Genomic DNA, 72,089 nt, shown 5'->3' on the forward strand with positions numbered 1-72,089 from the left:
GATCTCCGGGGGCTTCTAGCGACCCACCACTCACTACTACGGCAGCACGAGATCTTCTGGCGACAGAAATCTCGAGTTCAGTGGGTACATGAGGGTGACCGCAATACTAGCTTCTTCCACCGGTCTACGATTATCCGGAGACAGCGGAGCACTATCCACTCGCTGCGAGACGGGTCTGGACATCGGGTGGAAGGTGAGCCTGCCATTCGCCAGGTCTTACTGGACTTCTTCCGTGACAGATGGACGGCGGATGAGGAGTCCGGCGACAGAGACCATCCCATGAGGATGGATGCGAGGATCGAGGACACTGAGAATGCAGCCCTGGTCCGACCAGTGTCTGCTCAGGAGGTTCAGGAGGCAGTCTGGGCTTTGGCTCCAGACAAGGCTCCGGGTCCGGACGGGTTCCCCCCGTTCTTTTTCCGACAGTATTGGGGTATCATTCGGACAGCAGTGGTAGAGGCTATTCAGTGCTTTTTCTCTCAGGAGAGGATGTCGGATGACTGGAAGGCTACCTTCATCACGCTCATTCCGAAGCGTCAGGAGGCGGCGGAGCCTGGCCATTTCAGACCCATTAGTTTGTGCACAACCTTGTATAAGGTTGTGGCCAGAATAATGGTCCGTAGGATGAAGCCCTTACTGCCTGGCATTATCAGTCAGGAGCAGGGGGCTTTTATAGCTGGCAGAAACATCTCTCATAATGTGCTGAGCTTACGACAGGATCAGATGGAGATTTCTTCAGCAGGTACTCGAGGCGTACGGCTTCCACAGACAGTGGATCGGTTGGATCATGGGGTGTGTCGGGGGGCCAAGGTTTTCTATCTTGGTCAACGGCACACCTTCCCCTTTTTTCGAGTCCACCATGGGGCTGCGCCAGGGATGCCCTCTATCGCCTTATTTGTTTATTCTTTGTGCTGATATTTTGTCTCGTGATTTGCAAAGGGTGTGTGCCCGTAGAGAGCTCGAGGCCTATGTCCCCGCCCCGGGGGCTAGTCCTCTTTCTCATTTACTTTTCGCTGATGATTGCCTTCTTTTGGCCAGGGCGCGGGTTTCTGATGCACGGGTCCTTCGGAGGGTAGTGGCGGACTATTGCGCGGCGTCAGGTCAGAGAGTTAATTTCCACAAGTCAGCAGTCCACTTCAGCCCGAGCACGGAGAGCAGGGTCAGACAGGAGATCCGAGGGATTCTATAGATACCTCAGCAGGAGGAGACATTGACTTACCTGGGAGTTCCTATCACAGGCCGCAGACTGCGGGTGGCAGAGTGCTCCTACCTAGTGCAGCGGGTGGAGAGCAGGTTGGAGGGATGGAGAGCGGCCCCTCTGTCTATGATGGGGAGACTGACCTTGATCAGATCAGTGTTGGGGTCCATGCCAGTATACCTCATGGCCAACACCGTGGTTCCGAAGATGACCTTGCTGAGGGTCGAGCGATTGCTGCGGTGTTTTCTGTGGGGGTCATACGGCGGAGGCCACGGGGTGCATTTGGTGGCATGGGAGCATGTCTGCCGGCCTACCAGTGAGGGTGGCCTCGGGGTGCAGTCCCTACTGGAGCGGCGCGAGCTTTTCATTGCTCGGCATGCAGCTCGGTTCTTGTTACAGCCACACGGGCTGTGGAGTCAGGTGATGGCGGCCAGATATGGCCGTGGGGGCTCAGAGGCGGCACGGAGAGCGCGACGAGTCTCCTTCATGTGGCGGGAGATTGGGAGGTATCTGCCGACGGTGTCAGCAAATACCAGGTGGCTGATTGGCGATGGGCGGAGTATTGATGTGACTGCGGACCCATGGGTGGATACTGTTCCACTGAGGTGCTGGCCGACCATGATCGATGCTGAGGCAGCGGAGGGGTTGCGGGTCTCCGATCTTCTTGCCCCAGGAGAGTCTGCATGGGATGACGCTAGGCTATGTCAGCTGTTTGGAGGATGTCTAGCCGAGAGGATCCGGTCCCTTCCGGTGCCAGGTTGTGGGGGGCCTGATGTCAGGGTTTGGGGCACCTCTTGCCGGTCCAGTGTCAGTCTGGGAGACCTCGCCGATGTTATCCTGCAGGAGCATGAGCCGGGGCAGGACTATGCTTGGATCTGGAGGTCTGGGCTTCACCCGAGGGCGGCACTCTTCTTATGGAAGGTGGCATGGGACCGCCTTCCAACGAGAGCAGTGCTGAGCAGGCGAGGTTGGGGGATCCCCGCGGAGTGCGGGACATGTAGTGTCGAGGAGTCGACCGACCACATGCTCTTCCAGTGTACGTGGGCGAGGTCGGCATGGCTGTGGGCAGGGTTCCCGCAGGAGGTTTGGTGTGGGAGGCCTCAGTTTGTACAGATGATGCAGCAGTGGCTGGCCCGGCCTCGGACATGTCAGGAGGCTATTCGAGCGACCTGCACAGCACATCAGATCTGGCTGGCGAGGAACGCCCGCACCTTCGGTGAGCGCAGGGTGTCACCGAGGTTCGTTGCGGAGTTCGCGCGAGTCCAGGCATTGGAGATCAGACTTTCTTCAGATAGACCTCTGATAGCTCGGGACACCTGGGGTTCCCTCTCTGCTCCGGTAGCTCCTCAGCAGGTGTTTTTCACCTGGGAACCCCCACCCCCGAGCTTCCTCAAGGTCAATTTCGACGGATCGGTCATGGAGGGAGGCGCGCGAGGAGGTGCGGGTTTTGTGATACGGGATCCGCACTCCAGAGTGGTGGCAGCAGGAGGCTGTCAACTTTTCGGTACGTCGGTTCCCGGGGCAGAGCTACGAGCCGCCTAGGCGGGTCTTCGATATGCGAGGCAGGTACTGCAGGCTGGTGCGATTATCTTGGAGGGCGACTCAGCCACAGTTATCAGTTGGATCCAGGAGGAGCTGAGGGGTGGGGGCTCAGACCATCCCTTGGTTCGGGATATAGGGACGATGTGTGGGGTTGGGGTGGCCATCCAGGCCAAACATGTATTCAGAGAAGCCAATGGGGCAGCCGACTGGGTGGCTGCCTTCGCGGCTCATCATTCAGCGTACACTTTTTGGGTGGGGGAGGGGGAGCTGCCACTGGCTCTCCGTGAGCTAGTCTTTTTTGACTTTATTGGGTGTATTCGTACACGTACTGTATGAAAACCCGTTTTTAGCAAAAAAAAAAAAAAAAGAGTCTCAATGAAAAAGCATCTGCATTTCCACTCAATATTTATTAAAATTAAATGGGTTGAGTATGCTGCTAAAAAATTTGGATTATAAGAGTTGCAAATCTGTATGCATTTATTGGCATGCAAGGATACCTAGAGCAGCTTTGTAGAACAAGCAGCCTCTTAAATTTCAGGTACAACTTTTATTTTCAGCATAGCCAACAATTGATAGCAGGACTAACAAGGAATTTAGCCTAGATTCTTGCTGAGGTCAATGAGTTTCACACAGCATGTCAGTTGGATGATCAGCATCAAGATTATATTTTGCACTGCCAAGGCTCTTCGCTGCTCTTTTTAAAGGTATCTAGTGTCCCAATCCTTAGTTTTTAACAAATCTCTAGTTTTACCACCCAACTCCTCTTACGAAGTCCTGTTCATTATATGTAATACCATCTCCCGGACAAAAACTCGCATGCCTCATATCATTATTACCCAAAATTCAAATGCAGATGCTACTCATTGTTGCTGAGTATTTTTTGTTACAAAACCACTGACATTGGACTTGCTATAAGCAATAATATATCTATGCTGTTCAAACGGGTTTCCTCTTTCTATGCATCCATTCCACCAATATGATGATGGTAAATCCTTTCTTCCTTGAATTCTTGTACTTACAGTTGGGTCTAAATAACAAACAATTTTCGAGGCTACAAGTAAACAGTGTGGTTTTGTAAGGAAATGCCAGGATTTTGCAAAAAAAGTTTCAACTACCAGAGGAGAAACAAGCTTCAAAGTCAATGTATATAATGGTTGCTCAATGGTCGCTAGTTGATGCATATATGCTTGCCAAATCAGTGAAGTATTCCTAATTTACAAGCCTGTATGATGAACATAGCTAGCTTGTCCAAATCATGGCTGATTTACTTTCAACCTTACGTGTACTAGAGATTTCCTACTTTCTGAGCCTTCACAAAATAAATTACAGACGAGATTTGAGCTAGTGATTAGTTTACCTATAACTGCAAACAAATTAAACAGTATGACATAGCTAGGATACTATAAATAATCTTGTAAACTATAATATGATATAGTTAATATGAAATGTAACTTTATATGATTTTAGTACATAGTGTAATATAAAGGTAGCAATTTGACCCGAACCCATTCACTATGTCAGACCATGTAATCCAACATATTGAGTCCCGGGGTTGAGTGTGCATTCAGTGAACTCCAGGTGCTGGTAGGTTGAGTTGAGTTCTATCCCAAACCTATCTTGCTGTACTCATATCCCAACTTACCAATGGCCTGACCTCCTTCCCCTCGCTAAGCCACCTCCATGATGCAGCTAAGCCACCATCAATCACTTCCACCCATGCACAGTCCTCTGTTCAGAACTGTGATCGCACTCCATCAACTCAAACACCTCAATCTACTGCCATCATTCTTTACTTTGCCCAGTGCCATACGCTGCATGATTCTTTCAAGCCCCAATGTAGATGTCACCTCATGAGATTGTTCCACCGCCCGCCATCAAAAAGCCTTTCTGGAGGTTTGGTTCCTTCTTGCAGGTCAACAACATCTGCCATTGCATGTTATTGTCCTATTGCTTGTCATCCATCATCTGCCATTGATCAATTCTAAGCAACACTGAGCTATATCCCATCTCCCTTGCGTTATCTCTTAGAAGCAACATACATCGTCCCGGTACCGAGCTCCGTACTGATGCCACCTTATCATTGTGTCGGTGCGCCTGGTATAAAGACCGGTTCGACGTATCGAGTGCCGGTACATCATCCATAGCATATACCAGTACCAAACCGATACGGTACGATACGATACGCCCCATATCGTCCGGTTTGGTATGGTATAGCATACTATGCTTAAGAGCAAGATTTGACGAACTGGCCCGTATCGGCGCATACTGGCCGGTTCGGACCGGTCTGGCCTATAACCGATACGCTGGAGCAGTGGAAACCATTACAGGCCGGTTCTGTGCCAGTGACGAAAAAGACGAAGAGAAGGAGAGAGAGCGCGGGAAAGAGAGAGAAGGAGGAGACCTGTGGCCGCTACGAAGAGTCGCGGAGGGGCGGCGGAGGCCGAGGAGGGGCGGCAGAGCACGCAGGAGGGCGGGGGAACTCGCGAGGGCATAGTGGAGGCTGAGGCCGCGTACCCTGTTTCTTTCGAAACAGGGAACACGGCCGCGGCTCTTTAATTTAGAAATTTTAAGTGAAGTCAGCACCACCATCGCACCCCCGTGGGCTCCGTCGCCCCCCCGGCCTCCGCCGCCCCTCCGCGGCTCTCCGATGGCAGCCACGGGTCTCCTTCCTCTCTCTCTTCCCCGCCCTCTCGTTCTCTTTTTCCCCGGCTCTGATGGAAGAAAGCTGGCCATTTCATACCAACCGGTTCCGGTACAATCCAGAACTGTACCGATCCGGTAAGCGACCAATATGCCTACCGAACCCGGTACGGTGAACCTTGCTTAAGAGTATAGAGGTGATTTAATTTTTTTAAATATTTATCTTTTTATTTTCATGTAACACTTCTTCCGATTTCGAGATTGAAAAAAAAATGAGGACCATTTAATTTCAATTAGTAGATCAAGCATCTCAAGTTATTTTTTAGTTCTTGCACTCTTATTTCAAGTAGTAGAAGGGGTCAAAGCCTTACAAGCTCATGATTGTGCTGAGAATTTGTTCTTCAAGCTGTAGCAATGCAACTAAGTTTTTGTAATGAAATGTGATGGTTCCTCCTTTTCCTTTATTTTGTACAATTCCAAACCACAATGGATCATGATTCTCTATAAGTCCTATAAAATCTTAATCTTATCATATTCCTTCCATTGTGTCTTTAAGTTAGTTTAACTATTGTATCTATTTGACTCCATTGCCCTCATCTATTCCATTTCAGAGGCTTGTTTTCCTTAAGCATGCAAGATTAACATCCAATCTTTACATTTTATGAAACCATTGTTTCTTCTTACTATGTTCAGTCCAAAATACAAACTAGCCCACCTTTAGTCCTCTATCTAGTGTTATTAACTATTCTTACTCAAATCACACCCAAAGACTCTTAGTATTGTGAGCTTTAATACTTCTCCAGCATCAAACCCTTATGCATCATTTACATGTGATGGTCTGAGTTGCTTATGCATATATAATTCCATGGACTATTAAGTACATTTCTTGGACCATTGCCACCATTTATGACTCGGCATATCTGTTAGATTAACACTATTGCTTATTAAAATTTATAAAGTATACTTCTTATAATTTATAAAGTATACTCTCTCTATTCCCATTCCCTAAAATAATAGGGTATGTCCTCTATTCATGCAAGTGATATCCTCCTCATTTGAGTCTAATTCTTCTTCTAGCTAAAAGAGGAGAAGTTGCAAGATCTCTACAATTCTATGGAGATCTAATCTCTTTATTTGAGTTGGATTTCTCTTTTAATTAGAATAAGAGGAAAACTCCCGTCTTTTTGTGCCAGCGAAGTCCGAGATTGGATTCCTCTCCTAATTAAAACATGACACTATTTACAAAAATAATAAAAATATTTTAAAAAATTTCTAGTTTGGATAAAAGCTAGATCTTAACTTTTACGTCAATTTTGCTTTCAGTCGCAGCCAAATTCCTCTCCGGTTAGAAGTCATGATTTTCCAAAGTTTCAATACTCAATTGAATCATGGATGTGGTAGATTTTGCTCCCATAGCTTGTCCAAACCTACTCGAGTGGTTAGAATGGCCTGTAACAGGTTAGATAATACTCCTGAATCAAAGCTTTCTATTTGGGGAATTTAACTCTAGCTAAACTAACTGGAATCAGGGAAATGCCTGTTTCCCATCATGCAGCTAAGTCTCTTAGTTTTTCTGGTTTGAACTCATCCTCTATTGTGAAATATCCGTCTTTGTCAGTATCAGTAGAATAAGCAACTCATTGTCCACAAATGTTGGAGACAATTTTGTATAGGAGTTGCAAGAATTGAAGCTAAAGGCATCAATTGACATATGAGCTCAGTGACGTGGGCAATCTTCACCTCTCGAGTAAAGCAACCCTTCACATCATCATCTACTAATATAGAAGTAGTAGCCATTGGTCCTTCGATATACCTCAAGCATTAAAAGCTTTTCTCCCTTATGCTTGTACTACTTTGAAAATCTAGACCCCACACTGATCAAGAAGGAAGTAATCTCCTTCAATTTGCTCAACTCAAATTTCTCAAATAAAATAATAAACAATAATAACTTTAGAAAACAGGGCTTTAAGCCCTCTATTTCCATTAAATTTTCATTCAACACATTGTGATATGTGTCACAGGTGGAAAGTAAAGTCTGTTGGGATTCGAGCGGGTAAAAAGTAGAGTATATGCACTCCCCCTACTTCCCATTCTCTAAACGCATGACATATGTGCTCTATTTATAACTCCTTATTTAAGTCAAATTCTTATTCTAGCTAAAAGAGAAGTTGCAAGTCCTGTACTATTCCTCTTGTAGTTAGAAGAGGATGAAAATTTTCCCCATTTTAAATTAGTCAAGTCCAACCCATATTGGATCATATTTCTCTCCTAATTAAAAGAGGATACAAATTAAAAAATAAAAATTATTCTAAAAATATTGAATTTACATAAAAGCTAAATCTTAACTCTTGCATCAACTTTATCTTCAATCACCTGCCCAAATTATCCTGAATTAGAAGTTATGACTTCTCGAAGTTTTGATACTCAATTGAGTCATGGATATGGCAGATTTTGCTCTCGAAGCTTGTCCAAATCTACTTGAGTGGCCAAATTGGTTCATAACAGGCTAGATGATCCTACATATACAAAACGTATAATTATAATAAATCATCATAATGAAGTGACATTAAATATTATCTTAATGAGAGAGATCATGCATGAAAATAGTGGTTCAAATCTCCTCTCTGAACTAAATCACATGGATTTCTAAAGTGGAATAATTGGCTTTTGGCAAAAACTCGCGCAAAAACAAATCTATAACGTTCAGAGCAACAAGAATAAAATAAACTCAATTACAAAAACAAATTTAACAATAAAATGCTTGTTTTACTAAATGATGTAGAAAAATGTAGATGCCCTATTCTATATGACATGCAAATAGTTTGAAGTCAATAAATATAATTGATGAGAAACTAGGTTTTTGTTTCTCCCTCTTGAATTGCATCTCCATCAGAACATTAAGCAAAAGAGTGTCAAATAAAAGCTCATAATAGTTAAATCATTTGTCAGTTACCTCTTCAATATTTAGTTCTCAGATCAATATCATAATTCATTCATTCTTACTAATTACAACCATGCCAAAGACAGACTACATGCAATGTTTCTTTGGAACCTACACTATAAGCATTTGGGAACAAAAAGAGTTAAAGTGAAGGCAATTAAAAAGCTTACATGAACTTCAAATATCAAATCACAAACATATAAACACATTATTAAGGGCAGACTTGCAAGTAAACTCAACTTCAGAAAACCTAAAGAATTACATTAACAATAATCAAGAAGATAAAGACATGGGAATCTCCTAAACTGATTATTTTGATTGACTAGATGCAAAGAAATGGCTCAAAAAATAAAAAATATGGAAAAAAAACACTAGACTAGCATCACAAAATGAAATATGTTTAACTTATAATTGAAGGAAAAGGTTTTTGAAGTGACAAACAATACATAAAAATTATAAGATAATTGCACCTGTGCATTTTAGTAGTTTTTCCTGGTCTTGAATATAACTACTGCTTACATTAACCAACACTTTGAGTTGGTGTCTAAAGATGATCTGCTTAAAAAATAACATAAAAAAGACTTCATTGGAAAAGGGATTGTCAGTTGGCCATAGTGAAATGGAACCCATATTATAAGATGTTCATGTTGCCCTTTCAGCATCTCTCGGGAGTTGTTTGTACTAAGAAGGTTCATAAACAAGAGAAACATAAGGTGCTGATATTGGTGTCTATTAGATTGCATGCACCCAGAACTTGAGCCTCAGATTAGCATTATGGCACATTCATCATTACTAACAACAACTCAGGCAAAACAACCCGATGCGCAAATGTTGTTGAGGCTCATGCCATACTTCATCATCAATGGCTAGAGTAACACTAAACACGATTATAGCCAAAGAAATATCAACTGAAGTCAATGCCAAATCAACACCTCAAACCAGAAATTTCAAACTGAATGAGAGTTAGGGAAATAAAAATCAAGCATATGAATACTTAGATAAGAAAATCATAAAATTGTTGAAAGAAATCAGGTAGCTTATTTGAAGTCATTCAATGATGAGATAGCATATCTAATCAACTGATATCAACTTTTCATGATGCATGCTAATGCAACAATGCAAACTAATTTCACCAACAATCCAACATGAAATGTCATATGTTGAAAGAAATCATAAAATTATAAAATTGTTGAAAGAAATCTGGTAGCTTATTTGAAGTCATTCGATGATGAGATAGCATATCTAAGCAACGGATATCAACTTTTCAAGATGAATGTCAATGCAACAATGCAAACTAATTTCACCAACAATCCAACATGAACTGGCATATGTAACTTGATAAAGGAAATGACACCTTGAACACAGAGCACTTCAGTGAGGAAAAGGTATTCAGAGAACAGAAATGTCAAAAACCTTACGTTACCAAGTAATTTTTATCTTATGCTAGCCTATTCCACTGGTGAGGTGAAATGTAAATAAGTTTGAGAAAATTGCCACCGAAGTAAGAAAACATTAGTTATTTCTTTAAGGAAGTAAGACATCATTTTCACAAGCTATAGAAGAAATATTAAAAACTAAAAAGATGGTGTTGTTGTTGGGAACTGGCCCGACGACCCAGGCACTGAGTTATCGAGGTTGCTGGAGATCTCAATTCGTCTGCCATCCGAATCGGATAGATTGGATGGATCGCTACATGCCCACGCGGCAATTGTCCGGTGGTCCCTGCACACGATCGGCGATGATCCCGACACTGAGCGCTTGTGAGTTGGCATTAAATGGAAGAGTGATGGCTTTGACCGGCGCTCCAATGTTGGCTCCGATCTGAAACAACAAGAATAAAGAAATTCTCCCACTGGAGCATGTCCGGTAGGGACTCCCTTTAATGCTTAAGTCAGACACGACTCTCAGGATACAGGAGGAGGCCTGAGAAGGGCAAAGATGCAGTGTAAGAGAGTCAAAAGAGAACTTACATGGATGGCTTCTGGAAACACAACATATATAGGTGAGGGCCAGAGCCCACCGCCGAGTAGTTCAAGGAATACACTGGTTGATAAAGTAACAAGCTGCATGTCTCATTCGTGAATCACACCTATGCTTCTCGGTCATAGGAATTTGCTCAAAGGTCGCATTTATTTAGAAAACAATTAGTGATCATGGCCGAGTTGTTGCCACCTGGTAGGTGAGTTTGAAATGTAGAGGATACTTTGCACACTTTCTAGTTTAGCCATGTGGCAAGCTTTCAATGGTCAGCCCTCAGTTAGGTAATGGGCTTTCATTAGTTGGTTTGCCTCGTCAAAAGAGATCGGTTCTGAGGTGTATCAGATGATATGTTCTATAACCAAAAAAAGAATTCTTAAGGGAAAAGAAAAGTACGTAAAAAACATTCAGGTAATGACAATGTCTAAAGCTATTAAATCTGGATGTTTCCTCATCTCTAACCTAGATGACACCTCCATCAAGCAATATCTGAATCTGCATTTAGCAATAATGTGCTTAACAATGTCTATAAATGGATAAGAAGGGAAGTGACTACAATAAAAGGCCATCTAGAACATTCATACTCCCTTTCTAAGCTTGGCTTAGGAAAATGTGTCAAAAAGGTTCATAAAGAAAAGAACCAATAGAGATTCGATAAGTCAATTAGCATAAGCATGCTTCAAGCTAAAGCCTCACATTAGCATAGTAGTAGATAGCAGTGGGAGTAATGAAGCTTTTGATAGGACCATCTAAGGTCCTTACTAGAACATGTCTTCATTCCTTAGGAGTTTAACAAAATGTTAGCAAAGGAATAAAAGATATAAAGGTTCCATCAGAAAGGTGATCCAAGCACCTGCAAACTCCTCTCCCTTTCTCTATAATTTCTCTTAAGAAAGTTCAAAAAATAACAAGCAAAATAGATAATTTAATAAAGCTATGTCACCTCATACATACAGGTTAAGAAGTGTGACCTCAGATTAGCATTATGGCACATTCATCCTTGCCAACAACAACCCAGGCAATGGCAAAAACCTGGTGCGCAAATGTTGTTGGGGCTCATGCCTGTCTATCATCAAAGGCAAAAAGCATGAAAAGCACAATTTCATCAAGCAAGCTAAGGTTAAATTTATTCAAAATAAATACATATAAGTCCGCTAAAAGAAACATAAAACTGAAGGCTTACTGCACTGTATAAGAGGGGATTAAATTCCAAAACACTTCAACAAAAAAAAACTTCTCCTATAATATGTACAAAGAGATAATTTCTTATCCAAATGAAAGTCGCTAATGAGATAGTTTTGACAAAATGCTGGAAATAAATTGACTTTGAAGTGAAGAACAAAATGTAAAATCAACTTTGAAATTAAATACCTTAAAATAGACAGACATATATGAAATGAAAAATTTGGAACTCACTAAAGTAATCATTATATCGGCCTTTAAGATAAAAGGCATATAAGGATTCAAATCAAAAAAATAGAAATGTCTAATTTGATTCACTCTGAAGAGGTAGATAGCAGCAATATGCATGCAATCTCTCTTGAAGATATGGCTATTTATATTTTGTGAGGGACTGCAAGAATGTTCTCTAATATGAACTGTATGATTGCTTCCACGTAGCCCCCTTTTCTTTAACTAGATAAGTTAGATGTAATCGATAGGAAACCTTCAAAAATTGTAATCTCATCTTGAGAGGGCATTAGGAAGATACCACATGCCATTGAGTATTCTGGTTGAAAAATATATGGAGTTGAATAACATCAAAGATTGTCTTACTAGTTCTTGCGAAAATCTCCATTGCGCATAGATCAGCATAGCAAGGGTTATGAAGTAGAGAAGTTGAATCATAGTTCACTCTATTCTGGATAAACTTGAGCATCAATTCTATTGTTATTAAAACAACAAGATCGGAAACCTAGCGATCGCTTCAAACAAAACATCACTATAATGAATTTGCTGCTCTATGTCTCCTCAATTATTGAGGAATCATAGAAATCATGTTTATGACACCTAACAAAACAGTTGAGTTATGACCAGCTTGATCATAGGAGAAGCTCTCTCCACTTGCCAACTATTTTAATGAAGAATTAGAAAATAAATCTCGTCGTAAATCGCTATAGAATCGCTATAGAATAGATTGCCAGCTCGAGCAAGAGTCAGCAAAGATCTCGTCGTAAGGATTCTTCAAATGCGCAATGAGTGGTTACTCATTTTCTATAGATTAATAAATCGCTATAGAATCAAGCAAAGATAAGCCCAGACGCCTCGCTGATAAAATTTCAACACAAGAAATAAAATAAGAAACGATTTTTTTGAGAAAAAAATATAGATACACTTCTTAGCAAAAGTTTACAAGAAGCAACTGGAAGCATGGTAAGAGGCGAGTGCAAGGAGACAACCTCCGGTTGAATACGCTTTGCCCTAAGATCTCCAACGTCTGCCGCTACGGGGAGAACCACGGAGGATCACTTCTCGCTAGCCTCCTCCTAGGGATCCGGATCCATGGCGGCGAGCGGCGAGCGGCGAAGGCGGACGCGAACCCTCGCCGGAGCCAGTGCGGGGCAGAGCGGCGGCCGTCATGGATTCGAGGTATAGAAACTAGAAAGCCAAGGGGACCCAGAGACGAATGGGAGCCCTAAGTCCCCTTTTAAACACTTCCACACTAGAAAGTGGCACGTGCGGGGCACGGGCTTTTGCTATATAGCAGTTAAATTTATAAATAAAAATTATACAAATAAAATTATTTTTATTTTAATAAAAATATTTAAATAAAATGATAATATATGTCATAGAAATGATTTTGGCCTTAAAAGTCGTGTGCCTAAAAATTATTGACACGTGTAACGTATTATCATTTCTAAGATAATCGGGATAGTTGCTAGGTTTTGACATCTCTAATAAACTAGAAAATATTAAAGTTGTACCACAAGAAGTTGGCTCCATATGGTTGAAGGATGGAGAAGTTGGCTTTATATAGTAGAACTCCTTGAGAATATGTTCAACATATTCCTAACTCCTTGATGGAACTGTTGTCTATTAAGTAGCTTGAGAAAAGCTCAAGCTAAGTTTGGTTTGAAGTAAACGGACCAAGCTTGATCTAGTAAAATATGTTTGAAACTAATTTCAAAGTTGAGCCAAGAATTGACCGATCTCGGTCAAGCTAAATCATTAGATCAATGCTATATTAGTATTTTTATTTTATTTTATTTTATGGATAAATTAAATGCTAAAAAGGCTTGAACCAAGCTTGATTCAAGTTCAAATTTATTTGAGCTATATTTAGGATTAACAAAATAATAAATTAAGATCATGTTTGTCTTGCATTAGAATTAAGCTTGAACTACCGGTAAACAAATCAAGCTTAATTTTAGAGTTATAGCTTAAAATTAATATCAGACCGAGCTTGATCAAGCTTGGCTCAATCGTACCTCTAATTAAATCTCCATTTATTTATATAATTTGTCACATAAGTAGGTGCCATTAGTGGAAAAAAGAAGCTCATGCACGTGGCATTCAACAAGTTGTACTTAACTTTTTTCATGGAAATGTTCTAATTAAACTAAAAAGTTAACATTCTTTATGTACCTTTTGAACATCATCTCTATTAAACTTTTAGGAATAAGATTCCTTACTTGCAACTTAAATTAAAGCAATAATGTCTTTTACATAAACTCACAAAGGAATGTCAAGTCAATGTAATAGAATGTATATATAAATTAGATTCAAATAATATTATTTTAAAATCAGTTATTTAAATAGTTTTGTTCAAAATTGTTATCAAAATAATCTTCTATTCATTGTCTTATGGGTTCTATGCCAAGAATCCACATCCATGTGGACCTTCCAATCCTATGCAAGTTTGATCAACGGCGATCAACTATTTGGTTGTTGAATTGTGATCTACAATGAAGTCTTTCGGTGTAATACATGTTTCATTTGTGGTATCAATCACCATTCTTCTTTATTACATTATAATGGGTTACTTAGTGCTATGCTGGCTTTTTATAATGCAAATATCAATATTTTTTATTGATATTCTTTTTTTAAAGAAACACTATTTTCAAATTTTAATTTTACTAAATTTCCATCCATAGAAGATTGTGTGATCTAGAAGTAATATATTTTAATAAATATACAGTCAATAAAAAATGAAGACATTATTCTTCTATCATTACTTATTACTTTTTGTTATAAAATTTTTATAATAGCTATTATAGCTATCATATTTATAAACTAAAAATCGGAGCTTATATATTGTAGAGCAAATAGTGGTTGATAGGGCTATCATTCCAACCCGCAAACCAGATACCGACCTAACCATGACGTGCATCCAATATGGACCCAAAGATGAATAAGTTGGGTATGGGCTCAAGTCAGTCTCATGGAAGCTATTTTTGGGTCATATTTAGATTTTAAGCTTTTAAGACCTATTCTATCAGGAACCTCAGCCAAACCTCCATAATTATCATATTTTTTATTATTATTGTTGATACTACTACTACTACTACTACTATTATTATTATTATTATTTTATACTCATGAATGCATATATATATATATATATATATATATATATATATATATATATATATATATATATATATATATATATATATTCAATTTTTAAACTCAGTATACAAAACCTTGTTCTATAACTTAAGAGGGGCATAAAGAATAAAAGGTAATGACATGTTAGAGTGCTTATATTTGCATTAAGAAAGTGAATCATTTTAGTTCTTAGCCAATCATTATTATGTATAGTAATCATCAAATACTTGAGTTCTTAGCCGATCATTATTATGTCTTGATTTATTGAATAAGTATGGAATGGCTAATTGCAAGCATACATGGATACATAAAGTTTGATCCCAATTTCTCTCTCTGTGGTGGTGCACCAACATGTTGGGTGTTTTGATTTTGGAGTCTTTACTATTTGGAAACGGTTCATCCATGGTGAGTTAAAAGTAAGACTTCTCCGCACCAGAACATCTGGAACAAGACAAGAGTCTTACCAGCTTGGTTTTGTTGCACTCTCACACGCAAGGCAAATAAATTGCCAAACTCTAAAGTTTCACCTATCAATACTCAAGGAACGAACCAATCCCTTTTTTCCAAGAACAGCTTGGACTCAGCTTGCTAAGATAAGTTTCCTTGCAATTTTGTTTTCTTAAGTTGTGTTTGGCTTCTGGTTAGATGGTGGATAAGAGTAAGTCATTACTTTAACCAACCAAACATCAGCAAAAAGAAAAAAGAAAAATGGTGATAGATGGTTAAATCTATCCACCCCTGTTTTGCTATTCAGCATCCAAACACAACCATAATATAGCTATATGAGCACTAAGTTCTACTTGGCTCTTGCTATATTTGCATAGGGTCATGCTTAAATGTGTATGAAGCAATGGAGATCTTGCTACAAGCATGAGAGGCTTTATTGTAACATTCTTCTCGTTTCGAACTTACAAGTTGCCTCCTGCTGCTTGAAGAGAAAAAGGTTCCTCTCTTTATGCTGTTCCATTCAATGAAACGGTCGTGACGATGTTAGATAAAAGAGAATTTTATATATAAGAATATGCCATTTTCCCGTTTTGCTGGTACACTTCCAACTGCCTAATCACCTTCAAGTTTCAACCTATTGCTCACATTCTAGATCCCTTAAACATCTGAAATCTCCAACAACTTGGGTCCTTCATGAAATGTTGATAAATGCATTCTTCCATACACTTGACTAATCTTGACTAATTGCAAACAGGGCCGGTTTTTGTTTATCTACAACAAGTGAGATAGCACAAGAAGATTGATGTTCAAGGTAGCATTTGCATAAAGCTTATACTATTCCCTTCTTTTATTTTCATTCTTTTTTCAGCAGCAGCAAATATTTGCAACCAGAAGCTCTAAAAATTATCCAACAACTTGAGAAAACAAAAAGATTTCACCATACATGTTTTCAGTCTAACCTTTTTTCTACGTTTTTATTAAGCAATACTTAGGATTTGAAGAGCGGATCCCCAGAAGAGGAAGCTATTAGGAGTCAGGTGCCAGCCAACTGTTATTAAAGTTGTTGGGAGAGTTCTTTAGTTTCTGAAAACAAAAGCAATACAAAACAGGCACTAACAATTTAGGTTTTCTTTTTATTTTCTTTTTCTTTTTCCCTTTCTGATCCTCACAGGTGAATATGTAGAACACTTGAACAGAATCTAAAGCATAAAGCTCTGTAATTCTGGCACCAGGCTTAACCTAAATTATGCATCTTAATTCCAAAGCTTAGTTCTACTCGACAGAATTCATACCGACGCTTCTCCATTTAGAGAATAGTACATGTGCTTGCCTACAACTTAAAAATGTAGCAGTTAGATGATCCCATTATATTCCATCTTTCCTCCCTAGAGTATTAAATGAGGTGCTTGTCACAATAGGAAGGAAATTCAGCATGGCATAATAACAAGTAGCACATGATATAAATTGTTTCTTTTTTCTCAGGCAGTAACTTTAATTATGAAAAAGTTGAAATTACAATTGCAATTTCAGTATCTGTGCCAGTAGCTGTCATTGGAAAAACTACTGACAAGCATTAAAGTAAGAGGTTTGAGACTTGAGACAGTCGCTAACACATTCATTCAGCAATACACTCACAGAAGTAAACACATCAACGTCTCTGATGTTTACATGGTGTAACTTCATTTCAGCATGCGGCTAAGATGCATCTTGAGACACTCCAGCATTCTAGGGTTGGTATTTAGGTCTTCCAAATTATTTCTTTCTGTGCTATCTGTATCATGAGGTCATCAAACTAAAACTAGTTCCCAATCTATAAGCTTCGAACTTTAACTATTCACCTCTTCACCTAGCATTGCCATCAAACTTTGTTCATAATATGTTAATTATTTTTATATAGTTATTTTGATGGTAATGTGGTAATGCCACCTTTTACTCATGACTTACCCTTAAGCAACACTTAATTGTGATATTTGAATGTGGAACCTCCTCCCAGTGAAAGAGTCCCACAAGCCTGCAACCATTGGACTATATAATTTAGTTCAATCATCAAACTTTATTTTCACCTGTTCCTCGCTTGGGTTACCCCTCTACAGAAAGTCATCTTCCCAGTTGTTGCATGGCGTTCTTCTTTGCAGCAGACCTAGCTAACGTTTTGGAACCTAAGCTAATGGAAACTAGAATTCTCAGTGCTCCCACTATTTATGGGAAAGTAGTTCTTTGCTTTATGTGAAATATGACTAATAACAACTATGGACACCCTCCTAGGAGCACGTCAAGTGAGGAAGATAGATTTGGTCACACAAGGTACACCATTGAAGGATACCCATATTATATATCAATCTAGTCCACTTTTTTTCTATTCAAAATCTTGTAGCTCTGCTCCAAGAGTCCATGGCATCCACTCACATGCCTACAGCACCCCTTGCTCCTTCCCCTCCAGAATATCTGAAAGTCGATCTTGTTCCAAGGCTTTTGTTCTTCATGACAACACTAACAGCTCTCACAGTAGCAGTCGCAAGCAAGCAGATCAAAGTAATTTCTGTAGAGGCTAAGTTTAATCAACTCACAGCCCTGATGTATCACACAAAATTCCAAATTTTCTCCACTGATTTTAGGTCTATGATTTGATAATATTCTCAATGTTTGCTAATGAGTGCAAGTGTTTTGTGGTGGTGATGTCTGTAGCTTGCTTATGCAGTGTTCTTACAATGGCGGTTTCTGCTGTCTACAACTCCATACCAAATCCCAAGGTGAAAATCTTGTTTCAGTTAGGGTTCATGGATTTGGTAAGGAAGCCCAAAATCCATGCTAGCATAGGATTCATCTTTCCATCTCTTATTGATAATTAATAAATATAATATAATAAAATAAGGAGAAAAGATGGGTGACATTATACATATGGTATTCACCTATTTATTACTATAATAAGAAAAAGGAAGGGTGTGGAGTGATTGATTATAACCCTATTTGATTTTGATGAGCTCAAAGCATTTGAATATATCTTATGTTATACTAATAAATTCAATCTAGTGTTTCAGTCAAATACTTGTAAATTTATGGTTAAGTGTCTCAAGCTTTGGTTCAATACATTTTGGATAAGTAAGGAATTCAATTTGAATCAAAGTTTGAGTCTCGAGTCGACTCCGGGAGATTACGAATCGACTCCAAGCGTATCAGAAGCACTGGCACAAGCTCGAGTCGACTCCTGCACATTACGAGTCGACTCCGACTGAGAACAGACAGCCGGACAGAAAGATTCATCTCAGAACCTGTCAACGAGTCGACTCCTGAAGAATTCGAGTCGACTCCAATGCTTGCCGAGTCGACTCCAGCGTAGTACGAGTCGACTCCAGGGAGTAACAGACAGAAACACAGAGAAGCTATTTTGGACTCTGAGAGCCGAGTCGACTCCCGAAGAACTCGAGTCGACTCCGATGGTTGGCAGGTCGACTCCTAAGGAAGCGAGAGTCGACTCCCAGAGAAAAGCAAGGCAAAAAGTCAGAGAGCCAATTTCGGACACTGAGAGCCGAGTCGACTCCCGCAAAGTCCGAGTCGACTCCAAGGCAGCGCAAGCCCAAAGACAGAAGACTCTATTTTCATCTCTGAGAGCCAAGTCGACTCCGAGACGGCACAAGTCAACAGACAGAAGATCGGGATTTCGGGCTCTGAGTGCCGAGTCGACTCCCAGAATATCCGAGTCGACTCGAGTGAGCAAACTTGAAAGAAAGATCTTTGGATTCCTTAGAACGAGTCGTCTCCAAAAGTGCCAGGTCAGCTCCAGACATTGGGGAGTCGACTCCAAGTCAAGACAGCACTTTAATTCAAATTCAGAACAGTTGCCGAGCCGTCTCCAGAAAAGCATGAGTCGACTCCTGCAACAGGCGAGTCGACTCCAGATCGCGCGAGTCGACTCCGATCCCAACGGAAACATTGTCAGGAGTTGCAGAATGTGCAGAACGGCTAGAAGGATGTGTCTAACGGCTATTTTACTCCGGAAATGGCTTAAATAGCCTGAGTGAACAGTAATAGAGTAAGAAAGAGAGACTCCATTGAAAGCAAAAGGGATTTCCACCAACCAAGAGGTCTCTAGAGTGATTACACGAAAAAGAAGGAAGAAGTGCATTGAAGTCGACTCACCAACTCTCTTCCTCACATTCAAGGCTCTCCTCCAGACAGCAAGTCTACTTCAAATTCAAGAGGAGTCAAAGAGTTTGAAAAGCCCCTTCCTCCATCTCCAAAATCAGTTTGAGGGCTTCTTACTCTTCCTTGCTTAAATTGTTTTAAATACGCTTTTGAGAAGCTTTCTTTTTCTGTTTGTTTCAAACCATTTGTTTCTTACTTGATTCAATCAGGGGATTGAATCAAGGGTGTTAAGGTTTGTTGGTGAGCCTAGGTTAAAACCAACGGTGTAAGGGTTTGATTGTGATCCCGGAAAAACAATCGGGTGGTTCTAGTCGGTGAGCCTGGAAAAACCGACCGAGTTCGTTGTGATCTCGTAAAACAACAAGTTGGGTTGTGAACTTGTAAAACAACCGGCTGTAATCCGAGGGATTATAGTGAATTCCCAAGTGAGGCTTGGGGAGTGGACGTAGGAGCAAGGGTTAGCTCCGAACCACTATAAATTGCTTGTGTTTGTGATTGCTTCATTGTGTCTTACTTTCTCTTCATCCACTGCATATAGCAACTAATTAATCCACTCACAAAAAGTTATAATTAGTTACACACAAAGCTTTTAATTGCATTAATTATTTTAAAACCCAATTCACCCCCCCTCTTGGGTTGTCTATCTGGGCAACAAAGGGAGACCCACACATTATCATTAGCCAGGTCCAGATTTTCAGGAATTCACCATCCAAGAATTGAATCCAGAATCTCTGGTTGCTAAGGAGAAGGGTGCAACCACCAGAGCAAACCTTAATAATTCACATAGTTGCATATATATTTACCTACACCTTCTACTGAGTTAGGCCTTGTGGGCATAATCATGGTGGAAATATTAAAGAGCAAAGTTAGGCTAATTTTTTTTATACAGGTGCAGGCCTTCTAGAAATAATAATCTTAGTGTTCTTAGTTTTATCTTGGATTACATTTTCAGTCTTTAGACCTCAGGTGTGCAAGCAAGCTGAGGAAAAGCTCCCTTCTGTGTATTCCATAAAATTTTCTTTGCAATCTCGGAAGTTTTCTTCTGAGAAATATGGTGGTTATTTGCCACCACTCAGGTGTGAATGAGAGACCTCTCCCTTGAAGAGATAGGTACTAACCAAATAAGCTAACAGCTATTGGTTTTGCAATCTCAAAAGTTTTTCTTTTCTTTTTTTAATGAGAGATTTTCAAAAGTTAAACCCATCTTTTTTATCATGGGAAAAAGGAATAAAGAAAAGGTTACACTCATCATCTGGCGGTTTATTGTATATAGTCAGGCAATTAACGAACCTCATGGTCATAAATTTTGGTTGACTTTGAATTTTTGGTGACAATAGAACTATCATGTATAGATACCAATGGCTCCAAATGTGTTGATAATTTTATGTAGGCATAGCCATACTAGGGAACCCAACTAAGAGGTTTCATTTCAGGCTCATTCCTTTTCAGATACACCATTCAATCAACCAGTTGGAGCTTAACCAAAGAGGTTGGCACTCTCATCTCATCAGATATTTCAAACTATGGCAACTATGTGACCCACATCTCTCTATATATAATGCAAATGCTGGACTCCACCCTGAGCATTCCGCTCTATTTTTATATTATTTCCCAATGTACACCATTTTAAGGAGCCGAAAACTCTTTTTATTCTTTTTATCCTTTTTTCCTCCAAAGTCAGACTCTAGTCCTCCTTTTTCCATGCTGGACTGATTCTTCCTTAATAACCTTAATGTCACAGAAAAATAAAATTCCCAAATCAAGAAAACTTCGGTAACGAGAGTCCAACAAGACTCCATGACTGGCATCTTTTTTCATGTGTCGAGCATGTGCAAAGCTCTAGCCATTCTAATATTGAGTTACACTAGCATTTGGAGATTGTAAGGCGTTGAGTTTACAATATACTAGAAAGTCTTTCCATCTTAACTTTATCCTCCATGATACTGCGATATATAACACAATGCATTAAAAAACATGTTTCATTTCCTTTATTTAATGATTAAATTTGTCCATTGATCTTTTTTTAAATGTTCAACCATGATCAAAATAATATTATGACGATTTAAAAGTAATTTTAATTCATTAATCAGAATTGATTACTCAAACAATTAATATTGAAAATAATTATTTAACCCCTACTAAATTTTATAAGTTATTAGTTTTAAAATCCATTTGTGCCTTACAGATGAAAATTCTACCAATTATTAAAGAAGCTGATGATCTTATCATTGATTTGCCAATGATGTGCATAATTGCTATTCCTTCCATATTTTGCTAGTCTATAAAAACTTATACATAGACATGTCAATAATTTAGCTCTATTGTTTGCCAAGAAATCAAAAAGAAGGAAATATAATCCAATAGTTAAAGGGCCAATAGGTGGTTTCACTTGTTGGCACCCTCTCCTCCAAGCATTCACCAGTTCTAGGTTTGAATTGGTGGCACTTGCTCCATATTTCCGAAAAAGAGAATATAAAAATTAAATTAAATTAAAACATCTTCTTTGCTAATTGAATCAAAAAATTGTGGATGTGGTGAGGAATTGAGTGCAGTCCACCAATCTCCTTATTTTAAAAAAAAGAGAAATGGAGCTACCCAAAATGGAGGAGAAACTCTTAAACGTTTAGAACTAAGTTTCACCCTTTATTTCCTCCTTTCTTTTCCTAATAAACTTGGTCTTGTTGTTAAACACTCGAAGAACTATTCCCCGTTTCCTCTAAATATAATTACTTCTCCATTCCTTTTTAGAAATTAATCTTGAAACCGAATCAAGTTTCTCAATAAATTTTTTCTAACTTCTTAAATTCTTCATGGATTTGTAACAAACTGTTTTCATAGCATATTGACACAAACGGTAAATTTGAACGTTCTCTTTTCCTTGCCAAAATATATTTAAAGATTAAACAGGAAAGTTGAAACTACAAGAATTATCCTTGCATTGAAATACCTTTGCTCATATCAAACATGATCAAGTTGAATCAATAACCCAGAAGGATACATAACAATTGTTGGAATAAGGAACCATTTTAACAATCAAAACTAGACAAAAAGAAGAAACATCTACTTTACGATATCACAAAAATATAATAGCACAACAATTAAAACTAATCAAGGTTGGTCAACACTTGATGTAGTTTATGGCAATGGTCATCGCTTCAGCAGCTGGTGCTGTGGCTTCCATTGGATACACAGGTATAGAAAGAAATTCTCATACTGGATGGAATAAAGTGCACTATATCTTTGAAAATTTTGTTGACAAGTGGTGTTTCAGTCTCTCTCTCTCTCATGGGTTTCATCATCTTCATGTTACCAATATTGGTCTCAACATACTTATTGCACCATCAAAATGATTAGTATAGGAATTCCAGTTTCAATATAATTTGTGAGAATAAATGATAAATAAACATGCGATAGGAAAGATGTGTTAAAATGTTTTTTCTGTCTGATTCTCTTATTGTAATTTGTTTACCTGCAAATAGAATATATATTAATAAGCTACTTGTATGTTCAATTTTTTGTTTCAAAATATCCATCTAAGTACACATATAATTTACATTTTTCATTTCATGAATAGAGAACAAAAAGCCAATCCTAGTTAGATAGATAAGGCTTTTTTCACTATGGTTCTTTCCTCCTAGTTGAGCCATTAACATGTTAAGATCGTTACTACGCTTTCAAATGTGAACTAACTGCTTGATATAGAAGCAAAGTATCCTTTTCTTTTCCTTTTGCCCTTGATCATTTTGACCCAAGCATTAGAAGCATCCAAAGTTCAACTACATGGGTTAATAATGACACATCTAATTAGGAGATTGTGTTAGCTAGTGCCTCTGCTTTAAATGTTATTTTTCTCTTAGTGATTTCTTGTCGTATGCTTCTTTCTACATGCTCTCTTACCATGTATTTTTCTACATTATCTTAATGAAATTGGCTGTATTTTGCCGATCTCTTCACTTAAAAAGATAAAAATATCATGCGATTAGACAACCATGCTAGGTAAAGCTGATTTTTAAGAGACGTTTTACTGCTATTACCCTGCTTTAGCATAGATGATCCTTCTGATCAACACACACTTGCACAATGACAGATGCATATACATATAATTTTTTTTGTCTTAGTAATAACTCTTAGTTGTCCTAGCTGCATTACAATTACAGAATTGATGGTACAAATACTAAATGGTGATAATCATCTAAAAGCAACACATGCTTACGTTTCCCTTCAGATTAGCAAATTTCTTGTGTCTTCCTTTTTGAGTGCTACATTTTGAAAAGTAAAATGTTGAATCTCAAAATCAGCTGTACTGAAGCAGTGGTCCAGGTAATCACTGATGGTAGATATTGAGAAGGCCAAGACAGTAGACCATAATCCTTCTCTCAGAAATCATATCTTCCAAACTAGTCAAGTGATCAAGATTGCTTTCATTAAAATAAATATTCCTACTGCTGTTACAAAAATTAGTATTGAAGATCATTTCGAGATTGTGACTTATAACAAGGTCAGTCTAATCGATGAAGTTGTCAGGTTATAGTTCCAACTAATTTCATATTAGAAGGCTTATAATTTTCTAGGCCCTTGATACCATATTAATACTTTAAGCACTCAAATAGTAACATTATTAAAACATAATTCAGAAAACAAATTATTTGTCATGGGTTATCAATCCAAATTCAAGTTAGATGGACACTACCTGTTCTAAATCATCCATCAATACCAGCATCTCCCTTTAGTCAGGGAGGTAAAATGCTGCAACAAAAGGTCAGGATGATTATTCTAGGCAGGTCAGCAGACGATGGATGAGTTTTGTGCAACTCATTACGCAGTCTACTTGATATGAACTTTTTAACATGTAAAACCATTTTTAACATGTAAAACCATTGTTGATTATTCAGGAGTTCTTAACATGTAAAAATAGAGAAGTACTACAACTAGTACCTTGTGGCCATGGGAAATGTTTATTCTTATTTTGGAGAAAATAAACAGAACGAGATATATCTCCATACGATACATACAGGTCTTGCCTATCACAAACTTCAGCATAAAAGAACTAACTCTGTCAACATTACAAGCCTGTAGTAGCCGATAGTTTTGAGCAAGAGCTCCAATATATGGCATACAGAACTATGAGAACAATTGCAACTATTGGAAAGTACTATCAACTGGAACAGGATATGAAATATTGTAGTGCGGTTCACCTGTTGTTGGGTCAGCCTTGAAGAGAGAACATGCAAAGGTAAATCATCTTTGATTATTACAGTCTGAACAATTTGCTCTTGTCCAGGTCACATAAGTGAACTCATCATCAGGACTAGCATGGCACCTGTAATGCAAAATTCTGAAACGGGAAATTCACTTCCTGAGTACTCCAAAAAAGCTTTAACAGAGTAATTTCATTAGGTTCGTAAATAAGACTTAATTCAACAAGTATAGTCTTCATATGCATTACTAATATTTAAAGAAAATAAAAATGACTAAAAAAGTCATATGAAACGACTTTAAGCAACGTCTAAATAGACAAACATTGTGAATATTTAATAAAAAGCAACCACAATTAGCTTTACTAACTCAAGAAATGGCATCCACAAAGTACAACACAAAGCTGTTGATCCATGCAGGTATTTTGATTCCCAAGCAAATATAGTACAAGAAGCTTATCATTAGTAAAACAAACTTATGTATGGACAAATCAGCAATACCTTGAGAGCTCTTTTTGCACTCCTTTTTCGGAATTCACTAATTTAACTCTTCATTATAGAACTTAAAAAATGGTTTGCTCCCCCAATTCCTGACCAGCCATCCCTTCTCTGGTCACTCTTGCAAAGAAATCGTCCAATGTATCCTTCCCATAGCTCGGCGTCTTCTCCGCACTGTACTGCCCCGTCTCCGGGTCCAAAACCAGCATACTCTCAGCTGCATAGTACCTTCCAATCCTCCCAAACTCTGCCGCATCCTCCAACGATGGAAATATTTTGGAAAGAAAATCGAGAACCCCAATTGAAAAGTCCATCACCCCAATTGGCACCTTCAAGAACTTGGGCTCCTGTCCGAGCAACCTGAACAGCATCTCCCCCTGATCCAACGGTGTCAATGCCTTCCCCGGTCCGCCAATAGGCAAAATTTTGCAGGCCTTATCTTCATCCATCACACAATCAGCAATGAAGGATGCGAGGTCCTCCTCGCTGATAGGCTTGCAGGCGCAGAGCCTGCCGTCGCCGAACATCACGTAAGGCTTCCCACCCTTCACCGTCTCCACCTGCCCGCCCAAGCTCTTGAAGAAGGCGGTCGGGCGAACGATGCTGTAGGTGAATCCAGTCCCATCAGCAGCCTCCTTCTCGAGCTCATCTTCAAACTTGAGCTTCGCTCTCTGGAACTCAAGGAGAGGTTTCTGGACGCAGATGGCGGACAAGAGGACGAAGTGGGATGCGCCGCGCCGGCGGCCGGCGACGAGGCTGTTCCGGGTGGCGCCGTAGTCGATCTTCCACGAGTCCTTGATGCCGCCAGTGCGGCTGGCGAGGCAGCAGACGACGGCATCGATGGGGAGGCCGAGGGAATCGAGAGAGCGGTCAAGGGTGTCGAGGTCGGTGACATCGGAGAAGCAGACGGTGGAGCCGGCGAGCCGCTGGAGGGTCTGGTCCTTGTCGCTGCGGCCCCGGATGCCGCTGCGCTCGCGTGCGACGGCGATCACGTTGAAGCCCCGCCGGCAGAGCTCGCGGACGACGAACTTGCCGATGTAGCCGGTGGAGCCGGTGACGAGGATGTTGATGTCTTTGTGGGGTTTGGTTCTGAAGGAAGGGGAGGGGGAGGGGGTGGTGGTGGGTTCGAGTACTGGAGAAGGTGGGTTGGGGGAATTCGATGCATCGATAGAGAGTTTTACGGTTCTGGGTTTGAGCTTGGAGTGGGTTATCAGAGGGGAAACGAGAAGGGAGGAAGGGAAGTTGGGGAGGGAGGAGAGGTGGGGATGGGAATGGAGGAGAAGGGGATCGGAGGACGAGACGGAAAGGAGCATTTGAGTTGGGGGAGAGTGGATAAGAGTTTAGTATGTGGGATGGGCGTGGAAGGAGAGGGGTTTTGGGGAGGAGATATGGTTACAGATCTTTTAAGAAATTGCCATCCATTTAAAAAATTGAGTTTAAATTGCCGACTGGACGTAAACAAATTGCCATCCATTTCAAAAGAGATTACCTTCTTAAATAGAAAAAAAAAGGCATGGAAGCACTTGCATTTATCTTTTAAGAGTTACAGAGGCATACGCCTGTCTCAACAGGTCTTTAACAGCAGTGGGCATAACAGAACGCTGGGGCCTATTCCATTAGTGAAAAATGAGTATGACTCGTCTCTCGTTGACAACAGCAATAGATGAAATTTTACTGGGAGGTGCCATTTGCATGGCTGCTTGCCCATTGTATTCATTCATCACAATCATCAACATAATCATCAGTATCAGCATTGTCGTCGTCTGTGTCAAAACTTAACAAGTTAGACTGCATTTGTTGAAAATGACTGATGTGATCTCTTGCCTCAGAGATGAGAGCAGTTCTTGCAGCTTTGAGAGCTCCAATTTCCAGCTCTGTTTTGGTCTTGTTACACCAATCAGCATCGGAGTTTGCGGTCTTGGCACATGTTCTTCTCCTTGCATCTCTACAATGCAGGTGGTCAATGTACTTTTTATGCAGAGCTAGGTTCTTTATCTGCTTCAGAACTTCAGCACTTGGATCAGCTTGCCTCGTCTTGAATCTTGAGAGCATTCTCTTGTGAGCTAATGAAGATCTCTCACTGCATTTTTCGAGAAAAATGGAGGGATTCATTGTGCAATCAGGGGTCTCAGGTGAGTTAATCTCTGGAAGTTCCAGAGGTAGCAAGTATGGCAAAGTTTCAAGATTTGAGAAATGATCTGCTTCCTGGCTTCGATCTATAAGGCAGTGCTTCCTTATTAAATGCCTTGCTGTCTTCTGTGCAACAAGAATCTTCTGTCTACTACTTCTAACCCTCTTGACTTTTGCCTTCATAAGTTCTGTAGACTTACTGTCTGACAAAGTGAAAATGCCTACAGGAGAAAAATTCGATCTATTTGCCCTTGAACAAGGTTGAGGTTGAGTTGGGGTTGCAAGGTCAGCATGGATCCTGTTGAAGCATTCCCGTGCAGACTTTTGTGGCACCTGTAGAAATTTACAATATCAGATGTTATCTTACAACTCAAATAACTATATGGCAATGCTGACATCTTGGCACTTGATTCAGAAGAAACATGGCAAAATAATTAGCATGCACGTTGAAGAAAAACTAAAATAAATTCAGATGACTCAAAGCAATGGAGTAACATAGATTTGAAGTTCCTAACATGGTCCCAGAAATATTTCAACTTCTACTGGGATATTTGCTTTAGCAGGCTTTATACAGAGATTAATATGATTAATAAAATGCAAAACCACCTGTATGGAAGTTATATTGTCATTTGAATTGCAAAAGATGAATAAGTTCAATGAAGAAGAGCTTAGTCAACCACACAACAACATTTCTGCTTTTCAAGCAAAGAAAACTCAATATATTCTAGGCTCAATTAAATGTGAATGTCTATAGTGATATAATTGTTGACATGAACCAGCAAGCACAATAATTGACGTTGCAAATAATGAAAACTATACAGAAATCTTAGTTTTCTCAGAAACAGAACGGGCACTAATATGACTGGATACTAAATTTCCCCAAATGGAAATACACCAATCATCTACTGACACCATTTCTAGAAGCAAGCAAGCTTTATCATCTCTATCCAAGAGAGCCCCTATGGAATTTAAAAGACAGAAACTTATAAAGACATCAACTAACCAATATTACATACAGCAAATGACTACCATGAAAAACAAAGACAACCAGCCTAGTTAATAATCTTGCCCCATACCATGCTAGCAGTAATTGGCATGAATATATGTGCATGGTGTTTTAATCCTTGGCCTGAATATGCCAATAAAAGTTATATTGCAACCCCATTATCTTCTTTGACTTTCCAATTTTAATGTCACTATTTTCTCTGAGTCTGCAGTTCTTATACCTGTTGGCGCCTATGTTGTTGTGGCTTCTCTCATTTAGAAGTACGACCACCTTTCGCATAATTTCTTTTTGATTTTCTACAATCCACCACTAAGTTTATTCACTCATTCACTCATTTACTATTCGATTCTGATAGTACCAGCAATCTTTTAGAAGAAAATCTTGTCTGATCCAACATTATTTTTTTCCATTTTGAAGAACAGTATATTTTGTATCTTTAAATTTCTTTGACATATTTTTCTTAATTATTTTATAGCTCCTTCTTTTAGAGGTCTTTGCTTGGTGCAATGGTAAAAGGCTTAGGCTGATAAGTGCAATGGTGTGGGTTTGAGTCCTGGAGCAGCCATTTTGAGTACACACACACGAAAAAAAAAAGGCCAAAGATTAGGTCTATCCTTAGTTTGCCCCTCCCAGGATCCCGGATTGCCAGGACCATAACTGGGTAATGTATTTCTATTTTATAGCTTCTTTTCTTTTTCTAGAATACAGATACATGACTATAAACCTATCTTGGGCGATCAAACTTTCTTTCCTAGTAATACATTACAACATTTGCATCTGTTTCTCTTCCCTTTAGGAGATTTGACACAGATATATGCATATTAACCTTAGTCATGGTCATTTCTGTATTGATAGATTTAGGCCACGACAAACTTCTCACGTAGTTCCTACTACCTAACTCAAAATCCTTGCCCATCATATATGCCTCTCCTCTCCTCTCCTATTTCTCCTTGCATGGCTTTACTGTTAGCCACCACACTTATATTTCTTCTCCATCCAGAATACCTTGCACTAGTATATCCATCTCTAGCTGCATACGGTTCTTTCCTACCACTTGATTTATACTACACCAAAGCATTTGTTTTATTACAATTACCTTCTGTAATGCTAGTCTAAAAGCTACTAGCTTATCAATGTTCCATCATAATTTCTAGATATGAGTATCTCTTTCGATTTTTTTTCAATAAACGTCCTAATAGCATTCTTTTTATCCTGCCCACATATTTATATCAGTAAGCCAACATCAATCTTCTTAGACTTTTTCTTAATCCTTTCAAAACAATCTCATTTAAACATGCAAAGTTGAATCTCCTCAGTTCAAGTTTCTTGTTCTGTTGTGTCAAAATTCAAAAAGGCTTCAAGCAGAGAATAGAAAATTCTTCTCCTTTAGAACTATCTTCTTCACCCACATATTATGTCACTGGAAGGAGTCCTTACTTATGGTCACTGCTACTGTGATCCCATTACAGTTTACAGATGGTTGCCTCAAATAAAACATAATTTTCCCACTGGAATATAACCACTTTCTTAGGGAATTTTTTTCCCATCCCCCACATGGATGCCTTAGCAAAGCCTTGCCCTTTCTCAGTGCAACAGCATCAAGTTGACATGCATCACTTACACAACTCTACCACAACTACTACACTTTCTCAACATGATCAAGTGAATTATGGTGCCACTCATAAATATGTAGAGTTAGAAATTTTCACCAAATCCATCTCATTCTGTATACCTCCTCTTTAAATCTGCCATCAATCATGAGTCAACCCTCCACCTTTTCCTGCCATTTCTTATCCCAGCATCTTCTTTAAGCATCCTCTAAAATGAAGAATTCAGATCATTAAAAATCATTTTTTTAAAAAAATAAAAAACGAACCTTCAACAAGGTCAGCTATGTTAATCAGCAAACTGCAAAATGTTTTAACTAGTCCTCCAATTCAGCAATCTTGCCAAAATTGTAAGAGTTACAACTTCCAAAATTGCCATCATAGGTTCCAAATTTACTCATTTATCTACTAGACCTCTCTAAATTTTGCATAATCTATAAACGCTAGACCTGTGAAAAAATTTGCTAAATGTTTTGGTTTGGTTTTCAAAATATTCAAGTAACCACACTACGTAATCCTGATCATGAAAAGAAGTACATGCAGAAAGTTTGCACAAACTCTTGGAGACAATTGGCATGCCAGGGCTGCTACTAAGAGACATTTACTGCAGATGTAGGGAAGTTAGAAGAAATTTTAATTTCCATTCTGCAAACTACTTGAATCAAAACCTATATGTCAAGTAGTCAACTATCAACTCTTTCTGCTCTGGGTACCTAATAACAAGTCAATCTAGGAGTGATCAATAACAAAATGAACTCATCTGCATGTATTTGAAGTCTCAAGTCAGGAATAAATCCTAAAGATGAGTATTCCAGCTGGATTTCCCATGTCAAGAATCTTACATCAAGAGGATCATGCAAAAACCACAAGAAGAAATTGGCTAAAGGCTTAGCAAAATACCATTTTGGAGACCTTCTTCCAGAAATGCGGCGATGGTCTTGCCGAAAAGTAAGCCCTTCCAGAAACTCACTTCTTCCAGTCTCCATCTCAACTTTCAACATTCTCCTCCCTCTTTCTACTCTTCTTCTTTCCCCTCCCCTTCCCTCCATCACCCCTCTCATCCTCAGACCCATCAACACCAACGCTCGCAGAACGCCTCCGCTCGATATCCAAATTGTCCTCTTTCTTCGTAAACCTCATCCGAATTAGTGGCGAACCTCGGAGACCTCCTTCGGCTCTGGGAAGCATCGGCGGTGCCGGCAGCGTGCACTTGCCGGGTTCTGCGCGATATCGAGGGCTTCTTCGGGGTCCGTCTAGAATCCGGCGAGAGAGGGGTAGATTGGAGTTGGGGTTTCTCCTCAGGATTCTTCTTGGAATTGGGATCGTCGTTCGTCTGGGGATGGAAACGGGGAGACCTTCGGAGAGAAGTTTTGTGGGAGAGGCGTCGGCCGCTGCTGCCATGGCCGTCGGGAGGGGGAGGCAAAGGGATTAGAGGCAGCTCGGAATCTTTTCGAAAGGTCAGAACTCCCGCGAAAGAGTCAAAGCGCTTTGGTCGGGTTCCAAGGTTGAACCTGGCCGGTTCAGAGAGCACAGCGTGATTGATCTATTCATGGATGTTTATGTATCGGTTTGTTATCATTCTGCACTCACTTCACCAATTGTAGGGATCCACAATTATATTCTAGAACTAATTACCAATCTCAAACAAAAATTCCATTTTATCATTCCCACTAATTTTGGATGTATTGCAAAGTTTTTCTCATTCATGCCCCATCGACTTAGGTTTCTAGGTTTTTTCCTTCACGTGAAGCAACCGCTGGATCATCAGCTACCTGCTTTGAGAGCTGTGCTGATCGTTGAATGACATACTTTGGAGTGCTTTGCGAGCTGTGCGGTGGGTGATCCATGATGATTTCACACGCCAAACCATTGACAATCCTAATTATAAACCTTTGAAGCTTGAAGACTCTACATGAATAAATGGACCAAAAACCCTTCCACTGCCATTTTAAGATGTCATCAATAGTATTCATGGTCAATTCTACACCAACATCTAAAGCATGAAACAATTAAGGAGCTCAAGTCCAACCAATCCTCTACTCCCCCACTCGCCCTTATCTCGGCCCATCACCGCTGCCCAACCATCAAGAACTATTTGCAAGACCACGCTGCCCAACCATTGGCTCAAACAAGCCTCCTCTTACATGCACATCGAGTTGCAACAAAGCCACACTCCCTTACTTGCAACAACTTTATATGAGACAAAAGGGTATCATCAAAAGCATTTTGGCTATCCATCGGCTCTTTCATGAAGCATTTCTACAAGAAATCTTTTCCTTCCTCTGATAACCCTTCCAGTATCTCGGACAATGCAGCGCCATAATCAACTAGGAACAACATCGCAAGCCACTCCATCCCAACTGCAAACTCCCTCACAAGCTCACTAGTCACGATCTCGATAGCAGGGCATTAGTCAACCAGTGGTGTATCAAAAGAAGAAAATGTTAGAATAATTTCAAAATATAGCCTGATTGCGCATTTTTGTTTTATAAAACGGATTAGACGTATGGCTCGGAATGGTAATATAGTTAAGTTCAATATGATGTGTGATCATTTTGTTTTATGGGCTTTGGTGCACCTTGGATGTATAGGATTGAGTCCTATTTATTTTGGTAATTTTGGTATGTAGGCCAGAAAATCCAATTAGAATTTTGGAGCCTTATTGGGAAGGCTCCCTTATATTTTCTATATAAAAGCTAGGTCCTTCTTTTCTCTCCATATGGTTGATAGCTTGCCCCATTGACGGCTATCTTTTGTGAAGAGCAAAGAAGGAAAGATTCAGCCGCTATTATTTCAGGTGATTGAAGAATCGTATTCAATATGTCTTCCGCAGGTATATCTCTCAAACTTGAATATACTATTATTGTGATTCTAAATCTTAGCATGTTATTATTTATGGCTAATAGAAAAGTCTCAAGAAAATGTACAAATCCAATTGGCTTGAATGGGGATTTGAACCTCCATTACTATTTTGAGAAATCAATTGAATCCAAAAGCTTAAGACGGTAAACAATATATATCAAGCTTAGCATCCTTCCTCACGTGCGGTCTAGACGAAGCAAGCAAAGGAACAACAATGACTTAAAGAAGTCAAGACTAAAATCATGATAATTAATAACTAGTACTATATTTAATATTTTTTAAGCAAGATAACCATACCAAGCATAATTCTACATGAATCTGAAGTTAAAAAAAATATGAAAATTTATCATAACTAATTGCCTACATTATTTATAAACTAAAGCAAGTAGTATGTGCCAAAAAAATAATAATACTAGATGCAAGGTAAATTGTACCAGCAATATCAATCTAAGGTGAAAAAATATAGAATTTTATCATTGCTGAATTCCTATATTACTCAAGTACTAAAGTTTTGAGCAATATAGACAGCTAAAAAGCAATATGGAATGCCCATCAAATTATCAAAGCAATATTTTTCTATTGAGCATAATTTTTTAGATAAATCACAAAATTTAAACCAAAATATTCAACATGGCTACACTCATGTATGAAGACCATTTATGAGCATAATAATACTGTGGCTGGATTTGTTGCAGCATGCATTTATTTTCTATAAATTCCTCTGACGCAGGACCCAAGCCTAGGATTAGGCACAGTGTTGCTGGATTTTCTCTCTGCACCCATGATTTGATAAAAGGATCTCTATTTTTTTCGACTGTTGCACCTTTTTACATGTTATAATAAAACCTGGCCATTATATGATCCGGAAGAAAAACAATAATTCCTTGGGTAGCTAACAAAGAACAACTAAAAAATATATTTACTATGTAAAAGAATATTTTTATGAATACTATGAAGATTTGAACTAAAGAAAAGATATGAAATATCAAAATATGCAAATCTAGGATTCAAAAATAAAATTTACTGACTGACAATTGTCTTTATTCCCCTCCATAATTTGTCTTATTTTTTTCTCTTTCATCTTTCCTATTTTTAGAGCCTACGAGTCTCCATTTTTCTCATCCGAGCAGGGCTTCTGATCCTGCTGGATTTGGAATTTGGATGAATTTCTCTTTTCTTTTCTTTTCTTAAGCTTAAAAGTTGGTGTTATTTTGCGGCAATGGTCTTTCATTGAAATTTCTATTTAGGATCTCATCCCACCCAAGATTCTGGTTTGGCTGGCAAAAACTATTAGATTAAAAAGCGAGGTGCAGTAGCCTGACTACTTGGGTTCTCTTCATCCTAGCAGCCAGACCCTAATGTTAAGAATATTTTAGAAAATTTAGAGCAAGGCCATTGATCATATTTTGCTACCAAAGCCAAGAGCAGCATATTTGGAGCCCTCCAAGGTTAATATTATCGAATATTTAAATAATAATAAATGCTATGCCAATATCTAGCTCTTGGGTGGAGTATGATGGTCTTCATTAGCCATTGTAAAGGAAAAATTTGATAATCACAACAAATCTATATATTTATGTATAGCAACTACTTATATATAGACCCTTTTATGTTTAGAAATAGAATGCCAATATTTTGCTTTTTTTAATATGATTTTTCATTTTCAAATTTTTAAGACATTTTAGTTTGAATAGATTGGTCTCTTTCTGGGGCACCAAAGAATAAGATTAGCAATTTCAAGTCATAAATGGCATGAATTGACACTTTTCCTAACCATCATGTTTTGGTTGAGTCAATACTAATCTTATGTGAATTTATGAATTTTTTTTTTAATCAGAAAGTAGTTTAAAGAGCTCAAGAATCTTACATTTTAAGAGATTATATTTTATATCATACCATCAGATTAGATTGGATAAAGTAATAGGTTGGATAAAATATATTTATACATCAAATTAAATATGATAAGAAATAAGGAGATTATAGAACAATCATATAGAGGAGAAACCAAGCAACCAAGCTGCCACTTTTTTAACTTGGCATTTTAAACCAAAAATTCCTGCCCACTTAACTGATGCCGACATTTCCACCCATCTGCTTTAATAAACCAATGTATCACGTAAGTACATGAGCATAATGGTTGTTGCCATGGCCATGGGCATCATTGTGCTTCGTTTCATTTTTTAGCAAATCACTACCTATTGCTGTTACATGTGTTGAACAATTATTTCGAACATCATAACAAGGTCTAAATAATGGCTGCAATGGCCTCAAAATTTTTAATGTTAATAATAACTACTATAATGACATTATAATATTTATTTTCTTCATTGGGTCTTTATATTGACTTTCTTTCTCCATATAGTTCTATAGTAGCAAGTGAACATTCCTTTCCTATTCCTCATCCTAGCATCTTTTTTGGTTCAGCTATGGATAGATTTTTTTTTTTTTAATTGGTTATCATGTTGCTCCAACATTAGCATTAAATGGATGGATATATAATTCCATCATGTTATTTTCAATGAATTTGATATGCATACACTATTTTAGTTTTCCGACTTCTTTCTTTATGTCGTTAATTAAAGTAGTCCTTTTATTCTCAAAGAAAAAGAAAACTAGAGCTTGAACACGTGAGCGCTTGAGATATGGATTCATGTGCACCTATTAGTAGCTATGCTTTTCTAGTTCAAAATTCTCCATTCAAATAGAGGCGCAATATTGGAAAAATAGGGATACATGTGCACCTATTGTCAGTAGCAACAATTATTTGTTTTAATCCAAAATTATTCATTCAAACAAAAAAATGATACTGAAAAAAATAAGTGGAATACGTGCGAATATTTCTTTTTATTAGTAGCATGCCAATCTTGAAAAATCTGATTTTTCTAATGTACATTATCTACTAAGCTTTTGAGAATTAAGAATTTTAAATTAGGAGTGTCACGCCCCGGATCCGGATCCGTGACACGGCCGTGCTATTGCCGACTATCGCCCACAGTAGCACGCAGCCTCATACAGGGGTAACAGGTAGCCAAAAGGATTCATCCTTATATATATATTAAAAGTTTGCAGTACAACCTTCAAGTTTGAAACCAAAAATACAGAACTTCTATGCTATTCAAATGTACAGAAGTATATAAGCTTCTCCAAAAATACGAAGCTCTGTAACAAAATAAAAACATATCTGATGGCGATCACTGGTGAGGATCTGAAAGAAAACGAAACATAAACAGATGTGAGCTAAACGGCTCAGTAAGTAATCCTGCATAATCCTACCGGATCAACCAGTAGACTAAACATGTAAATCAGGGTTTTGAGAAGCTGACATGCATGTTTATCTAATAATCATCCTGGCATAATAAGTATGCAATTTAAACAAAGCAGTAGTGCAAATCACAAAATTTTCATATTATATGCATATGAAACCGTGCCCCCGACATGCCGTGGTCCATTCTCTCGGATGCTACTGCGAAGTCCATTCGGCCACTGGCGGGGCCAGCTAGTCATTCTCGGCCACTAGCAAGGCCAGCGAAGTTATTCTCGGCCACTAGCAAGGCCAGCTCAGTTGCATTCGATCAGTAGCATCTTTGAGCCATTACAGTGCCTCTTGGCTAGCTAAGACTTTACAAACTTACATGCATGATTAAAATATCAGTATCATCATGTCGCATACATAGCCATAGCTTCTGTAATCATGCAAGTTACTTATGCATTGTAACATATCAGGCATGAAACATATATACTTAAAATAAATGCTTAGGAAACATTAATAACATAACATGATCCATAACAGGATTAGGACAGGTTACTTACAGTGATTCGTTTTCTCCCAAGTTTCTTACGTCCTGGTGACGGATCCTGAGTCACCTAAAATCACATTATAATGAGCATATTATCTCCTTTTACTTGTTTGGATTCCACCCGAAATTTAGCCCAAGTCTAATGTGTTCATATTGGAGCCTTGATTGGGTCCATATGGTTTAATTGGCCTTCTAATTGGTCATCAGGCTTAATCCCAAGTTTAATTTGGGTTTAATTTTGGTTAAATTTATAGTCTGGCTTGTCCAGACTTAGCCCAATTTGATTGGGCTCGGGTTTAGTCAAATTTGGCTAAACCCTTTCCCCCCTTTTTTTTTTCTCTTTTTTTTTTTTATTTTTCTTTTTCTTTTTCTTTGGGCTTAACGGGTTGCGGGTTCGGATTCGGATCCGACCCGCGAACCCGTTATCAGGTTTTTCTTCTCTTCTCTTTTCCAGAATCTTCCCGACTCTTCACCTTCCGCAACCCCCCTCTCCTCCGACGCTCTTCCTCTCTCTTCTCTTCTTCGCCCTCGCCGGAATCGTGGGTGTTTCGGCCGATTCCTCGGCCTTCTTCTTCTTCTCCGGCCGAATCCACGGCCTCTCTTCCTCCGTCACTCCCTCTCTTTCTTTCTCTTTTCTTTGTTTTCGCCGAACCCTAGCTTCCGACCCTTTTTGGCCTTTCGTCCCCACCGAACCCTCCGTCTCCTCCCTTTCTTCTCTTGCAGGCGACCGGGGAGACGAGGCTCCCCTCCGATCCACCGACCGAGGCGGAGCTTCCCCCCGGAGCACCGGCGGAAGAAAGGCCGGCCCCCCCTTCCTCTTCTCCGAGCGATGCCGGAGAAGAGGAGTGCCGGGAAGTTGGGTCGCGGCTGGATCTCCTCCGGGAGATCTCCCCCTGCTCCGACCACGGCGAGGTAAGGCCGGGGGTCCAAGGATGAAGCCTCTACGGTCCGGTGAGTCTATTTTATTTTCTTTATTTCTTTTATTTCTTTTTTTTTTTCTTCCCTTCTTCCTTTTCTTTTCTTTGGTCCTTCCCTCCGGCGCCACCGCCTCTTGCCGGAGAGAAGTGGCGGTCCGGCCGGGGCTGGTGGCCTTGTGGCCGCGTTGGTCGCCGGCACGGCAGACCCGGCGGCCCTTGGCTGCCCCTCAGCCCTAGGGCAGCCACGGCCGGGGCCTGTCACCCGCAGGCCGAGTCCGGCTGGGCTCGGCCCGAGTGGCGTTGGGCTCGGCTTGGGCCGTTCTCAGGCCGGCCCACGGCCCTCCTCCTGTTTTTCTCTCCCGTGCCGGTCTCCCCCTCTCTGTGCCAGTCTCCTCCATTCTGTGCCAGTCTCCTCCATTCTGTGCCAGTCTCCTCCCCTCTGTTTCATCAGTGAAACAGAGGGGAGAATACCCCACAGAGGGGTTTCTCCTTGCTTTATGATTTTATTAACAGGGAGTCCATACCTGGTTTTAGTCGGGTGTAGTCGGGCAGTGCTTCCTCCCTGGTAGTCCCCCCTTCTTCAGAGCTCCAGGGCTCCTTGGCCTTAGGCTCCAGGGCTCCGGCTCCCTCTCTCTTTCTCTCGTTCGGTGTTTAGGGGGTCTGTGACTTGGGGTTGCCGGCAGAGGCTTAAATAACTGATTAGAGGATGAAACCCTCCTCTGAGACGTCCCATCCTCTCCTTTCCTCCATACTCCGGGACTGGCCGCCGCCCCCCCTTGTCTCCGGCGCGCCGGCATCGGCTGCCAGCAGGGGTGAGGGTCACCCTTCCCTGTCGGTCTTATCCCTTCGTATTTTAATATTTTTTTTTTTTCTGATAAGTATTATAATTATACTGCCTACAGTGACATTTGGGCCCAACCCTTAGCTGGGCCCATTTCTCATTGGGCCTAGTAGGTTGTGGGCCCGGACATTACATCCTACCCCCCTTAAAATAAATTTCGTCCTCGAAATTAGACATACCTCGGTTCTCGAACAGCTGAGGGTAGCGTTGTCGCATCTCTTCCTCCAATTCCCAGGTAGCTTCCCTTTCAGTGTGGTTGGTCCACTGGACTTTAACGTAGGGAATGGTGCGCCTTCGGAGGATTTGCTCTTTTTTGTCTATGATGCGCAGGGGAGCCTCCTCATAGGTTAAATCTTTATTTAATTGCAGAGGTTCATGTGGTACCACATGGCTGGGATCCGGAACGTACCTCCGTAACAAAGAGACGTGAAAGACGTTGTGTACGCCTGATAGCTCTGAAGGTAGGGCCAATTTGTAGGCAACTTTGCCTATTCTAGCAAGAACCTCAAATGGGCCAATGTAGCGAGGATTTAATTTGCCGTGTCTTCCGAATCGGGTAATACCCTTTGATGGTGAAATTTTTAGGAAGACAAAGTTCCCCTCCAAAAATTCCAAGGCCCTTCTTCCTCTGTCAGCCCATCTTTTCTGTCTATCCTGGGCAGCCTGAAGTCTTTGCTTAATTAGTAGTACCTTGTCTCTGGTGTGCTGGACCAGTTCGGGGCCTAGCATTTTCCGCTCCCCGACATCATCCCAGTGTAAGGGGGATCGGCATCTTCTCCCATAGAGAGCTTCGTATGGGGCCATCTGGATACTGGAATGGTAGCTATTGTTATAAGCAAATTCCACCAGTGGTATGTGACTATCCCAGTTTCCACCTAGGTCCACAGTGCAAGCCCTCAGCATGTCTTCCAGAGTTTGGATTGTCCGCTCTGACTGGCCGTCAGTCTGGGGGTGGTATGCTGTACTGAGCCTCAGTCCAGTACCCATGGCCTTCTGAAAGCTTTCCCAGAATCTGGACACGAATCGGGGGTCACGATCAGAAATGACACTCACTGGTACTCCGTGCAGGCGTACAATCTCATCGATGTATAATTGGGCCAGCTTGTCTAAAGGAGTACCAATTCTGAATGGCAGAAAATGAGCTGATTTTGTAAGGCGATCAACAATCACCCACACTGCATCATTCTTTCTCACCGTTTTGGGGAGTCCTGTAATAAAATCCATCGTGATGTGCTCCCACTTCCATTCAGGAATTTCTATTGGTTCCAGCAACCCTGCTGGCCTCTGGTGCTCTGCTTTTACTAGCTGACAGGTCAAGCATCGGGCCACAAATTCAGCTATTTCTCTCTTCATCCCCTTCCACCAGTAATGTTCCCGAAGGTCTCGGTACATTTTAGTACTGCCTGGATGAATAGAGAAACGGGATTGGTGGGCTTCTTCCATGATTTCCCTTTTTAGGTTAACATTTGCCGGTACACACAGTCGGTGGCCAAACCTTAGAGTGCCATCTGGGTGCATTTGGAGTTCGGGTCGCAACCCTTTCTCCACTTCATCCTTGAGCTGGCAAATGTGCTCATCAGACTGCTGGGCAACCTTTATTCTATTGATCAAGGTTGGTTGTATACTCAAGGCGGCCAGCAAAATTTTTGTAGTTTGGGTAACCACCTCAACCTGCATTTTATCGAGATCCTTCTGAATCTGTGGTTGAGTGGTGAGTAAAGCGGCGGAGCTTATAACTGACTTTCTACTTAGGGCATCCGCCACCACGTTGGCCTTTCCTGGGTGGTATTTAATACTCAGGTCATAATCCTTCAAGAGTTCCAACCACCTTCTTTGCCTCATATTCAATTCCTTCTGGGTGAATATATACTTCAGGCTCTTGTGGTCGGTGTACACATCACAGTGTTCGCCATACAAATAATGTCTCCAAAGTTTCAAGGCGAACACTACTGCGGCCAACTCTAGGTCATGTGTCGGGTAGTTCTGTTCATAGGGTTTCAGCTGTCTCGAGGCATAGGCTACCACCTTGCCATCTTGCATCAGCACACAGCCTAGCCCGTTCTTGGAAGCATCACTGTAGATGGTAAATTCTCCAGTTAAGGACGGTAATGTCAAAATTGGGGCAGAAACTAACCTTTGTTTGAGCTCCTGGAAGCTCCTCTCACACTTGCCGTCCCAGATAAACTTGGCCCGTTTCTTAGTCAACTGGGTCAAGGGGGTAGCTATTTTGGAGAACCCTTCCACAAATCGCCGGTAATACCCGGCTAATCCCAAAAAGCTTCTTATTTCCTTGGAGTTGGTGGGACGAGGCCAATCCACCACCGCTTCTATCTTCTTGGGGTCCACTGACACTCCTTCCTTGGAGATTATATGGCCGAGGAACGCCACACTGTCCAGCCAGAACTCACATTTGTTCAGCTTGGCATACAGCCTCTTCTCTCGAAGGATTTGTAGCACCACCCTCAAATGGTCTTCATGTTCCTTCCGGCTCTTTGAGTATATCAAAATGTCATCGATAAAAACTATCACGAACTGATCCAAATATTGTTTAAAGACTCTGTTCATCAAGTCCATAAATGCAGCCGGGGCATTGGTCAGTCCAAAAGGCATAACCAGAAATTCATGATGCCCATACCTGGTTTGAAATGCAGTTTTTTGGCACATCCTCAGATTTGATCTTCAGCTGATGGTAGCCTGACCTCAAATCTATCTTGGAGAAGACTTGGGCGCCTTGCAGCTGATCAAACAGGTCATCGATCCGAGGTAGGGGATATTTGTTCTTTATAGTTATCTTGTTCAATTCTCGGTAATCGATGCATAGCCGCATACTCCCGTCTTTCTTTTTCACAAATAGGACAGGAGCTCCCCATGGCGACGCACTGGGCTGGATGAACTTTTTATCCAGGAGTTCTTGTAGTTGTACCTTCAATTCCCTTAACTCAGCAGGGGCCATCCGATAAGGAGCCTTGGAGACTGGCCCCTCTCCTGGTGCGAGGTCGATAGTGAATTCGATCTCTCGGTCTGGGGGTAATCCTGGTAATTCCTCCGGGAAGACATCCGGATATTCTCTGACTACTGGAATATCTTCCAGTTTGGTCTTTTTCTGGGTATCCATTACACAGGCCAGATAGGCCATACACCCTTTTCTCACAGCCTTTCCAGCTTTCAAGGCAGAAATAAAGTGTAGCGTAGGAGCATCTTGAAGGGGTATATCGTCCTGAAGGAAAAATTCTTGCTCCCCAGGTATCCGAAATACCACCCCCTTGTGGTAACAATCAATGTGGACGTGATACTGTGACATCCAGTCCATGCCCAAGATAATATCAAAGTCTTGCATGTCAAGCTGTAAAAGATTTGTCTCTAATTCTTTTTCCCCTATCTGAATTATGCAATCTTTATATTTCGTGTCAACAATTGCGGTTTTCTGAAGGGGTGTAGCAACATGCCATGGTTCCACTAATTTCTCAGATGTGCTATGTAATTGTCTGGAAAAGCTAACCGACACGAAAGAATGCGTAGAACCAGAATCAAATAGAATGAGGGCAGGAACCGAGTTGACCAGAAGTGTACCTGTCACCACCTGATCGCTAGCAATGGCATCCTGTCGAGTCAGTGCGAAAACTCGAGGGTTACCCCTCGATCTCTGGTCCTCTGGTGCAGCATGTCTGGGCTCATCCTTCTTTCGGCTAGGGCAGTTGCGGGCGATGTGTCCTGTCTGCCCGCAAGAATAACAAGCTCCGGTCTTCCTCGGGCAGGTACCGCTGTGGTTTTTGCCACAGGTGGGGCAGCTTCTGCTCTGTCTCTTCTTGGGCACAGACCCCTTGCTGCCTCCAGCCCCACTACTCGGTGCTCCTGATGACCGAGTCCTCTTCAGGTCCTCCCTCTCTCTCCCGGACCGTATCAGGTCAGCCTCAACCTTCAAGGCTCGGTCCAGCACATCTTTGTAGCTTGAGAATAAATGGGAGGATATTCGGGACCGAATCCCGTACCTCAATCCCTGCTCAAACCGGTTCACCTTACTTCTCTCATCCTCCATGAACTGGGGGCAAAATCGTCCCAGTTCGTTAAATTTATTGGCGTACTCCAGAACGGACATCTGGTCAGTCTGGGTCAGTGTCAAAAACTCATTCTGCTTCGCCAGGTGAACTGAGTCCGGAAAGTATTGATTGTAAAACATCCTCTTAAAGTCCCTCCAGGTGAGTCTGTCAACGGCATAAGCCGTCTCCATGGCCGTCCACCAGTATTCGGCGTTTCCTGTCAGCATAGAGGTCGCCAGCCGGACTGTCACCTCATCAGGAAAGTGGAGGGCTCGGAACATCTTTTCCATCTCCCGGATCCATGTTTCTGCCGCCATAGGATCAGACCCACCCTCAAAGGTCGGAGGGTTCAGTCGGCGGAACCTCTCATAGCAGGAGTCTGCTGATGGCATAGCGGCCAACTGCATCATCTGCTGCTGTTGCAGCACTTGCGCCATAAGCTGATACACTCCGGCTAGGCCTGCCTGACCTGCTGCAGACCGTGGAGTATCCGGGGAAACTGACCGCTCGCTGGGCTCCGGGGAGGGTGGTCTCCGGTCGTCATCCATATCTTCCTAATGATCACCTAGCAGTCAAAAAAATTTTTTTTTTTTTTTTTTAAAAGTGAGGTTATGATAAACTAGCATATTATAACATTTTCTATGACGGTGACATTCTTGACTACCCTTTTCCTTAGGCATTTTATGATTATTCTATTATTTAACCTAAGGCTCTGATACCACTACATGTCACGCCCCGGATCCGGATCCGTGACACGGCCGTGCTATTGCCGACTATCGCCCACAGTAGCACGCAGCCTCATACAGGGGTAACAGGTAGCCAAAAGGATTCATCCTTATATATATATTAAAAGTTTGCAGTACAACCTTCAAGTTTGAAACCAAAAATACAGAACTTCTATGCTATTCAAATGTACAGAAGTATATAAGCTTCTCCAAAAATACGAAGCTCTGTAACAAAATAAAAACATATCTGATGGCGATCACTGGTGAGGATCTGAAAGAAAACGAAACATAAACAGATGTGAGCTAAACGGCTCAGTAAGTAATCCTGCATAATCCTACCGGATCAACCAGTAGACTAAACATGTAAATCAGGGTTTTGAGAAGCTGACATGCATGTTTATCTAATAATCATCCTGGCATAATAAGTATGCAATTTAAACAAAGCAGTAGTGCAAATCACAAAATTTTCATATTATATGCATATGAAACCGTGCCCCCGACATGCCGTGGTCCATTCTCTCGGATGCTACTGCGAAGTCCATTCGGCCACTGGCGGGGCCAGCTAGTCATTCTCGGCCACTAGCAAGGCCAGCGAAGTTATTCTCGGCCACTAGCAAGGCCAGCTCAGTTGCATTCGATCAGTAGCATCTTTGAGCCATTACAGTGCCTCTTGGCTAGCTAAGACTTTACAAACTTACATGCATGATTAAAATATCAGTATCATCATGTCGCATACATAGCCATAGCTTCTGTAATCATGCAAGTTACTTATGCATTGTAACATATCAGGCATGAAACATATATACTTAAAATAAATGCTTAGGAAACATTAATAACATAACATGATCCATAACAGGATTAGGACAGGTTACTTACAGTGATTCGTTTTCTCCCAAGTTTCTTACGTCCTGGTGACGGATCCTGAGTCACCTAAAATCACATTATAATGAGCATATTATCTCCTTTTACTTGTTTGGATTCCACCCGAAATTTAGCCCAAGTCTAATGTGTTCATATTGGAGCCTTGATTGGGTCCATATGGTTTAATTGGCCTTCTAATTGGTCATCAGGCTTAATCCCAAGTTTAATTTGGGTTTAATTTTGGTTAAATTTATAGTCTGGCTTGTCCAGACTTAGCCCAATTTGATTGGGCTCGGGTTTAGTCAAATTTGGCTAAACCCTTTCCCCCCCTTTTTTTTTCTCTTTTTTTTTTTATTTTTCTTTTTCTTTTTCTTTGGGCTTAACGGGTTGCGGGTTCGGATTCGGATCCGACCCGCGAACCCGTTATCAGGTTTTTCTTCTCTTCTCTTTTCCAGAATCTTCCCGACTCTTCACCTTCCGCAACCCCCCTCTCCTCCGACGCTCTTCCTCTCTCTTCTCTTCTTCGCCCTCGCCGGAATCGTGGGTGTTTCGGCCGATTCCTCGGCCTTCTTCTTCTTCTCCGGCCGAATCCACGGCCTCTCTTCCTCCGTCACTCCCTCTCTTTCTTTCTCTTTTCTTTGTTTTCGCCGAACCCTAGCTTCCGACCCTTTTTGGCCTTTCGTCCCCACCGAACCCTCCGTCTCCTCCCTTTCTTCTCTTGCAGGCGACCGGGGAGACGAGGCTCCCCTCCGATCCACCGACCGAGGCGGAGCTTCCCCCCGGAGCACCGGCGGAAGAAAGGCCGGCCCCCCCTTCCTCTTCTCCGAGCGATGCCGGAGAAGAGGAGTGCCGGGAAGTTGGGTCGCGGCTGGATCTCCTCCGGGAGATCTCCCCCTGCTCCGACCACGGCGAGGTAAGGCCGGGGGTCCAAGGATGAAGCCTCTACGGTCCGGTGAGTCTATTTTATTTTCTTTATTTCTTTTATTTCTTTTTTTTTTTTCTTCCCTTCTTCCTTTTCTTTTCTTTGGTCCTTCCCTCCGGCGCCACCGCCTCTTGCCGGAGAGAAGTGGCGGTCCGGCCGGGGCTGGTGGCCTTGTGGCCGCGTTGGTCGCCGGCACGGCAGACCCGGCGGCCCTTGGCTGCCCCTCAGCCCTAGGGCAGCCACGGCCGGGGCCTGTCACCCGCAGGCCGAGTCCGGCTGGGCTCGGCCCGAGTGGCGTTGGGCTCGGCTTGGGCCGTTCTCAGGCCGGCCCACGGCCCTCCTCCTGTTTTTCTCTCCCGTGCCGGTCTCCCCCTCTCTGTGCCAGTCTCCTCCATTCTGTGCCAGTCTCCTCCATTCTGTGCCAGTCTCCTCCCCTCTGTTTCATCAGTGAAACAGAGGGGAGAATACCCCACAGAGGGGTTTCTCCTTGCTTTATGATTTTATTAACAGGGAGTCCATACCTGGTTTTAGTCGGGTGTAGTCGGGCAGTGCTTCCTCCCTGGTAGTCCCCCCTTCTTCAGAGCTCCAGGGCTCCTTGGCCTTAGGCTCCAGGGCTCCGGCTCCCTCTCTCTTTCTCTCGTTCGGTGTTTAGGGGGTCTGTGACTTGGGGTTGCCGGCAGAGGCTTAAATAACTGATTAGAGGATGAAACCCTCCTCTGAGACGTCCCATCCTCTCCTTTCCTCCATACTCCGGGACTGGCCGCCGCCCCCCCTTGTCTCCGGCGCGCCGGCATCGGCTGCCAGCAGGGGTGAGGGTCACCCTTCCCTGTCGGTCTTATCCCTTCGTATTTTAATATTTTTTTTTTTTCTGATAAGTATTATAATTATACTGCCTACAGTGACATTTGGGCCCAACCCTTAGCTGGGCCCATTTCTCATTGGGCCTAGTAGGTTGTGGGCCCGGACATTACAAGGAGACTCCTGATTTCAAGATCCGACTTTTTTGGAGTAGCATATCATTATTTTTTTTTTGTTCATTCTATGATCAGAAGATAGAGGTTATTATTTGTGACGCGCAAGATTTTTCTTAATTTTTGAAAATCATGATTCATATTGCATTAATCATGGTTGGAGTTTCTTGGCATTTCAGTCTCTCTTTTTAGCTAATTAATTGGTACATAAAAGAATTGAGCAAACAATTATAATTTCGATTGGATGCTAACATACATAAGGTATCCATGGTTAAAATTACAAAACTAATTAGTCATTCCATATCTGGACCATTGCATTCCTCGATTAACTGACATTTACAAACATTGAATGAACAAAAAGCAAGTTGATTTCTGCAAAACTGTTTGTCCTAAGACTAACATTGCTCAAAGATTCAACATAAACAACAATGAGAATAATTACAAGAACAATAATATCTAAATCAAAGAATGCCTATAACCACCACCGTCCATCAACGTAGGTATGTACTGCATGCCCAAAAAAGAGTAGAAAAGAAAGAAGAAAACCCAACCCAATTGCTAATGCTGGAAGATCACTGGCCTCTTCTCAGCTCCAACAATGCCTCAATAGCCTCCTCCTCCTGAGCTGTGGGCTCTTCTTCTTCTTCTTCATCTATTTCTTTTTGGCCATAATTTAGCATTGCAAATAGGAGCTCGCCCTCCTGTCGGCTTCTCTTGACACGAAACCCCGGATATCAAGAATGTGACCGATCTTGACTTTGTTGTCCTTTACGAGCTTATTGTATTCACCCATAAAGTGATAGAAGCAGGTGCCAAGCTTCTTAAAAATCATGTAGTACTCGCATGCCAGGGGGTCGAGCATGGTGACTGGCAACTGATCTTGGGGTTCTTCATCGCGGCCACCTCCTCCTCGGTTAACATCCCCATCAGTGGCGATGACTCTGCGACTCTCTCTTTCAGCCAATTTTGCTCCTTATCAATGTCCCTATGGAAGAGATTCTTCTCGAACAGAGAGAACCGGCCAACTATGCCTTATGCATCCATAACTATAATTAACAATGAAAATGGACGTAGCCAACTGGTAATCAATTACCTCCAATATCTCAGCTATATGATTTTCAAATGTCAGCATAATATATTATGAAGTACAATGTGTTATAGTAAAAAACTTATGTTCTATAGTGTAAAAAATAATTAAAATCACACAAACTTCATTATGTGCTCATACCAAGCCCATGAAAGTGAAGGAGATGTATAGTTTAGTTCTGACCTTGTTATAAAAAATCTTGCTTTTATCCCAACTTGATTAGCATCAACTTATATATTACACATTCCAAAGGTCAACTAACTTAGGTTCTATAAATGTCATTTCCTGCAATTATTATCTCTTAACTATTTTTAGTATCATTTGACACTATTATCCTAACATTAATACCCCTCCATTTAATATTCAATTTGTATCGTAAAGAACAATGTTTCCAATATAAATTTTCAAGAGTATTAATTTAAAAGGGCAATAAAGTCATTTTCATTTAATATGGTTGTCTAAATAACACTAGCCAAAAATCTAATGAGGTAGGTATATATATAAGAACAGGAAGATATGAGGAGTAATATGCAAATAATAGTTTTCAAAGAGCAGATATGGGAGGGCGGTGTGTGTATACATGCAAAGAACTCTAAAGTTTAAAAAAATACTAACCAAACAAGAACACTTATTAGATCTTCTATTCCTAAGGAATCTCCTTTTATGGTGGTTGTTTGTAACCCTAGAACTCATCTAGAAAATTAATTCAGATATCTTTTCTTTTTGGTTTAGAATTCTCATGTGCACCTGATTCCCATGAAATACCATGAAATATAGATGTATCTAATTAGGCAATATAGAAAATGAAAGGAAATGAGAGAAGTATTCCAAGTTGGTTTCCTTTTACTGTTTATCCTCCATTTTCTATAGAAAACATAAAACAACATACTTATATTAATTTTAACTTGTACAACATGACCAGCATAAAAAGAAATCCTGCAAATTTGGATATGAGATCTTTTGTCACATACTAGTGAGATAGTCAAACAACCATATTATTTTTTCATAATATATATAATTATTAGTAATAATTAACTATTAAGGCTATCAATACTATTTCCAAGTAAACTCCACATTCTCTCTTAGAAGTAAAACAAAAGTTGGCACGATCAATAAAGTGATTATTTATGAAAAATTATGCTTTGGAGATACTGGTGTTACCAAAATCTTTTGTCACACTTGAAGAGGTGGTAGTGCGCCTATATGATAATTCTAATATAAAGAAAAAGAGCCTGCATAACTTATTTATCTCGATCTCTTAATGCAATGTGCAAGACCTATATGGCAACCCCAAGGATCATGCACCTAATCATTTGGTGTTTGCTAAACGAATGATATTACTCTATTTTGGAGTACACTTTTGATACAAGATAAATTTTTTAATTATTTGTCCATGCAAGTGGTTCTGAATTGGCCTAGAGTGATCGAACAGACCCTTGACAACAGTGACATTCCACTATAACCAATCTCCATCAATTAAAAAAAACTTATTAAATATTATTCCAAAAAACTATAAATACATGCCCACACCTTTGCTTGGTATTAAGTATTATTATGCTCATAAATTGCCTTGGTATGTAAGTATTTCTATGTTGGATATCTTTTATTTAATTTTTGTGATTTATCTAAAGAATTATGCTTAACAGAAAAATATTACTTTCATAATATGACTGGCATTCTATATTGCTTGTTAGATGTCTATATTGCTCATGTTAGCACTTGAGTAACGTAGCAATTCAGCTATGATAAAAATTTGTATTTTCTTTACTTTAGATAGATGTTACTGGCACAATTTAGCTTGCATCATGTATTATTATTTTTTTGTACATATTGTTTGCTTTAGTTTATGAATAATTTAGGCACGTATTTGTGATAAAATTCCACATTTTTTTTAGTTCAGATTTATGTGGAATTATGCTTGGTATGGTTATATTGCTCCCAACAACATTAAATATGGTACTAGTTATTAATTATCCTAATTTTAGTTTTGACTTATTTTAGTCATTGTTGTACCTCTACTTGCATCATCCAGACCGCACATGCAGAGGGATGGAGTTAATTGATTTCTCAAAATAGTAATAGAGTTAAATGTCATGGGTTCAAATCCCCATTCAAGCCAATTTTATCTGTTCATTTTCTCAAGCCTTTTCTTCTCTTGATTCAGTCTATTGATTTCTCAAAATAGTAATAGAGTTAAACATCATGGGTTCAAATCTCCAAGCCAATTTTACCTATTCATTTTTCTTGAGCCTTTCCTTCGCTTGTGGTTGACAAATGCACTATTATCGAGATCATGACGAGTGAGCTTGTGAGGGAGTTTGTGGTTGCGATTGAGCGGCTTGCAATATTGTCTGCTCATTTTCTCAAGCCTTTTCTTTCTTGATTCAATCAATTGATTTTTCAAAATAGTAATAGAGTTAAACGTCATGCGTTCAAATCTCCATTCAAGCCAATTTTACCTGTTCATTTTTCTTGAGCCTTTTCTTTGCTTGATCCATCCTTCGTTGACAAATGGACTATTATCGAGATCATGACTAGTGAGCTTGTGAGGGAGTTTGTGGTTGGGATTGAGTGGCTTGCAATGTTGTTCCCGATTGATCGCGGCGATGCATTGCTTAAGATATTGGAAGGGTTATAGGAAGAAGAAAAAAATTTCTTGTAGAAATGCTTCATGAAAGAGCCAAAGAAGATATAGACATCCAAGATGCTTCTAAAGAACATATATAATAAACTAGTATCATATACCGAGCTTTATTGCTTGAGTGGTGCTACCAATTGTTGTTTCATCCTTCATGCAATTCCGGCGAAATAAGAGGGTAGATAGGTGTCACTATAATAAGATTTTGTTGGCTCAAAACAATCAGCTTTTTTTTTTAAAAAAAAAGAAAGATTGTCAACTTGATACATGTGCCCATTCATGGGGAAGAAAGGGGGAGGGGTTTGGAAACGGGCAAATGCCTACCCTAAATTTTTGATTTTAGTATTTTAGGTAGAGCCCGGACTCCCCATCTTTGAATATTTGGTAAGTTTTATTTGTTTATAAATCTTAAAAGTGTTAGGTCTGCATGGGTTTTCTCAATTGCACTCCATATGTGGTAAATCCAATGCTTATGATCATGGGATTGTTTTTCATTATTCCTGATTCATTGAAATTTAGCAATTTATATTTGCTTATAAATTTTGAGAAAATATTTGCTCAAAAATTATAATAACATTTTGATAAATTCTGAAACATCTTCTATGAAAAGGTTATAAAAGATTGTTGGATTTCTAGGGCTGCAAATAGGTCGGGTCGACCCGTGACCCGACCCGTGTAAGACCCGACCCGAATTTTAGGACCTGCGAGGCCGGGTCGGGTCCTAAATTTGAACCCGTTCTATTTTTCGGGTCAGGTCGAGTCCACCCAATCTCGACCCGGACCCGACCCGATCCGACCCAACCCAACCCATTTTTCTTTTGGGTCAGATTTTTTTTTTTTATAGATGTTTTTAGGACCGACTTGTTGAATTTAGAGAATGTTGAATTTGAACATGTGAATATAGCTTATCTAGTAAAATGACTATTTTCTTTTTCAAAAAGAATTAGGGCAATAATTGCTTGATGTTATATACTATTATATAGTGGAACTTTGAATATAAAAATACATAGACCCAGTCCCGGATCCAGACCCTACCCGAATGACCCATCGGGTCAAAAATTACAGGCATGGACCCGACCTGATCCGAATTTCAACCGAGTCGAGTTTGGGTCCAAAATCTGAACAAAAAATCGAGTCGGATCGAGGTCACTCAGGACCCGACCCGACCCAACCCGACCCATTTGCAGCCCTAAGGATTTCTAATCCATCGTGAGAGTGACTAAAATAAACAAAGAATGAAAAAGCAAAAAGGGAGAGAAGGGGAGGAAGAGGAGAGAGGGGTCCGAGTGCATGATACTTTTTTGAAGCTTGTTCTTTCTTTTACGGCCAGTAGCCAGTGAGAGAATTGATAAAGAATGTGATGAGGGAGATGGATAGGTTTGGATAAGTTTTCCTCTATTTTCCACATCCTAGCCTAATCTAATGGTTTCCTTTTATTATTTCTTATTTTTTAAAGAGGAGATGGGGTATTAATAGAAAGGTGAGAGACTCTAAAGTTAGGATTGAATGAAGGATGAGGTTGCACTGAATTCTAAGGCAAGCAGAGGAAAATTGACCGATTAATCTTTGAGGGAAGATTGGTGAGGTGGCATAAATAGAGAGTTGGGATGATAGGAGAGCATTTTTTCTTGGATTGTATTTCATTGAAAGGTTAGGACTATGTGGAGAGAAGAGGGATTGATTTGAGGCAACAATGCTTTATTGCCTAAGGGGTATGAAGAAAGGATTGAAGAGAGAGGAGAGAACTAGGATTTCAGAAGAGAATTTAATTTAAAGGTTAGGAGAAGAGCATAATGGAAGAATTGTTGGGATTTGTATCCTAAATGTCAATCGTCAGCATATTGATGATTGAATTTTGTAAATGAATTGACAAATTAATAAAGTGTTATTTGGCATTATTCATTATTTCATCTTCAAATGAACTCTTATATGATGAAGTCCTTAGGACTTATGTTATGATAAAGGAGGATAGCATTTACATTTTGTCACAGCCTGTTCATGTAATGTATAAATCCAATAAGCATCCTAGAATAAATAATGTCACGGATGTCTACTTTTGGCATCATAGGCTAGGTCATATTAACAAGAACATGATGAACAGGTTAAGTAAAGAGGGAATCCTCGATGTTAATGATTGTGAATCATTGACAACCTGTGAATCATGCCTTCTTGGTAAAATGACCAAATCACCTTTTACCGGAAAAGGTGAACGAGCCAGTGATTTATTGACCCTTGTACATTTTGATGTATGTGGGCCAATGAGTACAAATTCTAGATATGGGTATTCATATTTCATTACGTTTACAGACGACTTTTCTAGGTATTGTTATGTCTATTTAATGAGACATAAATCTGAATCATTTGAAATGTTCAAATTATATCGTAATGAAGTAGAAAAACAAACTAGAAAGAGTATTAAAACTCTTCGATCATATCGAGGAGGTGAATACCTCTCCAGTGAGTTTTTGACATATCTAGGAGAAAATGAGATTCTCTCCTAATGGACTCCTCCTGGTACACCACAATATAATGGTGTGTCAGAAAGGAGAATCGAACTCTGTTAGACATGGTTCGATCCATGATGGGGTTTGCTGATCTGCCCATATCCTTTTGGGGATATGCTCTTGAGTCAGCCTGCTATATTCTAAATAAGGTTCCAGGTAAGTCTGTAAATAAAACACCACATGAGATGTGGACTGGACGTAAGCTGATGCTCTCTCACCTTAAGGTTTGGGGGTGTCCGGCGTACGTCAAACGCTTGAAGACAGACAAACTTGAACCCAAGTCTGACAAATATTTTTTTTGTTGGTTACCCTAAAGAAACTAAAGGATATTACTTCTACTTTGCTGAAGAACAAAAGTTGTTCATAAGCAATAGAGCAATTTTCTTAGAGAAGGAATTTCTTGGTGAAGGAACAAAAAGCTCTAATGTTGAGCTTAGAGAAGTTCAACATGTAGAAAATCCGACATCATCTACTGAACCAATTGAGTCGGATTTGATTAGATCAGATCCAGAACCTATATTAGATGCACCATTAAGACGATCGGGTAGAGTACCACGTCAGCCAGACAAATACTACGGTTTCTTGGTCCGGGACGGTGATCCTATCGAACTTGATGAAAACGATGAGGTTTCGATCACATATATAATGCAATGCAGAGGTATGACTCTGATAAATGGCTTGGAGCCATGCAATCTGAAATGGAATCCATGAAGGTCAATGATGTATGGACATTAGTTGACCCATCCGAAGGGATTAAACCCATAGGGTGTAAGTGGATATTCAAAAGGAAACGGGACACAGACGGAAAGATAGAGACCTATAAAACCCGTCTGGTTGCCAAGGAATATCGTCAATGTTATGGTATTGACTATGACGAGACGTTTTCTTCTGTGGCAATGCTCAAGTCCATTTGGATTGTGCTTGCAATAGCAATATATTTAGACTATAAAATCTGACAAATGGATGTAAAGACCGCATTTCTAAATGGAGATTTAGAAGAGGAAGTGTATATGATACAACCTGAAGGTTTTACATCTGTAGATGAGTCTAAAGTGTGCAAGCTTCAAAAATCCATTTATGGATTAAAGCAAGCTTCACGAAGTTGGAATATACATTTTGATAAGGTAATCAAAACATATGGCTTCATTAAGAATGAAGAGGAACCTTGCATTTATAAATGGAAAAATAGTTCAGTTATTATATTCCTTATTTTGTATGTGGATGACATTCTTTTAATCGGAAATGACATTCCTGCATTACAAGGAATAAAGGTATGGCTATCATCTCAATTTGCCATGAAGGATTTGGGAAAAGCATCTTACATCCTAGGGATGAAGATCTATAGAGATAGATCTAGAAGATTGCTTGGATTATCCCAATCCACATACATTGATACTATACTGAAAAGGTTCAGTATGATTAATTCCAAGAAAGGCTATCTTCCAATGGGCCATGAAATTAACCTCTCTAAAAGGGATTGTTCGACAACCCCTCAAGAAAGAGAGACTCTGGATAGAATTCCATATGCTTCGGCAGTGGGATCTATAATGTATGTCATGACATGTACTAGACCAGACGTGGCATACTTACTAGGAGTAGTGAGCAGATACCAGTCTGATCCAGGTAGCAACCACTGGAAGGTTGTAAAAACCATCCTTAAGTATTTGAGAAATACTAAAGATCAGTGGCTTGTCTATGGTGATTCTGACTTAAAACTTGAGGGATATACCGATTCAAGTTTTCAGTCAAATCAAGATGATAGCAAGAGCGTGTCAGGATATATCTTCACTCTTAAGGTTGGGGCCATCTGCTGGAAGAGTTCCAAGCAGCATACAGTGGCAGATTCTACATGTGAAGCAGAATATATCGCAGCATCTGATGCCGCCAAGGAAGCTGTATGGTTGCGGAAGTTTATCACCGAGCTTGGAGTGACATCCTCCATTGATGGTCCAGTGGGTGTATTTTGTGATAATACTGGGGCCATAGCTCAAGCAAGAGAACTCAAAGTACATCAGCGGACCAAGCATATTCTACGTCGCTACCATCTGGTTCGAGAGATCGTCGATCAAGGTGATATTGATCTTCAAAAGATTGGCACAAAAGAAAATCTGGCTGACCCATTTATCAATGTCCTCGGCATCAAAGAGTTCAACGAACACAAGTCGAAGATGGTATTAGATATTGTGCCGATTGGCATTAGGCTAAGTGGGAGTTGTTGGGATTTGTATCCTAAATATCAATCGTCAGCATATTGATGATTGAATTTTGTAAATAAATTGACAAATTAATAAAGTGTTATTTGGCATTATTCATCATTTCATCTTCAAATGAACTATTATATGATGAAGTTCTTAGGACTTATGTTATGATAAAGGAGAATTTATCTTTGAGTCCTTAAACTTGTTCGCGACCAAATGATATGTTATTACTAGGACGACAGCATTATCGAGATTAGGTCATTGTGTGACATATACGTTGGTTGTCCTCTTAACCAAGGAGTGTGGAGACACTGATATACCACACAGGTGAAGTATAGGAGTACATTTCACTGAACGTGATCAATTCCGAAACGCTCTACTGTCGAGAAATGTTCCGAGTGGATATAGGTATAAGTTTGGCCCTCTGACCTGAGACTGCAACCTGTGACTAGCAAGCAACTTACTGTACTTTGGTACCGGACTACCTGAATTTCTAATTCAGTGACGGAAGGTCACTGGGTGCAGTCAAGTACTTGCGTAGTCAGTTGTGAGTCAAGATAGAATTGACCCCTCCTGAAAACAGGAGATAATGTCTTGTGATTAATTTAGCAAAACCTTAGCCAGAATAATCCTAGTGAGGAGTCATGGGATATCTAAAGTTAATCACATAATGGATGTACTAATTATGTGATTAGGAGTCAAAGGGATTGAATTATACAGAACCATAGTCCAGGGTTCCAGAATATTTGCTTCGTATATATTCGGCCTATCCGGATGTCGGGTACCATTGCTAGATGGTTACATCGATTAGTGTAGAAAGTCGTTTCTATACTACCGGCCTAGGTTCGAACCTATGAGGTCACACGCATAGAAGATTCCTGATTGATTAAGAAGGCTAATGAATGATTAAGAATCATTCAGGGGTAATTTGGTCAAATTGGCAAATTATCTTATAAAATAATTAAAGTAATTATTGAAGGATTAATTAGTAATTAAATTACTAATAAACTCAATTTGATTGAGTAATTGTGCTAAGGATGAGCCAAATTGAATTGGATTCAACTTTGGGCTTAATGAGGGTTTTGACCTGATTGGATTAGGTTGGAACCAAAAAGGACTTAAGCTGATCAAATTAATTTTAAATTAATTTGCGCTTAATTGGGGATTGACCTAATTGGATTAGGTCCAACACAAAGTAATTAATTCAATTTGATTGAGTTTGGATGAGCCAAAAATTGAATTGGATTCAATTTGAGCTCAATCAGGGTCTGACCTGATTAGATTGGGTTCAACCAAATTGCTTTGTTTTAATCCGGGTTTGACCAAATTTGATTAGGTGCAACCCAAGAGGATTAGGCTCAGATGATGTGGCAATTAGTGGTGACAAGGAATTGGATTTCATGAATTTTAAATAAACCAAAATTATTGCATGGCGCATGGACCCATTGCTTGACACATGGCGACATTGTTTATTGTTTGAATTTGAATTCAAACATTAAGCAATATATTAAATGATTTCATACATCAAAAACTTCCCTAGCTGGCGTGTGAACCTCTGAATTATTTAAATTCGAATTTCAAATGAAATATATGCGACAAGAGGAAGGAAAATTCTGCTGCATGGATTTCAAATTCCTCCCCTTTTACACATGTGTTTAAAATTTGAATTTAAAGCAGATTTGGTTGAGATCTGATTTGGGTTGTTCCTATTCCTTTCCATGCGCCAAAGAGATTTTCTGAAGATAAATTTCGAATTTTGAATGAAAATTCGGAGGCCATTAAAAGGGGTCAAACATGGGCACCAAAAACACATCAATTGCAGCCTTCTTCCTCACACGCCTCCTCCTCCTCTTCTTCTCCATTTTAGATAGGGTTTTCAAGGTGACTATCTAAAAGATTCAAGATCAGATCTGAGTCCTCTACTTTCCTTATAAACCTCATCTCCATCTGCTTCAAGACGATTGATCAAGAGTTGATTGAATTCTGGCGAGCAGATTTCAGCTTTCAAGTGTTCTGCAGCTGCTAGCAGTGTTGCGGAAGAAGATCCTTCAGGGCTTCGCGTGTACTTCTCGTAGAGGCCATTCGTGTGCGTGGCTGCGAAGTCAAGAATCAGATCTACAACTTTCATCCATCATAAAAGGTATTAATCTAGCAATAATCATTTATTATGGTGTCAAGGTCTAGGTCCGATTCTCCAAGGTTTTACCCTTTTTTGGGGCTCCTCACGGAGATATCTCCAGAATCCATTCGATGGATATTCCGAGATTAATTGGAATAGAGTTCTTAAGTTCAGATTTGATAGTTAATAATGCATAAAATTTTTAGCATAATTGTTTAAACGATTCCGGCATAATCCTATGTGTTCTTAATGTGCTGATTTCTAGATTTGATCTTGTAAGCATGCATGAATTAAAATATTTGATTCATTTTTCCGCTGCATTTTTGAAACTTAAAAAGAACTACGTGTGGCTTGATCCCCCTTGTGAAGGGGTACGTAGGCAACCCGATCAGGTTCAGCCATGGTTTTCAAAAGAAAAAAAATTCAGCATGCTAAACACCGAAGAACCTAGGATGCACTTTCAAGAATTTGATTGGATCTTCCTCACCTTATAAGGATAGGTGATCTGGAGAGAGAATGGATGCTTAGGATATTGCGAGAGAGAAGAAAAGTTGATATAATGGTGCAAGTAAATAGTAGTATTGATGTGAAAATTATTAGATTTAGGAAGGGGGATTTAGGATTATTTAAACTCTTTAGGTAGGATATGACGGCCAAGCATGGGGCACCAAAATCAAGCCAATAGATGCCAAGGATTTGGTATATATATAGATAAGATTAGAATGTATGACAATATTTAGTCATATCCTAACCAAGGGACCCGGTGATTAATGAGATCATCGAGTTCCCACAGATGTGACAGGGAGAACGTCATCTGTATCTGAAGAATTAATATTTGATGTCTAGGTCTTACTCTAGCCAGTCACTTCTAGTCAACCCACATGCCCTATATCTTTGGTGGTAGGTAGGCTCCTCCACTGGATATACACAAAAAGGAGGATAGAGGAGGTAAGCAAGAAAAATGCCCTAACAAACAATCTCTTCCTTGTTTCTAATTACCACACTGACTTAGGCATCGGAGGTCCCCCGCCGGATACGCTCATTAAAAAATAGAAAATAACTTGAATTGAATTAGTAATAGGGAACTTCATTGGCTAAAGTATTTTATTTTCAGATAATTACGATGGTTTATGGTTTCACATACAATTCATCACCTATCCTTACACATGTAAATATATGGAAATGCACTGTGTTTTGTGTTCATTCATATATTTTATATTTCTGTCCCTTTTATTCTCTTCAAATTTCAGCAAATATTTATGTATTTCCTTTTCTCAAATTTCAAGTTTGCCACTTTTTAATCTTATCAAAATGTCAAAACAACTTCAATTTTTTATACATCTTGAAGTCAACTATTACTTAGTTGCAGACTACTTGAGACAGGCTGTTTCTTTAAGAGAATTGAGAGAAATAATAATTTTTTTTTTTAATTTGCAATTATTATCTTCTTTTTTTTCTGTTGACTTGTCATCTTTAAGTCAACTATTACTTAGTTGCAGACTTCTTTTTCTATTTTCAAAATGATCATGTCATGATTTTGATTTGATTTAGCAGTAGCCTTTCACTCTGATACTGCAACATTTGAAATTTGTGGATAAAGAAATAATTTAATGAACAATAATTATCAAGCATTTTTGCTTTTTGACTGAATTTCTAGAATTGATTGAGGTATTTATGTTCTAGTGCTGTAGCCAGTGCGATGCTTGATGCTTGAATTTAACCCGATATTGCATGGTTGTAGGAAACAATATCATTTGAAGACTTTGATGTGAATAGGAAATTACGAGGTGCAACCGAGTAGAGTTCCTGCATTCTTGGTTCTGGATTGGCTTGGATAGGTAGGTCGACTTACAATTCAGTTTGCACTGGGGGTTGGATAGGTGCCAATTCCTTGTTAGCTATTATTTTTTTTTTGTTTAAGCAGAAAAAGGGGAAGGGGGGGAGAAAGAGACAAGCCCACTCCCGGCCAATTTTACTCATACTCTTCCCACCCATAAGCCCGGCTCGATGATACCTCTGGGCTCCGGCACGAATCCTTCATGTAAGTACGTCACATCTGGCACCACCGAGACTAAATGGACCAATAACTCTTCCAAAAAGATTTGATGTGGAGTGAGCAGAGGCTTGACCAAAAGGATTTGATGTGGAGTGAGCAGAGGCTTGGCCCACTCGTTGAGTGCCAAATATGCTTTGGCTACCCAAGATTATGAGCTTTAAACCATGGTCGAAGCAAAAGGTGGGTGAACGAGGCTAGCCATCGTGGACATTGGGTGAAAATTTTTTTAGTCCAAAATTTTGGAGTTAGGTTTTTACAAATCTACACAATTGATTTTCAAAACATGTACAATTTTGTGCAGAGGTCTGACTTCAAACTTCTGATTACATTACAAAAAAATTGACCAAGTTCATAATCACCAGGACTGAGTCCCTAAGAATAAACTTTTGATGCGATTCCATCTAGATCTTAAATAAATAAAATTAAAATATATCTCTTGGAAGATGTTTTTTGACTAAATTTTTTTTGTTTTATTTGCCTGGTCCTTCCGTATAACCCGTTTGGGTTCCTCCAGCTTCTCACGGGCATCTACCTCCTCAAACTGAATTGGCTTTATTAAGATCCCAGCTCTCTTGACAACCTACATGACAAACACTTCTGGTCAGACCAATGTAAAACAATCCAATCAATTAAGAATTTTGATATTTTTCAAGAAAAACCTAGGATTTATTTATAGATCTCCAAAAAAAACTTTAGGAATTAAATACCTAATACTTCCATGATTTATATTACTGTGGAAGACTAGGCCAAAGTAACATCATTTTGTTGCATGTGGTATCAACAGGCAAAGTGCTTCATTCTGAGCCTAAAATACAGCAACTTGTAGCCTAATTTATTTACTACTTTCCTCTTAAAAAAATGCAGGATGCAAATTTTCTGAAAAATTAATCACTTAGTCCAGGATATTGGAACTCTTTAACAAGGTTAAAAGCCACTTAATAAAATCTAAGCAATATTTAAGTAAGAAACACGTGTATATAAAAATTGAAAAATATCACTTCACTGTGGATAAAATTTTCTCTGTTTGAAAATAAAGTTTTACTTAGTTCAATAAGTTTAGTCTGCTTTAGTCGTTAAGCATGTCAAAGATTTACTCATCTATCATCTATCATAAACTACTACAAGAAAGTCAAGGTTCTCCTATCGCCCCAACTTTCCTTTTCTTCTTTTTAGAATTGAGAGCCTAAATGTGCCAAAATTGTTAACCAGCTGATGATACTCACCGCAGGCCGATTAAGTGCTCTAACTGATATTGCTGGGTTATAGTCAGGACCAATCGGCATGCGGATGCTCTGCTCATAAACTTCTTTTGATTTATAGGGATGGGGCAAATTCTTTGTGAGAAGTTTTTCCGCCTGCAACCATGGAAAAAGATTTATATTAAGTAGACAAAATATGATGTGTATGCAAAATAACATTTACAAAGAAATGAAATAACTGAATCGGCTTCCCATAGACACATACATAAGCCTATGATGATCACTTTTTAAATAAATTTTGTTGTTATAACATCGCAGTGGCAATTATTATCATCTCGTCAATTCTCTAATAATCATCATGTCTAACTAGCTATATAATAAGTGACAATAGATGTCAATTGTATCCTACTACACATGCTCTAAAAAAATATTTTCAGCATACACTTAAAAGTTGCAAAGTTTGACAAACCTGCTATAAACAGCAAAATCATTAGCAAACAGCTAGAAATGGCGATAACAACAGCTGCAGCAGCTCAATAGTTACAGGTTTTCACAATAGTTTCTCCACTAAATGGAATTCAGTCAGTTGTAAAAGCTAACATAGCATCATTACCTAAATCTCAATAGTTGTTCAGTTATTAATAGCACTCACATCAGGCTTGTTTAATGCATGTGCAAAAGGTTGTTGGGTGAGCTTCAGCTCCTGCGAAGGCAAGGGAATAAGCTAGAGAAAGATATCCCCCACCCCCCTCTTTGGAAGCAAAATAGGGGTGCATGAAAAGATACAGCAATAGGGATGACAAAGACAAGCATGCTACAGCTTCGACAGAGTTATTGATTTATATGTCTGAATTCTACCCAGAACAACTACAAGTGCAAAAAATATAGAAGGCTTGATCAAATGTCTATCCATACCTTCTTATCAGTATTCTCTGAAATAATAACATGTTTGAGATTTGCATCCTTCCTCTTCTTTAGGGCTTCTTCCCTCTTCCTCTTGGCATTGTTATGTTCTTCTATCATCCAAGAAGGCATGCCTTTCTTCTGTTGAACGTGAGCCCATTGTCCCCATCCAGGAACCAGAACTGGTTTTTCAGGTTCAGGGTTCTCCTCATTAAGTAGCTCCATTTTGTCCTTCTCAAACTCGGCCTCCACATCATCACCAGCAAAAGCACGGTGTATAAGGTCAGCTTGAGAAGGAAGTTCATAATCAGCTTGTGCATTGGATGACAGGAACCCATCCACCATCTCCTCATCAGAATCTGAATCACTGTTCTGATCCGTTTCCTGGAATCTAGCAAGCCAAGTATAAGGCCAGCAACCAAATTGAAACTTAGATACTCAACAAAGTAGCAGGACATACCTTGATGACCTCAGTGGGAATAGGATTCTCAATGGCCTTGGCTTGTGCAGTAGTGCTATTTACTGCATTTTCACATGTCATCTGCTCAGAACATCAACAGATCAATAAGAAGGACAATAAAAAGTTACTGAAAAGACAACTTGTCCGAATATAAATAACCAATTTCCAGGAATTTGAAGCAAATATCGCAACTTCATATGTCGTCTTTGGACTAGGGTTTTTGATCATGTCATCGAAACTCTGCAACAGAACTTCATAATGACTGCACAATAATCAATCCAAAGGGAAACTATTCTCAAGAGGAAGTGCTTGAAATTACCTTAAATACAGCATCCTGATGAGTTTCAGATTCATCACGGAGAGAAGATCCAACCTGTACTTCCTGTGACTCGCTATTTACTCCAAGCCCAACTTCCTCATGTTCAGTAGCTTCAATGTCATCTTCACCATCACTAGTGCCAACATTATCCGAACTCATTCTCTTATGAGACTCTTGCGGCTGCTTTTTAGCACCCCCAAAAACCTTTCTACCACTAACTTTTGCTAATTTTGGGCTTTCTGACTCATCATCCTCCTCAAGCTGCCTCAGAGATTTATCATACTCTTGAAGAGCAAGGCGAGCTTCTTCATAAGCTACCTCCTGTCGCTTTTTTAGACCACGTTCCTGGACATTAATGAATTATACATGGTTAAAGAAATCTGCAATGCTAGATTTTTGAGGAAAGAAAAATAATATCCTGCCAGGAAGATGGAATCCAAGAAAAAATCAAAATGTGCTGCATAATCAATGTACTCAGAGACATAATCAATGAAATAATGCTTAAAAGCAACCCCTGGGTGAACAATAGCCCCCTTAGAAACAGGTCAGACACCACACTATAGGAAGAATTCCAATATACCCACAACACCATCTCAGTTAGAGCATCCATACAGCCAAACCACTCAAAGCATCCAGGCAAGTTTTTCTTTAATGCATTCGCTAGAAACTTCATCCCAGCACATCAAGCATCACCAGTTGAAGGTAAGATCTTTCCAAATTGAATTAAGGAGCTAAGTTCTCTGCTCGAAGGAAAATAACTGATACTGTACATCTAGAAATAGTAGGCTCAGAGGAAAACCTCCAGATACAAATGTAGAGAGATGATGCACTAGACTTGGGGTTTAAAATCCCTATGACTAGCTTTTGATATCAATATATTGTTGGTCCAACCATAGACCTAACTCAGCAGTTCGTACACAAGTGGTTTAAGAAGAAGATAGACAACACCTATTGATAATTCATTGAGATCACAAATTGTAGCGAAGGCAGGACTTGAATCCAGGTCTCTTGTATAGTAGTATCAAGACTAAGAGATTTTTCCAACTCAACCATGTGGCACTCTCATATGCAATAGTCTCATCATCTCTCTACTTGGTACCCACAGTAGACCACATTTAAATCATCATGTGAGTGTTTAGCATGACACACTTAAGCAATTGGATATCAACTCTTATTTGCCAGAATTGGGAGCCGGTGTAGGTGCAAATTCAGTGAAGCAGATATTTTAGAAACACTTGAAATAAAGATGCACTTAGGAAGCAGGAGTGGATGAGATATTGGGAAGATTCCAAAGCAGGCGCATTAGCCTAGGTGGAAGATTCCAGCTACTAAGTATCAACCATCCACAAGCTACAGTAAGTTCCAACTTTCTGAAGTCTGGAGCGTCTCTCATCATAGAATCGGAATCAAGTGCACAAATGCATGTGCATGTGTAATCTCTAGATGACCTCGTACTAATTTTTCAATAAGTGCTAATGGCAGGGTCCTGAACCATCAATTCAAGGAAATCTATTAAAATAAATCCAAAAAAGAAACTTCATACAAAATTAAACTCAATAACATTTACTGCTGCTTATAAGCTGCCAAAGGCTCATTATTGCTATTTGCACAATCATTGCTTCCTTCAATGTGACATCATAAACAGATATTGGAAGGTGAGACACTAAGTATGATAGTCCCCATTTGTAATCATTAGGTTCTTAATGCAATACCATGTTTTCATGATTTGTGAATTTGGTGGATGCAACAACAGTTCCAGGGAGATGATCTAACCTAGGCATAATAAAAAATAACATTTGCATTAATTACTAATATCTATTATGTCATATTCTTGGAACCTGGTAAGAATTTGGGCTATATTTCTCAAACACAACTCTCACTTCAGGCACTAGGTTAATAGGAATTTCTTCACAGCTGCATTGGTGATTCTGTTTCTTTGGAGTGGTCAAAGAGTAGATTATTATTCATTGAGTTACACCAGTAATCAAAAACATACTAGACCCTTTTCATGCCATCAATACTGAAGCTTGTGAGTTGTGCCTATTGAACCGTATATTGCACCCCCTCCCCCCCAAAAAAATCCACAAACAAGCAATGAGGCCTGATATTTGTTCAAATGATAGGACAAACTGTCATGTGAACAATGATATAGCTATTAATATATGTCTTGGCCTATCATACAATTATTGCACAATGCTTTGAAAGTAGACTAGTAGAGTCAAAAAAAAAATATTACAAGATGGAAAGCTTGACTTTTTTTTCCATCTAACGAAATAATTTTAAAAAAAATGTTCTACAACTTCTATCCCCCATCTATCACGAAGCTTGAAACAATAAAATCCTTCAATTTTTTATCTTGAATGCTCCATCCTTAGTTTTCTACAAATTTTTTTTAAAAAAATCTAAATTTTGTACTTCTCTAGAAACTGGTATACTGAATCCAGAACAAAATCTATCATTTCCATCTTGTATGTTGAGCTGTCTGTTGCAATTGTGGCAAGTCAAGCTACTATTTAAGTTGAAAAATGGTTCAGAAGATAGGAAGATATTGTGAATTATTAGAAAGGAACTCCTCCTCCACTGCATAAGTGTGCAATAGTGAGGAAGAAATCACAAGACCAACGATTACTGACCTTTTCAACAATGAGTTCAATAAACAAGAAAATATTGCTACAATCAATGCCCAACATATCCATGCTAATAGTGTAGTATTTTCTATAAATAAGCTAATAAAATTCATGTTAAGAAGATATTGTAATGTATAAGTGGTTAGTAAGCATCAGTGAATCATAAATAAGATGTACCAATATGTGATATGAGGGAACCAGTAGGAAGGATGGAGATATGTTTCAACAAAAGCAATAAGTTCGTCTCTCAAATTTGCAGAGTTCTAATTCTTGGAAGAATCTGGTGTCAAAGATCCTCATCCATGTCAATACAGTAGTTTGATAAATCTCTCATCCTTCCTACCGGTTCCTCAACCAATGATGATAACAACTACAGAAACAGCAGCAGTACCATCAAGGAGGAAGGTGGCATTATTTCTAGATAAAAATAAAACAACACAAATAGGCCATCCAAATCCACTGAAAAGAAAGCAAATGATTGACTAGAAATTTGATCTACAACAGTAGAGTAATTGCATAACAGATGTTCAGGTTTGTTGAAGTCCAATGAGATGATTAAACAAAAAATATCACACACACGCGCACACAGAGCACTTTGAAGTATTACACCACCAGGAACATTATTGAAGATGTGCTCAAATTGACATGTGGCATAAATTTTGGATTTTAACTTTATCATGTGTCCAATGAAAACAGAAATATAAAATTATAACACAAAAGAATATTGATGGCTAGGTGGCATTCATATAAATTCTTCAAACCTACCATGAAAGGCAATGCAAAGACTCCTGATTTTGGTATCTCATCCTCCTCTTCCATGACAGTAGCTGTCTTTTCTTTTGCCCTGTTTAGAAGCTTGGAAGCCTGTTCGGTGCCTGTTCTAGGTAAGACTTCTTCAGAATCCTCATCACTACTGTCATCACTGCTGTTAGTTTCTTTCATCGTATTCACTTTTTTTGGTCAAAAGTTCATGCTTGTGAAGTTGTTCAGCTATGGCAGCTCGAGTGCCCTCGTCTTGTACTTCTAATCCATGCTGTAAGATACGCCTTGCCCATTTCGAGTTGTTTTGTGCTTCAAAGTCATACGTTCCTGTATAAATTTTGCAAGAAAATGAGTTTACAATAAAAACATGATGATGATAATGACAATAATGATGGTGATGGTGATGATGATAATGACAATAATGATGGTAATGGTGATGATGATAATGACAATAATGATGGTGATGGTGATGATGATGATGATGATGGTGATGGTGATAATGATGGCTGTGTTTGTGGTGGTGGTGGTGGTGGTGATGGTAATGGTGATAGTGACGAATCATTTATCTTCTACGGAGAAAAGAATTTTATAAGAGAAAGTAAACAAGCACCCAAAATAGCAAAGAAATGTTATCACCTCTACACGTTTGAATTCCTGTTTCATAGCATAATCTTTAGCAGCTTCAGTATCCATCTGCATTTCAGCTGATGTTGCCTTCAGTTTCTCTTTCTTCAAAATACGATGATATGTCTTGGATTTAATTTTCTTAACATGCTTCGCCTTCATCTCATGACGGAAAAGAAGGCTACGCATTTTAGCAAGGCGATTCTGGTGGTCTTTCACATCTTCAACAGAGATCTGCAGAAGCATCAGCAAACAGATACATTCAAATCCTACCATATGAAGTCTGATAGTATCTACTAAAATAATTTCACAAAATCTACAAGTCTAGTTAATGGAAACCATACCTTATGCATCCATAACTATAATTAACAATAAAAATGGACGTAACCAACTACTAAGTAGAGATACTTCAAACTGCATGTCATTTCTGTGCCAAACATATCAGATACCAAGACTCATCAGATACTTCTACGATACATGTTTGATACTTATATTAAGCCTCCTGTTTTTCAAAACTAAAAAGACGCTCCATATACTTCTTGAGTATGCTGGAGATACTTCCCTCGTACCTCTAAGAATGAGAGGGAGCCTTTGTTCTTTATTTTTTTATGAATGTTAACCTTTTAATAGTGAATAGTAATTCTAGAAGTTTATGGTGTTGACATTAGAGTACGGACTGAGATGTATGGAATTGAATGATGATTAATGATCAATTTATGGAAGATACTATCTTATAAAATATGTAGTATGTTATTCTCATAGCCCACTAAGCTTAAGAATGCTTTTTACAAATATAGGTAAAAGTTACATATATATGCATTGCCCTATGACAATCATCTCATATTCATTTTTTTAAAGATTTGTCGTATTGGCTTTTATGTCTCATGCCTTATGCATAACCCATGTTCGTGGCCATGCTTCATGTATAGCTGATTATTTTTGACCTAGTGCAAAGTTATGTGATTCCCCAAAGTCTAATGATTTTGGTTCAAAATGATCATAATGCATTACCAACCAAGTTTGTCATAGTGTACCTTGAAGTCATTTACCATGTATTCTTTTTAGTCAACTGGCTGACTCCAACATATTCAAGTTTTTTTAACCAAAAATAAGGCAAAGAGCTAAAAAAAACTACAAGACTATAATGTGAAGTAAAGTCTTCTCCTAAAGCATGCTTGATCCAATTGATTATATCTGAGACGGCATCTCAGATGTCGGAAGGTGTTCTCTTTCAGAACAACCAAGTAGCTCTCATGAAATATTAAGATTTATGTTGACATGCATTTGTTAATGCCAAAATGTGGGGCTGAAATTAGCACGGACTTCTAGGAAATGTAAAGGGATGCATGGAACTGCATTTTGGATGCAATGAGAAGCATTCACCAGCTGCTATGATGCTTACAACTGATCATTTTTCCTAGGGCTCCATGCAATGAAATGCTGTAAATTTTCTAAAACAATATTGAAATGTTAATATTTATAGATAAAATATAAACCCGACATCAGTGAAGTATCACACTCGAAATTATTTGTAAAATTTTCCAGTAATTGTTTGAAGTTGGTTAAATGCATAAACACTTTCACTTATGTCAAGTATTCTGATGACAGTTTGTGAATGACCTCTTTTACTTAACCATGATTTGTAAGAAATTCAGCAATATTTTGCAAAATTTGATGACTTTCAAATAATCCTTGCTTTATCTCTTGCTTAGGGAAAGAAACAGGAGTGCACGGCCAAAGTTGGAGACTACCAATGCTTCCTCTAACATGATCACCATCATCAATGTTTGCAATCACATAGCAATGCACATGCCCAGAATTAGTATGCAATCAACACGCTGTCCAGTCCCAACGTCGAGCCCATTGAATCCATTTTTAGGATAACTTAAATCTGAGAGTAAGATCCAGAATCATTACATAATGAGATAAACTTTGAGATATATCTGCTGAAGGCCTGATCTGTTTGCATTCCTAACAATAAGGAACCCATAAGGAGAAGAGGAGATTTAGAGCCCTGCTAGGATGGTTTGTCAGGAAAAAAAAAAATGAAAAGAATATTATAACTGTAACTTTGTCCTTCCATACCTCTATGACTCAAAAGCCATTATATTCCTTCATGCAATAGAAGGAAAGTTGAATGAGACCCATTGAAACATTTCATCTGTGTATTTTCCAGGCTTACCAAATGACATATATTTGCAGGTTGCATGTGATCTATCTCCAAGCATCCACTGTAATATTTTTTATAAACATGTTGCATTTTTTTATTTTTAATATCCATTTCAAGTTATGCATACATACAATAAGATTCAAGTATGTAGCGTTGCTAGATACTAATCCAACACCCTCTGCCAATGTTCAGCAATGACATCCAGACTAGTATGCAAGCAAAACAGATTGTTAGACTACAGCCATAAACCATAGCAATTATATTCAGCTAAACTATATCTTTTGAATGAATGAAGGCAAAGTTGCATGCAAAAATATCTTTTGCCTACATTCCTCCTTTGTTCCTGCACTTCTCAGTAACTATATTCACAAAAACTTGCAAACCAAAAAATTGTTAAGTGATACAGATACCTTGTTTAGCTCGAGAGGTCTGGAACCATCTTTCTCATGGGCCTCCATAACTTCTGGATTCTGGACCAGCAAAGCCATCTTCTTCTCAAACTCTGTCCTTGGTTCAAATTTAGAAGCAATAGCTCCAACAGTTGAGAAGCCCAAATTCACATCCTCATCAAAATACAGAAAAGGGGCCTCTCTGTTCCTCTTCACCAACGGCTCCCACTTAGTGACGTCCTTCTTTGAATGCTCGTAGGCCACCTTCCTCTCCAACTTCTCCCTCTCCACCTTCGGAAGTGGGGCCTGAAAGGGCATCTGCTTCATTTCCAGGTGATCCAATCTCCTCCTAAGCTTGCTATACCCAGGCTTGTCATGAAGAGGGTCCAAAAGATCGTGGATGCTGATCTGCCCATCACCCACATTCCCTTGAAAGTCCACTAAAACCGCCTTCTTCTTTTCCTTACCTATTAAAAATTAAATTTCTATCTAGAAATCGATCTTTTCTCCCCTTAAATTCATTGAAATTTTGGAGATGGAGCTTACCTTCAAATGCCTCGCCGGGCATGCCGGTGATCCCCTGGAGCATCCTCAGATGTCTATCACCTTTCTCCTCTTCATCCGACTTGTCCGACGGGATATCATCATCCTCTTCATCATCCGAAGGCACATCCTCGTCCTACGACCAATAAAAAAAAATCTGATTTTCTGCAACTTAATAAAAAAAAATCTGATTTTCACAAATTGAGGCAACTTCACAGCATATATAGGGGCAAACCTCGAACTCTGCCGGGAACTCGTACTCATAGTTCTCCACAGAATCGAACCGTCGATTCTTTTTCGATTCCTCTTGGGGGAGCGGCTCCTCGTACTCATATACATTGACAACTCCCACTTCTCCATCAGATCCAGAGTCATGCTCAGAAGACTTAGGGTTAGGGTTAGGGTTAGGGTTTAGGAGATCGATCTCCTTGCGGAGACAAGAAAGGGAGGTGGGGACCAGATCCTTTCTTCCTCCTCTCTTTGCTTTTCTTCTTGGCCTTTGCCATGGCGGCCCTTTCCTTTAGGTTTCGTTTAGGCTGGGCGGTGGAAGCTTAGGGTCGTGGAGAGAAGAGGAAACAGAGAGGAAGAAGGGTGGGGCGTCACCTCGGATCGGCGGCGTCCGTCGGGAGAAAAGAGAGAGAAAGGAGCAGTGACTCTAAATAGGAGCAGTGAGGTCCATCGAGGGGGCTCTAACTAGGAGTGGAAGCTAGGGTTATCCTAGATTCCCATGGAGTTCATGGTGGAGGAGGACTCTTCCTCCTCCGCCGCGGCGATCAAGCCGGGGTCTGCCTTGTTTTGCCTGAAACAGCCCTTCGGGCCGCGACTTGGTGCTGGGCCGGAAAAACAGGCCGGCCCAATAAGGCTGGGTCTCATTCTCTCTTCTTTAAAGGAAAAAAAAAACGTCCTCAAACCTTCATGCACCTTCATTTTTTAAGCCTTTTTCTACTCAACTATGCTTTCACTGTACAACTCTAATCTAAACCAACTCTTTATACTTATCCTATGTGTATCCCATAAATTATAACTTTAAGCTTAATTTTCTATCCATGATCAAATCTATTGCTCTGATACCATATTTGTCACGTCCCAAATTTGGAACATGACATGGTTGTACTACTAGAGGTATAGCTCACGATAATACGAAACTAACATTATATTAGCTTTCAAATCCATCTCACAAACAATAGAATAAATAGAAATATAATTTAGTTATCCAATAATTGTAATTAATACTCGTTCAGAGCGTCTAAATCCAAACATAAAACCAAACCCATAATTCTCAATACTCAGAAAAATCATCAACTACAAATTCTTAATTGATTAAAAAACTAAAGTTCTGCTTTATTATTTAGATCACCAAGCTTGCTAATGCGAACTCTATGCCTATGGCTTCATTCCTATTGATCCTATTTGGCTGAAGAGAAAAAAATACATAGAGATATATGAGCAACACGGCTCAGGAAGTAAACTTTCTACTATCTTACCAGATTAAGCATAAATTTTTGCATGTCAATACATCATTTAAAGAAAACAATAGATATTTTAAAATAAAGCATTTTATAGTACAGTATATTAAAATAAATCATAAAGCCAATCATACGTGCCTAAATCCATAAAACATGGTTTCTGGTGTATAACATAAATAAACTCACAAATCATTTATCATTGATCAAATTACTTACCTCAGGCTAAATGCTAAGGTCACTATTATACCCACAACATGGTCGTAATCGACAAACACCAACTACTATTATCCGTTAGTAAGATCGTATGCCAACTACTATTATCTGCTGGTAGGATTGTATACCAACTACTATTATCCACTAGCAGGATCGTGTGAAACAGGATGTCGATTTACCTCAGTTTCAAGGGCTATACATAGCTATTTTAGAGCCTTTTTGCCATAGTCATTAAGACAATTCTTTTTAAGTCATATTTCTTGAATCATATTTTTTTCAATTATACATGAATAAAACACTAAATGACTTTATGGAGTTTATAGCCCATAAATAAGCACTTAACAGTAGAATAATCATGAAATTAATCTTTTCCTAAAAAAATACAACTTTTATAAATATGAAGTCAATGTAAATCTACAATTTTCATAAATTATTCTTCTCCCTACATCGCCACACAACAAATTGGCCTTGGGCCTAGCCTCTTTGGGCCGACCCATAGGCCTAAGGCAAGTGCGGGCCGGTCAATGGACCTTACCTTCATATTCTTTCCTCTTTAAAAGAGTTTCGTCCTCGAAATTTAACGTTTCATAATTCTTAAACAAATATAGGTACTTAGTCTTTCATCTAACATGCCACCATGATTCCACTGCGCAACTCTGATCTAGCCCAACTCTTTTAAGGCTCAAAACTCTAGATCAATTTGTATTAACCCTAACTTTCTTATCTAAGTGATAACATTCTTAAACAAAATATCTATAAGAATAAATTTCTTAAGAGAGATATCAACACATAATTGCTAGTTCAAATCTTCAGATATGCATTCCAAAGAGGTAAAAACTTAGAAGATGCAAGAGGGTTAGAAGATTCACAATCAAATGGCACATAAACATTTTTGGAGTTGTCTAGGATGATACCTGTCACTACTTAAACATTTGCACTAGCATCATGCTAGGTCAACGCAAATTCTGATCATTAAGTTTGGCAGGCCCAGAGTCATTCTTTTTGTTAAGCCAATCTCATGCCAAATGCCCCTTCTTGCCACACTCAAAGCATTCTCTTTTGCTAATTTTACTGACTTGGGAAAGTATTAAGATACCATCCCTTCAGGTTCCATTTAGGCTGGACAAGGTCGCGGACGATAACTATACTTCTAGCACAAGGGAGGGAACTCGGGAACCATGCCTGTCCTCACCCCTAGCAGCTATTTATTGGGCAGGAGACCGGGCCGGCGTGGGCAAGAGACCAGCCCGGAGTGGGAATGTAGACGTGTGACTCACCCCTAGTGGCTATTTATTGGGTAGGCGACCGGGCCGGGGTGCGCAAGAGACCAGGCCGAAGTGGGAGTGGAGACATGTGAAGAAGAGAGGGATTGCAGTTGAAAAGATGCCCTCGCGTGCCAAGCCTCAAAAACAAAATAGTTCGCGGCTTAATTTAAATTCCAAAAAAGCCCTTGTGTCTATAAAAAGAGGAGAAGAAATTGGATTTCCACCAAAGTCCATAAAACTATAGATTTAAATAGGAACAAGTTTTTTGGTGTCTTAGAATCGATAGGACTTTGATTCCATGCTATTATCAGGCTATTTTACTATAATTTTAAATAAAAGGATGGAGATGAATTTATTTTTAATTAATTTTTTTTAAAAAAATTATCCAAGAAAAATAGTCATTTTCATATATAGATTCAATACTCTTTTTTAAATTTTGGAGATCTAGTACAAATTTTTGAAAATCCTACAAAATCGTCCCTCATCATTTCCCTCCTGCTCATCCACTCACAATGTGGGTGCAAGTTGCACAAGTTATGAATAGAATTTGAACAAATTGAAAATAGCTGATTTTAGAATATGGTTGGTATAAGAGAAGCCAAATAAATCATATGCAAGTTTGTTATTTTATACTCTGCCGGTTTATTTTTAAATTAATTTATAGTACTATTTATTTATTCTGTATGCCTATTGTTCGTAAATTTCATTAAGAACTATTTGCAAGACCCTGCTGCCCAACCAT

At 39.5% G+C, this 72,089-nt stretch overlaps 4 protein-coding genes and 1 long non-coding RNA gene across 6 annotated transcripts; all 5 read right to left on the minus strand.

Annotated features, from left to right (window-relative positions):
* Positions 1-5,698: 5,698 nt before the first annotated feature.
* Positions 5,699-13,009, minus strand: LOC120110233. The gene is made up of 2 exons (XR_005511015.1): positions 11,253-13,009; positions 5,699-10,653 (listed from the first exon to the last, which is right to left on the minus strand). It is a non-coding gene; the product is annotated as an uncharacterized LOC120110233 (long non-coding RNA).
* Positions 13,010-24,372: 11,363 nt separating this feature from the next.
* LOC103723232 (divinyl chlorophyllide a 8-vinyl-reductase, chloroplastic) lies at positions 24,373-26,516 on the minus strand. Of its 2 annotated transcripts, none has more exons than XM_008814085.3 (2): positions 25,133-26,516; positions 24,373-24,756 (listed from the first exon to the last, which is right to left on the minus strand). In XM_008814085.3, exon 1 carries the CDS (start codon positions 26,440-26,442, stop codon positions 25,195-25,197), a length of 1,248 nt encoding a protein of 415 aa, XP_008812307.2. In that variant the 5' UTR covers positions 26,443-26,516; the 3' UTR covers positions 24,373-24,756; positions 25,133-25,194. The 2 variants fall into 2 exon arrangements, with proteins under 2 accessions (XP_008812307.2, XP_008812306.2); XM_008814084.3 differs by having other exon boundaries at positions 24,373-24,771; positions 25,133-26,514.
* A 102-nt stretch (positions 26,517-26,618) lies between these two features.
* Positions 26,619-31,319, minus strand: LOC120110234. The gene is made up of 2 exons (XM_039124625.1): positions 30,773-31,319; positions 26,619-27,592 (listed from the first exon to the last, which is right to left on the minus strand). The coding sequence occupies exons 1-2, from the start codon at positions 30,773-30,775 to the stop codon at positions 26,843-26,845; spliced, it is 753 nt and encodes a 250-aa protein (XP_038980553.1). The 5' UTR covers positions 30,776-31,319; the 3' UTR covers positions 26,619-26,842.
* A 10,870-nt stretch (positions 31,320-42,189) lies between these two features.
* LOC120110100 lies at positions 42,190-42,874 on the minus strand. The gene is made up of 2 exons (XM_039124036.1): positions 42,279-42,874; positions 42,190-42,205 (listed from the first exon to the last, which is right to left on the minus strand). The coding sequence occupies exons 1-2, from the start codon at positions 42,872-42,874 to the stop codon at positions 42,190-42,192; spliced, it is 612 nt and encodes a 203-aa protein (XP_038979964.1).
* A 3,224-nt stretch (positions 42,875-46,098) lies between these two features.
* On the minus strand, positions 46,099-69,259 carry LOC103723235 (uncharacterized protein C57A7.06-like). The gene is given in 15 exon segments (XM_039124037.1): positions 46,099-46,134; positions 58,886-58,987; positions 59,631-59,762; positions 60,522-60,938; positions 60,970-61,050; positions 61,129-61,209; positions 61,289-61,633; positions 64,681-64,872; positions 64,874-64,983; positions 64,986-65,004; positions 65,314-65,535; positions 67,882-68,327; positions 68,407-68,539; positions 68,639-68,845; positions 68,847-69,259. Coding segments are annotated over 15 exon segments (2,586 nt in total). The 5' UTR covers positions 68,910-69,259.
* Positions 69,260-72,089: the final 2,830 nt, after the last annotated feature.

The sequence above is a fragment of the Phoenix dactylifera genome, chromosome 3, assembly GCF_009389715.1.
Source record: "Phoenix dactylifera cultivar Barhee BC4 chromosome 3, palm_55x_up_171113_PBpolish2nd_filt_p, whole genome shotgun sequence".
NCBI classification, from domain to species: Eukaryota; Viridiplantae; Streptophyta; class Magnoliopsida; order Arecales; family Arecaceae; genus Phoenix; species Phoenix dactylifera.

Coding starts and splice junctions, on each gene's coding strand:
- LOC103723232 (XM_008814085.3), bottom strand. CDS start 26,442: ATGCTCCTTTCCGTCTCGTCCTCCGATCCCCTTCTCCTCCATTCCCAT.
- LOC120110100 (XM_039124036.1), bottom strand. CDS start 42,874: ATGGATGACGACCGGAGACCACCCTCCCCGGAGCCCAGCGAGCGGTCA.